The following is a 72,089-nucleotide window of genomic DNA, read 5'->3' as shown; positions in this document are numbered from 1 at the left end:
GTTCACTATTTCGATGGCGAATGGCAAAGAAAAGAAAGAGAATGGTAAAAAGAAAGCAGCCATATAACGAAGAAGGAGAAGAAGAAGAAGAAGAAGAAGAAGAAGAAGAAGAAGAAGAAGAAGCAGAAAAGGGTCGAATGAGAAAGAAACAAAATGGCGACGTAACCTATGCATAATCGATTATGATTAATAAGAGAAAAGTAAAAGAGAGAGAAAAGAAAGCGACCAGAGGAAAAAAGAAAGAAAAGAAAGAGCAGAATATAGAGAGGAAGAGATTAATAGAGAAAAATAATAAGAAAGGAGGAAGAGACAGGAAGAGAAGAAGAGAAGATGTTTAAGCGAAGATATAGTGGAATGAGAAAGAGAGAGAAGCGAAAACATAGAAGTGATACTTTTTGTTGCCTCTTTTTTGTGTGACTGTGAAGCCTGGAGCTTTAAGCGGAAATCAAAATGAAGTGGCAAATAAACTGTCGTTTGGAGCGGGAATGGGCGGCCATGTTTTTGAATATTGGTTGGCGGTTATTTTAGCGGGAAATAATTATATAACCTACTTTGGCGGGTATTCGTTTTTTGTTTGTTTTGTTTTGTTTTTTGTTGTTTTTTTTTTAGTTGAGAAATTCGAAGCAGAAAGAGTGTCGATCTTTGGGGTCCTTTATTTTGATAAAGAATTTAAGAAACGACGGCAAGTGAGTAAATGGAAGAAGAAGAAGAAGAAGAAGAAGAAGAAGAAGAAGAAGAAGCAGAAGAACAGCAACAACAGTAACAACACAACAAGTAAATTTGATATCCGCCTATCTGAAACCGAAACTATACTATTTCTCCTATTAAAATGCACTATTGTACTTTCACTAAAAAGTGGGCTCCCTCTGCTCTACTAGAAAACTACAGCCTTCTTTATTTTTACAACATGACCATCCCTCGCATATAAAATCGTGTTGTCATATCTGAACTGGTGAATCTATCGATAGACGCTACCTCTTATACAGGGTCGAAAACAGTCTTCAACCTAATAGTCCAGCACCAAGGGTGTAGTCAAGAAGGACAAAAGCGAAGTCTAAACTTTTGTTTCAAACATTTTACAAAATATGTTTTGTTCATTTCGCTTCGTTTTAGTAAAGTTTCGTTTCGTTTGTTTTTTTATTATTAGAAAAACCTAACTGCAATTAACGCACGTGGAATTTAAATATTTTGATTGATTTATGATTTTTTTTTGGGGGGGGGTAATATTACTTTGCAAAATTAATAAATATGATTTTTGGGTTTCCCTAATTTTAAGTTTTCATGTTTCATAGTTTGTTTTTGTTTTGTTTTTGTTTTGATTTTTTGGTTTTTGTTTTTTGTTAAGGCTTTATGACATATTGTATTTTATGACATATTCTGGTTGTAATTGTACATTTATAGAAAAAACTAAAAAATAAACGAAACGAAACGATACGAAAAGTTTCGTTTCGTTTTCGTACAAAGAAAGAAAATAAATTAGTAAATATTTTAAACGAAACGGAACGAAACTAATTCAACCATTCACATAAGTATGGTTACCTGTGAGGCGTTCTTGTGAACTGTCAAGCAAAATCGATTCGCAAGCAGTAAATAATTCCCCCATTAGAAGGCAAATCATGTATGATAATCCCTGACTGCCCTACTGGCGCTTTAAATTAGGAGAAAAAATTCGGTCAACTTCTCCGAGGAGATGGTCTAAAAAAGCGCGGAAAGCACGGCTGACTACGCCCGTGTAAGGCTCATTTCAGAGAATAGTGTTGTATCTATTCTGTTGTCATGAGACTATTTTCCTAGGAATTAACTTCTCCTTTGGGGAGTAGTATGGTATATGTTCGTTCGTTATAAAACCATGTCTCTTCATTTGGGGAGGTAATGAAGTATCTGTTCTGTGGTCATGAGACCAATCTCCCTAGAATTATCCCTTCCTTTCTTTGAGTAGTAGTGTAGTATATGTTTTGCTGTAATGAGACCATTCTCCCAGGCATTATCTCATCCATTTGTTAGAGCAGTCTAGCACACGTTCTTTCGTCATGATGCCATCGTCACAGTCAACAGTATAACAATGGAAAATGTTAATAATTAAAAATAGTAAAAGAAAACGAAAAACAATGTGTAATCTTTCTTACTGTTTATTTAAATTAGGTATCTCAAAATTTTATTTCTCAAAAATTTTAATCAGAAGTACATAGATGAATTAGACTGCCACAAAGTTCTTCACCAAAATTAAGCAAGACTAAATGACTTGTTTTAGCCAGTGTTTAACACAACTCATCCCGTTTCTGAAAAATGCCGATTCATTCTTTGGATAATTTTTTTTTTTACAAAGCTCAAAGGCCACTCGAGGATAGTGATCACTGAGTGTAAGACACTGAGACAATCACGTGGAAATTGGGTAGAATTTGATTATTTCATACAGACACACACACACACACATCTGTAATGGTAAGAGGAGCATAGGTCTGGTAACAAGGACTGGCCGATCTTCATCAATGCACGTGTCATACCGGCGACGTGCACATAGATAAAAATCGCTCACACCTCACCAGAAATAAAAATAATAAAAGTATCAGATTCCGCATAATAGTCAAACGAACTTTAACATATATAATTATATGGAAAAATTAATTCATTAGTTAGTTAGTAGATGGAATTAATAATTTTATAATTTACATAAAAATGAATTAAATGATCCTAATTATGATATAATAAAATTATTAATTTTTATGTAAATTATAAAATTATTAATTCCATCTACTAACTAACTAACTAATGAATTGATTTTATTCAAACAAATTTCACTACATAAATATATGCAAATAATAGGGAGGAAATAAGTTCAATCCAGCGACTGACACCTTTTCTAACTCAACAATAAACAACAACATATGCCAATAATAAATAAAATATTTATCAATATTCAAATTTTATTTTTAGCTACAATATTTTAAGTCTAAAAATTCTTAGTTTTTACTTTAATAGAATATCTTGTTCTTTACTTTTCCAGGTTGAATTTCTTGTCCTTTACTTTTCCAGGTTTAATAAAATCTTAAGAATATTACTTTTCATGCGCGCATTTTTCCATATAATCCATGATTTTTCCAGGCATTGCTATTGTATTAATATATAAATTTATAATATTTATTAATGATTGTCAAAAAAAAATTAGCTCTCAAACACACATTTATGCAATATTTATCATTCAATCACAGTAGTTCCGAGCCAGGGTCTCTACCGAGACTGCGGTTCATGAATTCGTGATCTGTATAGAGCGTAAACTAACAAAAAAGATGGCACTCGGTGTCTTTTTAGATATCGTTGGAGCTTTTGACAACATACCCTTCAGTAGTGTGTTCAAGTCGCTACGAGAACTCAATGTGCCACCAGTACTCATCCGATGGACTGAGTATATGGTGAGGCACAGAACAGTTCAAGTAGAACTACTGAGGGCAACTGTTAAAAGGGAAGTAGTTAAATGAAACCCCCAAAGTGGGATTTTATCACCTTTACTATGGAACTGTATGCTGAATCCTCTTTTAAAGGAGTTTAAAAATATCATCGGATACAACACCAAACACCAGTCATGAGCTGGCACCATTGGATGTGGTACCAAACACCACCCCCGCCTTCACCGAAGAGCAGGATCTCAGACCTAAGTCTGACAAGTCAGCTCTAACATTCGGTAAACATCACGACAAAAACCGAAGAAGAAGGAGAGATAGCGCATGTTTAAGGCTTTTGGATCTGAGGTTCTGATCATGGAAGAGGTTCAGCAACAGGAAATAGCTATCCTTTCAGATAGTCAGGCAGCTATTAAAGCATTGGAGAATAGTACGGTAAGATCCCAAACCGTACTGTGCTGCATTGAAAAGCTAAACCATCTAGGAAAAGAAAACCGCATATCTATTTCATAAGGAGAGTTCAAAAAAAATTAGTTATTAAAAAAAAGTTCGGTTTTTTAATTATAAAAAAAACGATACACGAGATTGAACCTAAAATCTTTTCACCAACCCCCGGTACTCTAACCGTTACGCTAACATGTCATATTGACAAAATCGCAGTAAAAATATTTATATACAAAAAGAAGTTATGCAAAATTTAAAAAAAGGCGTTAGTCACTTATGTATGTACTTACTCTCCTGTTTGTGAACCCACATATTTTGTTGTAACTTTTTTTCTACTGAACCAATTTTCGATTTTTTTTTTTCAAAATGTAGCTAATGAAGTATTCTATCCAACTATATAAGCTGTTTGAAATTTGGTTGCGAACGGAATTAGTGGTGGGGGTTTGAATGTGTCTCGATTCATTCAATTTCGGACTTAAGCATATATTCAACCACTACCGTGGTTGAATGATAAAAGTTTTATTTAGCAATAAAGATAACTCATTATTTGTTGTCTTTTTATATGCGTGTGTCGTGTCAATACGCGAGGGGACGATTAAGTCATTAAATGGGTTACGAAATGTTCATAATTCTTGGAAACAGTTTCTTTGAAATAAACGTTAGGTTTTTAGAACCAGGAATAGTCGTGAGGCCTTTATATATATATTTCTTAAATAGAGTCTCATAGGACTTGAGTAAAAACAACTGTACCAAAAAGGGGAAAAGAAAAAACATACTTCCTCCGACTGAGGCAATCATGTTTTCTTTAGAAAAAAATGTTTCTTCTTTTTTTAACAAAGAGAAATAAAATTTGCTATATTAGTTATTTCTAGTAATGTGATAATTTTGCTCCATAAATGTGTCTGGCGTGACAAAAGGTTATTTTTGGGAGAAGTTATCCAGTGAGGTTAAGAGGCGTTGAGTGCATGGCGCGTGGAGTCAATGTTATAAGGGTTTTACGAAGTCGAAACAGCGCGTTGTTCATTCGTCCTGAGCTGAACTGAACAGAAATCTGACTCAACTGATTTGGATTTCGTGCGCAGTGCCTTTCATGCGCTTTTGGATGGCTCCCAGCGAAGTCTGTTAGAAAAGGATTTTAGAAAGTGTTTTCTTCAAGTCTTGATTGAACAGAAAATGGACAACCTGCCAGGTGGTATTGCCTTGTCTTACGTATGCGTGAAGAGGCACAGTTTACATTTTATTTCTACCGGATTTGCGTGGGTGGATACGACAAATGTATGCGTAACTGAAATGTTCCTTATCCATCCATTTCAATGTCTCTGGCGTATCGCTACACATATACACACATATATTGGTTTACTAATATAGATTAATATGTGTTATCTGAGAGTATTATTTATTATTGATCTATAAAAGATATGAAAAGAAAATATATGTGCAAATTCTGCTGATGGAGGAAGTGAGGTGTTATAATTTTACTTTATCGTTAATATGAATATCTATTGTTTTGCACTATATATATATATATATATATATATATATATATATATATACTTCATTGTTGGGTTCTGGATATGACCTTAAACTATATCCAGTTGTGAGGCCCCAGCTTGCGGGCTTTGGGGAGTGTGGAGCCACCCTTTAATTGCCATTGCTCCTAGGTCCACTCTGACCAGAGTGGTAGTACCTGTTAGGGTCCCAACTATGGGTATAATAGAAACCGATTTGAAAACAACAAATATATTCTATTTAAAAATTGTTCCTCAAAATCTTTGGAGCCGGCATTTAATAACGTGAAAAGGGTTGATATGCCGTAAAACAAAAACAACCAACCAACTTCATTGTTAATATGCATACCTCTTGTTTTTGCACATCGCCGCCTTGTTCATTTTCACTTTCGAGGACAAGCAATATTAAAATGAATTGGAAACCGAACCATTATCTGATGTACATAAATAACAGTTTCAACAACCCACTTTCTATTAAACAGTCTGTTACATTTTAAAAAGAATTAATAAACTATCTAAGAATTAACAACTGTTTAATGAGAATAGATAATACTATAATGAAGCCGTATCTGGATCAGGTTATAAGGATAAAATATACTTAAATAAGTCAAATACAGAACTGAAAATACCAACAATTGCTGCATATCATATAATAAGGTAATAGGAAGATGAAAAGAAAAATAGACATAGCACAAACATAAAATAAAGAAAATAAGAGATGGCCCATTATATGGTTTAATCCGCCATACAGTAAGCATGCTTCTTCAAATATTCAAAACAATTATGTCTTTATTAATAGAAGTTCTTCTCGAGATAATAGATTATTAGATAAGCTATTTAATAAAAACACTATTAAACTATAGATACTTCTTTACAAATATATATATATATATATATATATATATGTTGCCTTAATACAGACCAATCAACATAATGACTTTTAAAAAATAAAAAATGAAAATAAAGGTTAGCTTACTAGGTTTCGTTCCTCGCTCAACAGATCTAAATCGAGGAAAATACGATAAATTGTTGATTGGTCTGTATTTAGCCATTATTAAATTCTGTACCTCCCGAAATATATATATATATATATATATATATATAAATTCGTATTCCTGTCTGTTTGTTTATTTGTTTGTTAACAATTTGATTAATATATACATTACTCTCTCATTTATTTCTATATATAGTATTATTCTTGCAAACTAGATACAATAAAGAGATACAATAAAGAGATCATCTCATTTGCATATTACATTAAGAAAAATCGATTTTATTAAACAGCCGTATCTTAGTAAATGTTTCTAGCGAGAGAATTGTTACAAGTATTCTATTTAAAATTGTTATTTAATAAATTTTAAACAATAATTATATTGATAACATATTTAATTAAATTTATTTGTAATTATGTATTCCAACATCGATTTCTTTCAAAATCTTTGTTCTAGAGTTATTTGCCCCTTCGGAACATAAACAAAATATAAAAACTATCACCTAATAAAATAACTTGGTAATCTCAATAAATTTCTAGCTTGAAAAAATAATTCCGAGTAGATAGAAAAATGTTTGGCTTTTATTGATTTTTCAAATATTCAAAAAAAAAACACTTACGAAAAATTGAAGAAAAGATTGCATGTGTTTGCTTTTATTATTCTATAAACGGCTATACAGAAATCGGTAATGTTTTTACGATGTTACCCACCTAAAATAATATGGCGTAGATGTTCTAACGCCTTTAGCCTCGATGTAGTTGCCCTCTACACCACAGTACATGCACACCCAGCAGTAGATCTGATCACCGACCACATCTCCTCCTGCAACTTACACTGCTTCTGCCTCACTCCCTCAGACATCCACAAACTCTTACTTATAATAGTAGACAACACATACGTCACCTACCAACGCCAAACATACAGACAAATTACAGGACTGCTCATGGGTTCCAGCCTCTCAGGAATACTGGCCATCTCATACATGGACAAACTTGAACGCCGAGCCCTCAACACGTGCAACTAGGTCATATTCCTCTCGAGATATGTCGATGATGTCCTGATCCTCATATCATCACGCGCCGATGCTGAGAACATCTACGCCATATTCTCCGATACCGACTCACACATATAATTCACCATCGAACACCTCAACGATGACGGATCCCTATCACTCCTAGATTTCAACCTAAAAATATCAGACGAAAGGACCGTCATTACTAAATTCTACCGAAAAGCAGCCAGCTGAAGTATATTTGTACACTACAAGTCGACCCTCCCTACTAAGGCCATTATCGGATATGCTAAGAATGAGATCATCCGCATCCAAAACAAGTGCAGCAAGCCAAAAGGCAAGACAGAATGCACAAAACAGTTCCACCAGGTCCTAGAGCCAATCGGATACCCCAACACTGTCATTAAACACCTCTGGAACACGAGAAAACGTGTAAGAAGCTTCCCCACCAATACCTACTTCCTTAAAATGGCCCATCTCAGCGACAAGATCACAACGGCTATCCGCAGGGCTATCAGAAGAGAGGGTATCAATATGCAACTAGCTCACTCTGGACCATCCCTTAGTCAGAAGCTTTCTAAACGCAAGCACAATGAGAACCCACCACCATGCCCACTGACAAATTACTCCGTATACCCCACAACGATCTGCCACCGCACACACGTAGTCTACAGACTAGAATGTTCTGCCTGCGGAAAATTCTGTGGGCAGCACCACGAGATCCCTACACATAAGAATCAAGAAACACACACAAACACAAGCATCATCATTCCACAAACACCTCCACACCTGCAGAAACACTAATATATCTATTAAAGTCGATATTTTAACCACAGAACGAAATATTGGGAATCTTCGCATAAAGGAATCATTACTAATATCCAAATTACAGAGAGAACTCAACAACAGACTGGAGCTCGGATCTTCTTTCATTATATAACTTTACATACGGCTCCCACCAAAGACTTACCATTACAGCCCTTACCCATTAGAACATGTACACTGCCACACACCGCTCATGCACCAACTCACAGTCCAGACAGTGCCTTACTACAAGCCCCCTCCCATATAAATTATATATATATATATGAAAAATAAAAATAAAAGAAATTTAATAAATAAGTAAAAAACAGCAATATATATATAAAAATAATAATAATAATAATAATAATAAAATAGTTAACTGAAGTAACATACACCACTTTTTAAAAAAACAAAAAAAAACTTTTGATTTAAACTAACCCACCTATTCAAACCAAAATAACACTAACAACAAACACAAATAAATTAGTAAACAATAACAATAAATAATTAAAGGAAAAAAATGTCCCATGTATTACCACTTATAGTTTTATGAAAATACATAAATTAACAACTCCCAAGAAAGGTAAACCCAGTGTCCCCTTTCCCACCTATCTTCCTATTCCTGACAACAGCAACACTACCCTAAACACCCCAACAGCCGATTGGGAGCGCACCATTCCGCGCCCCCTCCTCTCTCACATCCCACTCCTACTTCTATCCTTCATCAGCTAACCGGCTCCAGCCTACTAGCGACTTTGTGACCTAGATACACCAAGTCACCCCACCTAATACATATCAGCAAGAAAAAAAAATAATAATAATAATAAAGACAACTAAATAGACAGAGAATATACAAAATTAAAAAGAACTAAAGCAACAAGTAATAAAAATAGATAAATAAAAATAAATAAATATATATATAAAAACATTTTTTTATAAAAAAGGAACAAAAACATGTTAATCACCTAATCAGACCATACATAAATCCCCTCCTTATATTTGCTCTGAGGCTCCACACAGCTATCCAACTTTCGCTCCATCAGATAGCATGCTTTGAATCGATCTGTCACGTCTACCATTTGAAAAGGGAAGTTTTTTTCCGAAATTAATAATGGATATTGTCGCAGACATAACAAGTAAGACATTTGTATCCAATACAACTGAATAAATATATAAATATATATATATATATATATATATATATATATATATATATATATATATATATATACATATATGTATGTACTTATTGATTTGTAAATCGCCACTTGTTTCCGTCTCCTTTCACCAACAACGACTATATTTCATTACTCGCATTGTGATATCCTTCTAAATCTCTACTATATATATATATATATATATATATATATATATATATATATATGTTTAAAGAAAAAATAGAAAAAACCGAATGAAATTATTAAAAAATCAACGTTTCGTCCTTGTCTCAGAGGACATCTTCAGGATAATTGAAATAAAAATGTGATAAAAGAAAAAGTCATAGATCGTGCGAAAAAAGACAGTTTTTTAAAATCCAACCCATGTCGGGAAAGGACGAATATGTGTGCGTATTGGAAGGTTGTTTGATGTCTATATATACAATTTTAAAATGCATTTAAAGGAAAAAAATGTCCCATGTATTACCACTTATAGTTTTATGAAAATACATAAATTAACAACTCCCAAGAAAGGTAAACCCAGTGTCCCCCTTCCCACCTATCTTCCTATTCTTTTTTCGCACGATCTATGACTTTTTCTTTTATCACATTTTTATTTCAATTATCCTGAAGATGTCCTCTTAGACAAGGACGAAACGTTGATTTTTTAATAATTTCATTCGGTTTTTTCTATTTTTTCTTTAAACATAACGTCAACCACCGCTGGTACATTTTTTCATTCCTTATACATATATATATATGTATGTATATATATATATATATATATATATATAAATATATATATATATATATATATATATATATATATATATATATATATATATATATATATATATATATATATATATTCACCAGTCATATTCACCAGTTATACCTTTTTTAGAAGATGGACTCGCCTGATCATCGTAGACAAGACTTATGCAATGACGCCCGGACGGTCCACAGATTATTAAATTGAACCGCTAGTGAGGTTCGAGCTCTCTTTTTCGAGGTTTAAAAGGCAACAACATTAAAGAAAAATAAAGAGCAGTGATGGAGCGGAGAAAACGAATTGTCTTAAATGAGAAAACGGGAAGATAACCCCGAAAGCTCAGGAACATAAATGGTCGATGGAAAAGACTGAACCGGAAGTAGGAAAAGAAGAACGAGCTAGGTAGCAGCTATGGCTGACAGATCTACGAGCGAAAGGTTACATAAATATGTAAATATGCAGGTAACCAACAGAATGGATCATAAAATAACTGAAAGAAAAATGAGATGCCCTTAGCGGAGATGGTAGTAAACTTCTTTAGCGTTACAGATGATTAATAGGCCAGTATGTTCGTTCCTTTCTTTTATGTCACGCTTGAAGGTTTCGGTGGTGGAGTGAGGAGGGACTTCGTACGTACAAGGAGATGCAGAGGAAGGGAGATGGACAGTGGAAGTAGATAAAAAGGTGAAAAGAGAAGAGAGAAGGAAATTTCGTGAAAGAGAGTTTTTAATTCTCACTAATATAAGTCTGTGTTCTTCAGTTCCATCTGGCCGATGGCTTAGTGGTTAACGACGCGAACTAACAACCTAGTTGCGGCGAGTCTGAATCCGGTGCATTTTACAATAATGCTTTAATTTACGATGTTAATAAACTTCACGTGGTTCCTCTTGTAAGTATCTAATCTAATATATAAAAGGCTACATGTCTGTCTGTCCTCATAATTTCAAACTCTATCTACTCCGAAACTAAAAGTGACAGAGAGGCACTAGAGGTTTCAAGTGATGGGATTTTTACGGACTGTTCTTTTATGGGTCTTTAGCCGGTTTAAATAAATTTTAAGGGGTCAAAAAGGGATTAAAATTTAAAAAATCGTTATACATTTTATACATTCATCTTAGTTTATTTTAAATTTTTAATTTTTAATCGGTTCATATGCCTGTCACGTTGGTACAGTGGTAACGTCACCAGCTTTAAATGCTACAGTTCTGCTTTCGGCTTCGATTCTAGCTGATAGCACCAACATTTTTTTTACTTTTAGAAATCACGACTCTATAATAATAATAATAATAATAATAATAATAATAATAATAATAATAATATACGAAATCTGGACAAATTAAAATGTCATATTTAAGCGTATTTTACGCCCAGGCAAATCCGGGCGCCTCCCTCCAACCCACCCACCCAGTATATTTCTAGAAAGAATTCTAACTGGAAACATACTGAAAGAAAAAAAATAAATGAGCTCCATTTCTCACCATATTCTTTTACCAATTCCTCCTCTACTAACTTCTATCTCTATCAACTACCTCTTCTTGATGTAAATCCCCTCCTCCATTCCTACTAATTAACCAATCGGAAGGAAGATAAGAAGTAACAATAACTTTCCAAAATGTTACAATACTTCACTTTATTTCTAGCCAAATGTGCAAATCCAACCAAAATTTATTCGTATTATTGGTATCCTTCAGACTACTCTTCTAATCTTGAATGGTATTTTTTGCAACGTCTTGGTCCATGTAATCGATGACCTTCTACAGATGTATATTGTCGAACTCGGGAATGACAAATATATTTAATCAACAAATATAATTTGAAAAAGCTGATATTTTTCTGAAATATATTTAATCAACAAATATATTTTAAAAAAGCTGATTTTTGCTGAAATATATTTAATCAACAAATATATTTTGATAAAGCTGATATTTTTTTAAAATATATTTAATGAACAAATATATTTTGATAAAGCTGATATTTTTTTGAAATATATTTAATCAACAAATATATTTTGATAAAGCTGATATTTTTTTGAAATATATTTAATGAACAAATATATTTTGATAAAGCTGATATTTTTTTAAAATATATTTAATGAACAAATATATTTTGATAAAGCTGATATTTTTTGAAATATATTTAATCAACAAATATATTTTGATAAAGCTGATATTTTTTTGAAATATATTTAATCAACAAATATATTTTGATAAAGCTGATATTTTTTTGAAATACATTTAATCAACAAATATATTTTGATAAAGCTGATATTTTTTTAAAATACATTTAATCAACAAATATATTTTGATAAAGCTGATATTTTCTAAAATATATTTAATCAACAAATATAATTTGATAAAGCTGATATTTTTTAAAAATATATTTAATCAATAAATATATTTTGATAAAGCTGATATTTTTTAAATATATTTAATGAACAAATATATTTTGATAAAGCTGATATTTTTTTAAATATATTTAATCAACAAATATAATTTGATAAAGCTGATATTTTTTTGAAATATATTTAATGAACAAATATATTTTGATAAAGCTGATATTTTTTTAAATATATTTAATCAACAAATATAATTTGATAACGCTGATATTTTTTAAAAATATATTTAATCAACAAATATATTTTGATAAAGCTGATATTTTTTTTGAAATATATTTAATCAACAAATATATTTTAAAAAAGCTGATATTTTTTTGAAATATATTTAATCAACAAATATATTTTGATAAAGGTGATATTTTTCTGAAATATATTTAATCAAAAACTATATTTTGATAAAGCTGATATTTTTCTGAAATATATTTAATCAAAAACTATATTTTGATAAAGCTGATATTTTTTTGAAATATATTTAATCAATAAATATATTTTGATAAAGCTGATATTTTTCTGAAATATATTTAATCAACAAATATATTTTGATAAAGCTGATATTTTTTTAAAATACATTTAATCAACAAATATGTTTTGATAAAGCTGATATTTTTCTGAAATATATTTAATCAACAAATATATTTTGATAAAGCTGATATTTTTTCTGAAATATATTTAATGAACAAATATATTTTTATAAAGCTGATATTTTTTTGAAATATATTTAATAAACAAATATATTTTGATAAAGCTGATATTTTTCTGAAATATATTTAATCAACAAATATATTTTGATAAAGCTGATATTTTTTTGAAATATATTTAATCAACAAATATATTTTGATAAAGCTGATATTTTTTCTGAAATATATTTAATGAACAAATATATTTTGATAAAGCTGATATTTTTTTGAAATATATTTAATCAACAAATATATTTTGATAAAGGTGATATTTTTCTGAAATATATTTAATCAACAAATATATTTTGATAAAGCTGATATTTTTCTGAAATATATTTAATGAACAAATATATTTTGATAAAGCTGATATTTTTTTGAAATATATTTAATCAACAAATATATTTTGATAGCTGATATTTTTCTGAAATATATTTAATCAACAAATATATTTTGATAAAGCTGATATTTTTTTGAAATATATTTAATGAACAAATATATTTTGATAAAGCTGATATTTTTTTAAAATATATTTAATGAACAAATATATTTTGATAAAGCTGATATTTTTTTGAAATATATTTAATCAACAAATATATTTTGATAAAGCTGATATTTTTTTGAAATATATTTAATGAACAAATATATTTTGATAAAGCTGATATTTTTTTTAAATATATTTAATGAACAAATATATTTTGATAAAGCTGATATTTTTTGAAATATATTTAATCAACAAATATATTTTGATAAAGCTGATATTTTTTTGAAATATATTTAATCAACAAATATATTTTGATAAAGCTGATATTTTTTTGAAATACATTTAATCAACAAATATATTTTGATAAAGCTGATATTTTTTTGAAATACATTTAATCAACAAATATATTTTGATAAAGCTGATATTTTTTTAAAATACATTTAATCAACAAATATATTTTGATAAAGCTGATATTTTCTAAAATATATTTAATCAACAAATATAATTTGATAAAGCTGATATTTTTTAAAAATATATTTAATCAATAAATATATTTTGATAAAGCTGATATTTTTTAAATATATTTAATCAACAAATATAATTTGATAAAGCTGATATTTTTTTTAAATATATTTAATCAACAAATATATTTTGATAAAGCTGATATTTTTTGAAATATATTTAATCAACAAATATAATTTGATAAAGCTGATATTTTTTAAAAATATATTTAATCAACAAATATATTTTGATAAAGCTGATATTTTTTTTGAAATATATTTAATCAACAAATATATTTTAAAAAAGCTGATATTTTTTTGAAATATATTTAATCAACAAATATAATTTGATAAAGCTGATATTTTTTTTTAAATATATTTAATCAACAAATATATTTTGATAAAGCTGATATTTTTCTGAAATATATTTAATCAAAAACTATATTTTGATAAAGCTGATATTTTTTTGAAATATATTTAATCAATAAATATATTTTGATAAAGCTGATATTTTTCTGAAATATATTTAATCAACAAATATATTTTGATAAAGCTGATATTTTTTAAAATACATTTAATCAACAAATATGTTTTGATAAAGCTGATATTTTTCTGAAATATATTTAATCAACAAATATATTTTGATAAAGCTGATATTTTTTCTGAAATATATTTAATGAACAAATATATTTTGATAAAGCTGATATTTTTTTGAAATATATTTAATCAACAAATATATTTTGATAAAGCTGATATTTTTCTGAAATATATTTAATCAACAAATATATTTTGATAAAGCTGATATTTTTTTGAAATATATTTAATCAACAAATATATTTTGATAAAGCTGATATTTTTTCTGAAATATATTTAATGAACAAATATATTTTGATAAAGCTGATATTTTTTTGAAATATATTTAATCAACAAATATATTTTGATAAAGCTGATATTTTTCTGAAATATATTTAATCAACAAATATATTTTGATAAAGCTGATATTTTTCTGAAATATATTTAATGAACAAATATATTTTGATAAAGCTGATATTTTTTTGAAATATATTTAATCAACAAATATATTTTGATAGCTGATATTTTTCTGAAATATATTTAATCAACAAATATATTTTGATAAAGCTGATATTTTTTTGAAATATATTTAATGAACAAATATATTTTGATAAAGCTGATATTTTTTTGAAATATATTTAATCAACAAATATATTTTGATAAAGCTGATATTTTTCTGAAATATATTTAATCAACAAATATATTTTGATAGCTGATATTTTTCTGAAATATATTTAATCAACAAATATGTTTTGATAAAGCTGATATTTTTCTGTAATATATTTAATCAACAAATTATATTTGTTGATTAAATATATTTCAGAAAAATATCTGAAATATATTTAATCAACAAATATAATTGATTAAAGCTGATATTTCTCCGGGGAGCACAAAAATAATTTTTGACAGATAAACTAATAACACGAAGCAAATATGAGTTTTTTGACATTTATATTAAAATAGTATCCATTCTATTTTAAACATACAACTGATCCAAATGAAATAACTTAATAATTACTAATAAACACTCATAAATTCAGTGTTCAATGCGAATAATAAAATTATATTGTAAGAAACTTTAACAATCTTAAACGATCTTAAATTTACCTTTTCAGTCCGCACCTATTGGCAAACAATGTTCTTTTTTTTCTTGCTGTTTTTTTTCTTATTTTATTATGATTATTATAATTCAAATTTTCTCTTTTTGCGTCACTTTTTGCTGACTTTTTTCTCCAGTAAAGAATCGCTACACGTCCAGACTACTACAAGTTTATTTCCCTAACAACTACATTATTTTTTTATAATAATATTCATTGTGATTGAATGATATATCAAAGGGAGGTTACTCCCATATTCTTGTTCATGGTTGCCAGATTGACTTTTGTAAAGCTAAATTTCGTGAATTTGGCTTTTTTTTTAAAGTAGTTTGGCTTTCAAAAATTGTATTTGGTCTTTTTTCAAAGCGTAAAGTATGGAATAACTAAGTAAGTAACAAGCAGAATAATATATAGATATAAAGAAAGGGAGAGGATGATAATAAGGAGGAAATGAGGGATAAGAGGTAGCAACAATTTTCCAAAATATTACAATACTTAATTTTATTTTTAGACAAACTGTTGTTTAGCATGTACATATTTACAGAGATGACTGGTTCATGCCGGATACACATTAACAGGGTACATATAACGGAGATAACGACGATGATGACAGTACTGAGGGTGCATTTATAACAGACTGTGGTGATTCTCGAGGACTTCATATTATTAATACAGACTGGCAGATATGCTGCAACGATTCTTAACATATATAGAGGAAGGTGCAGGTTATTTGTGGGTGGAGTCATACAAAGTTCATCAAGATGAATATACAGCACATATTTACCTTTTCGGTTGTAAAATAAATATAACAGGAAAGACAACACAGTTACAAAATATAGATGATTTCTTTGTTTTTAAACCGGCCGATTGATTAAGTCAGGAATTCAAACCTGTACAACTACATGGTCTCTCTTCTACCCCTCGCCTCTAAGGGGCTCCCACTCTCCAACTGACTCTATCACTGTGTGTGTTCTTCTCTGATTATCTGATCCTCTCTAACTTCGAACCCTCGATTTATATATTGAGAAATCTCCTTTGTTTATGACGTCAGAAGTGTGGTTCCCAACGTGACTAACTTTTACGTGGATTTACATATGTCTGTCCAAACACAATTTTGGCAAACAAGAATTCCCAATTCTAATTGTTTAATATCTAACCTATTTTTAAACAATATTTTTAAATTCGCATTGTCCATTCTTTTAACTGACATATTTAATATTCAGCTATTCTAAAAGAATGGGCGATCGCTTTTTTCCGACATAAAGATTATTTAGCTATTTCTAAAAGAATTAACAATGGACTGTATTCCTAGGATTTCAATTATCCACTTGCCCACAGGGTTCGATTCTAGCCTTTTTCTAATATTATTTTCCCTTTTCTAGTCTGCCTTCTTATTTACATGAGAATGGGACATCCCTTCTTATCTAACAAATTCAAGATAAATTAATTTGTATTATTTGAATCCTTTGAACTACTCTTCTCATCTGGAATGTTTTTTTTACAACGTTTCGGTCAATGTAACCTAAGTAAGTTGCAATTACATTTTGGGTGTCGTTCGAAGTGATGATTTAACCTCCTGGCCCTGTCGGTGGGGCATTAGAATACGCCAACTGCCCCCCTGCAGAAGGTAAAAGTCCCTCAATGGGGGTCCTGGATATGACCTTAAACTATATCCAGTGGTGAGGCCCCAGCTTGCGGGCTTTCGGGAGTGTGAAGCCACCCTTTAATTACCATTGCTCCCAGGTCCACTCTGACCCGGATTGGTAGTACCTGTTAGGGTCCCAACTATGGGTTAAATAGAAACCGACGTGAAAACAACAAATATATTCTATTAAAAAATTTTTCTTCAAAATCTTTGGATTCGGCATTAAATAACCCGAAAAGGGTTGATATGCCGTAAAACAAAAACAACCAACCAACCAATTTAACCTCCAACATATAGAACAGTATAACTTACAACTGAGTTACCTTATCCACTACATTGTAAATAAGATTCAAGTTGAAAATAGTAGTCTGAAAAATCAAAACAGTACGAATCATCAAAAATTCATTTAAAAAAATACCGAAAAATGTTCTTATAAATGAACATGTGAAATCGAAGTTAAAATAAATCAGAAATCTCGTTGGGTGAAACTGCTGTAGATTCATGTGTGAGATGCAACGGAATTCCTTCGAGATTTACCGAATGTAACTTCGTAAGTCTTGTCTGTCCGCCATGTTTGTTTAGCGACCGGTGACTTACGGTCGCCATAAAAAATATATTGAGGCAGCTTAACCGGGAAGCGGGAAGTGAATATGACTATATGACAAAGAAAAGCGGAAAGTAGAGGAAGTAAGAAGGAAGAGGGATTAATAAAATAAAAAAATAGGAATAGTATTTTTTGTGGTGAGTGTAGAAGAAGAAGAAAAGAAAAAGAAGAAGAAAGAGGAGAAGAAGAAAAAAAGAAGACGAAAAAGAAGAAAAGGGAGGAATATAATAGAACCGTAAAACATAAAATAGAAAGAGAAAGAGAAAAAAGGGGTAGAAGAAAAATGAGAGAACTGTAAAATTTAGAAAAACAATAAGGGGGAGGAAAATGAGAGTAAAAATATAGTAAAAAGAAAAACAAGAACACGAAGAAAGTGGAAAAGAAAAAGATGCTAGATTTTAAGACATTTAATAATTTTAAAAACGCACAATCCTTAAAAAGAAAAAGTACCAGAAGAAAAAGAAAATAACAAAATAGAAGTGAATGACAAGAAATTAAAAGGAGGAAAAAGAAAGAAAAAGGGGGCAGTGAATAAAAGAAAAGGGCAAAAGACAACAATATTTATAAAAATTAAAGAAAAAAGAAATGAAAAGGTAAAAAAGGAAAAACAGGAAATGGAAAGAAAAGGATAAAAAAGTAAAAGAAAGAAAGAAAAGATAAACGACAAAAAAGTAAAAGAAAGAAAAGATAAACGACAAAAAAGTAAAAGAAAGAAAAGATAAACGACAAAAAAGTAAAAGAAAGAAAAGATAAACGACAAAAAAAGTAAAAGAAAGAAACGGAGAAACGACAAAAAAATGACCGAATAGTAAAAGAAAGAAAAGTGTTTAAGAATATCATTAAACAAAAGATAACAAATAGAAAAAGAGAAATGTAACAAAAACAAAAACCTAAAGAAAGACATGCTATCTAAACTGATTAATATCATTATGTTACATTGACAACTAAGTCTTTTTAGCGAAGAGAAATCTATTATATTTTAAAATTTGGGAAATAAAAGAAAAAACAGGAAAATGAAAATGAAAGACAAATGAAAGTAAGGCAGTAAAACAAAGCTTCTTTCTTAGAACTGCACGCCTGTGGAACTCTGTTCCGTCTGCCTGCTTCCCACCGGACTACAACTTGGATGTGTTCAAGTCCAATGTTAACAAATTCCTAATGAACCGCCCCCTTAAGTAAACACTCCATCAAATCTCCACACTAACGTAATGTACTTGCAATAACTCTTATCCCTGAGTGGCTTCCGGGCCTTGATAAGTGGTGATCACTGTGTAAAACAAAAAATAATGAAAAGATAATGAAAAAAAAGTAAGGCAGTAAAAGATAATGAAAAGAAAGTAAGGCAGTAAAAGATCATGAAAAGGAAGTAAGGCAGTAAAAGATAATGAAAAGAAAGTAAGGCAGTAAAAGATAATGAAAAGAAAGTAAGGCAGTAAAAGATCATGAAAAGGAAGTAAGGCAGTAAAAGATCATGAAAAGAAAGTAAGTCAGTAAAAGATAATGAAATGAAAGTAAGGCAGTAAAAGATAATGAAAAGAAAGTAAGGCAGTAAAAGATAATGAAAAGAAAGTAAGGCAGTAAAAGATAATGAAAAGAAAGTAAGGCAGTAAAAGATAATGAAAAGAAAGTAAGGCAGTAAAAGATAATGAAAAGAAAGTAAGGCAGTAAAAGATCATGAAAAGAAAGTAAGGCAGTAAAAGATAATGAAAAGAAAGTAAGGCAGTAAAAGATAATGAAAAAAAAGTAAGGCAGTAAAAGATCATGAAAAGAAAGTAAGGCAGTAAAAGATAATGAAAAGGAAGTAAGGCAGTAAAAGATCATGAAAAGAAAGTAAGTCAGTAAAAGATAATGAAATGAAAGTAAGGCAGTAAAAGATAATGAAAAGAAAGTAAGGCAGTAAAAGATAATGAAAAGAAAGTAAGGCAGTAAAAGATAATGAAAAGAAAGTAAGGCAGTAAAAGATAATGAAAAGAAAGTAAGGCAGTAAAAGATAATGAAAAGAAAGTAAGGCAGTAAAAGATCATGAAAAGAAAGTAAGGCAGTAAAAGATAATGAAAAGAAAGTAAGGCAGTAAAAGATAATGAAAAGAAAGTAAGGCAGTAAAAGATAATGAAAAGAAAGTAAGGCAGTAAAAGATCATGAAAAGAAAGTAAGGCAGTAAAAGATCATGAAAAGAAAGTAAGGCAGTAAAAGATCATGAAAAGAAAGTAAGGCAGTAAAAGATAATGAAAAGAAAGTAAGGCAGTAAAAGATAATGAAAAGAAAGTAAGGCAGTAAAAGATAATGAAAAGAAAGTAAGGCAGTAAAAGATAATGAAAAGGAAGTAAGGCAGTAAAAGATCATGAAAAGAAAGTAAGGCAGTAAAAGATAATGAAAAGAAAGTAAGGCAGTAAAAGATAATGAAAAGGAAGTAAGGCAGTAAAAGATAATGAAAAGAAAGTAAGGCAGTAAAAGATAATGAAAAGAAAGTAAGGCAGTAAAAGATAATGAAAAGGAAGTAAGGCAGTAAAAGATCATGAAAAGAAAGTAAGGCAGTAAAAGATCATGAAAAGAAAGTAAGGCAGTAAAAGATAATGAAAAGAAAGTAAGGCAGTAAAAGATAATGAAAAGAAAGTAAGGCAGTAAAAGATAATGAAAAGAAAGTAAGGCAGTAAAAGATAATGAAAAGAAAGTAAGGCAGTAAAAGATCATGAAAAGAAAGTAAGGCAGTAAAAGATAATGAAAAGAAAGTAAGGCAGTAAAAGATAATGAAAAGAAAGTAAGGCAGTAAAAGATAATGAAAAGAAAGTAAGGCAGTAAAAGATCATGAAAAGAAAGTAAGGCAGTAAAAGATCATGAAAAGAAAGTAAGGCAGTAAAAGATCATGAAAAGAAAGTAAGGCAGTAAAAGATAATGAAAAGAAAGTAAGGCAGTAAAAGATAATGAAAAGAAAGTAAGGCAGTAAAAGATAATGAAAAGAAAGTAAGGCAGTAAAAGATAATGAAAAGGAAGTAAGGCAGTAAAAGATCATGAAAAGAAAGTAAGGCAGTAAAAGATAATGAAAAGAAAGTAAGGCAGTAAAAGATAATGAAAAGGAAGTAAGGCAGTAAAAGATAATGAAAAGAAAGTAAGGCAGTAAAAGATAATGAAAAGAAAGTAAGGCAGTAAAAGATAATGAAAAGGAAGTAAGGCAGTAAAAGATCATGAAAAGAAAGTAAGGCAGTAAAAGATCATGAAAAGAAAGTAAGGCAGTAAAAGATAATGAAAAGAAAGTAAGGCAGTAAAAGATAATGAAAAGAAAGTAAGGCAGTAAAAGATAATGAAAAGAAAGTAAGGCAGTAAAAGATAATGAAAAGAAAGTAAGGCAGTAAAAGATAATGAAAAGAAAGTAAGGCAGTAAAAGATAATGAAAAGAAAGTAAGGCAGTAAAAGATAATGAAAAGAAAGTAAGGCAGTAAAAGATCATGAAAAGAAAGTAAGGCAGTAAAAGATAATGAAAAGAAAGTAAGGCAGTAAAAGATAATGAAAAGAAAGTAAGGCAGTAAAAGATAATGAAAAGAAAGTAAGGCAGTAAAAGATAATGAAAAGAAAGTAAGGCAGTAAAAGATCATGAAAAGAAAGTAAGGCAGTAAAAGATCATTAAAAGAAAGTAAGGCAGTAAAAGATAATGAAAAGAAAGTAAGGCAGTAAAAGATCATGAAAAGAAAGTAAGGCAGTAAAAGATAATGAAAAGAAAGTAAGGCAGTAAAAGATAATGAAAAGAAAATAAGGCAGTAAAAGATAATGAAAAGAAAGTAAGGCAGTAAAAGATAATGAAAAGAAAGTAAGGCAGTAAAAGATAATGAAAAGAAAGTAAGGCAGTAAAAGATCATGAAAAGAAAGTAAGGCAGTAAAAGATAATGAAAAGAAAGTAAGGCAGTAAAAGATAATGAAAAGAAAGTAAGGCAGTAAAAGATAATGAAAAGAAAGTAAGGCAGTAAAAGATCATGAAAAGAAAGTAAGGCAGTAAAAGATAATGAAAAGAAAGTAAGGCAGTAAAAGATCATGAAAAGAAAGTAAGGCAGTAAAAGATCATGAAAAGAAAGTAAGGCAGTAAAAGATAATGAAAAGAAAGTAAGACAGTAAAAGATAATGAAAAAAAAGTAAGGCAGTAAAAGATCATGAAAAGAAAGTAAGGCAGTAAAAGATCATGAAAAGAAAGTAAGGCAGTAAAAGATAATGAAAAGAAAGTAAGGCAGTAAAAGATAATGAAAAGAAAGTAAGGCAGTAAAAGATAATGAAAAGAAAGTAAGGCAGTAAAAGATAATGAAAAGAAAGTAAGGCAGTAAAAGATAATGAAAAGAAAGTAAGGCAGTAAAAGATAATGAAAAGAAAGTAAGGCAGTAAAAGATAATGAAAAGAAAGTAAGGCAGTAAAAGATAATGAAAAGAAAGAAATGCAGTAAAAGATAATGAAAAGAAAGTAAGGCAGTAAAAGATAATGAAAAGAAAGTAAGGCAGTAAAAGATAATGAAAAGAAAGTAAGGCAGTAAAAGATAATGAAAAGAAAGAAAGGCAGTAAAAGATAATGAAAAGAAAGCAAGGCAGTAAAAGATAATGAAAAGAAAGAAATGCAGTAAAAGATAATGAAAAGAAAGAAATGCAGTAAAAGATAATGAAAAGAAAGTAAGGCAGTAAAAGATAATGAAAAAAAAGTAAGGCAGTAAAAGATAATGAAAAGAAAGAAAGGCAGTAAAAGATAATGAAAAGAAAGAAAGGCAGTAAAAGATAATGAAAAGAAAGTAAGGCAGTAAAAGATAATGAAAAGAAAGTAAGGCAGTAAAAGATAATGAAAAGAAAGTAAGGCAGTAAAAGATAATGAAAAAAAAGTAAGGCAGTAAAAGATAATGAAAAGAAAGAAAGGCAGTAAAAGATAATGAAAAGAAAGAAAGGCAGTAAAAGATAATGAAAAGAAGCAAAAGCAAATATATATTAATATAGGAAAAATAAAAATAAAAATGAATGAAAATAGAAAAGGAAAAATGTCGGACAGAACTAAAGAAATAATTGATTGAATCATGAAACAAAGAAAAATATTTATTGAATAAAACAATACATAAAAAAGCAAAAAAGAAATGTAATAAAAAACCATCATATGTATAATATTTTTAATGGTTTTATCATCATCATCATCATCATTGAAAAATGTTTTGAGAAAACTATTGTGTTTTGATTTTTTTAGTTTAGTAAAATTAACTTCTGTTTATTTTAGTTAAATTAATTTCTGTTTATTTTAGTTAAATTAATTTCTGTTTATTTTAATTAAATTAATTTCTGTTTATTTCATTTACATTAATTTCTGTTTATTTTAGTAAAATTAATTTCTGTTTATTTTAGTAAAATTAATTTCTGTTTATTTTAGTTAGATTAATTTATGTTTATTACAGTTACATTTAATTTATTTCTGTATATTTTAGTTAAGGAAAATTTATTTATGTTTGTTTTAATTACATAATTTTCTTTATACTTTTGTTAGGTTAAATTAATTTCTAATTATTTTAGTTAAATTAATTTCTATTCATTTTAATAAAATTAATTTCTGTTTATTTTTGTTTAATTCATGTCTTTCTATAAGATTTAAATTAAATTAATTTCTTATTGTTTCAGTTTAATTAATTTCTGATTATTTTTATTAAGTTAATTTAATTTCTGTTTGGTTTAGTGTAATTAATTTGTGTCTATTTTAGTTAAGTTAAATTAATTTCTTACTGTTTTAGTTAAATTTATTTCTGATTATTTTAATTAAGTTAATTTAATTTCTATTGGTTTTAGTTAATTTAATTTCTGTTTATTTTGTTAAGTTAAATACATTTCTAATTGTTTTAGTTAAATTAATTTCTGTTTATTTTAATTAAGTTAATGTCTGTTTATTTTAGTTAATTTAAATTTATTTATTCTTGCTTTAGTTGAATTAATTTCTATGCATTTTGTTAAGTTAAATTTATTTCTAATAATTTCAGTTAAATTAATTTCTGTTTAGTTTAATTAAATTAATTTTTGTTTGTTTTAGTTAAATAAATTTCTAATTATTTTAGTTAAATTTCTGTTTATTTCCAGGTCTCTAAAATATAATGTCCTGTTGGAAAAAGCTTCAATGCATAATTGATTATTTTTTTTATTTAACTTTTCGAATTCAAATTAATAAAAAGCAGCAGAAACGTAGATGTCATCACAACCAGCCTATCCTAACGAGCAAATAAGTATTTCAGAATGTGTGAGAGAATATCTAATAATTTTCACAGACAGACAACATCGCAGCTCATAAGAGCCATGAAACTAAGGAACCAGAATCCAAGACTCGAGTTTCGCCCTCATTTGAGCTCAGCAGTTAGACACATCCGAACACAGGATAATAAACCCGAGACTCTTGCATGCGAGGCAAGCACTCTACCAAGTGAGCAAACGCGCCGCACACAAGAAAATCTTATTAACCATCATAGATCAAGCAAACAAAAAAATGGCTCGCAAAAATCGATCCCTCCTCGTAGAAAACTGCCCAGGAATGAATGTTTTGAGCCAATTTTTCGATTTTTGTCGTCCGAGACGTCGAGCTTCAAAATGATACCGATCTCGTGAAAATCCATCGCCTCTGTCGAAAGTTTTAGGCATACATACATACATACATACATACATACATACATTTAAACAGACAGGTGAGGTTTATATTTTAGATTGTAATTTTTCTTTTGATGATTGTAATCACTTCTTCAAAATGAATATTAGTTTATATATATATATATATATATATATATATATATATATATATATATATATATATATATATATATATATATATATATATATATATATTCTCTCCAACGATATGCTCGGAGAGCTGTAGGCTCTGGTCCCATTTTGAAAATAGATCTTATTTTTCGTCAGCTGCGAAAAAATTAAAATTCTATTACCATGAATTGTATATTTAATAACCGTTTTTTTTTTTGTTTTTTTTTTTCTAAAGACGAATCCCTTTCAGGCGTTTTCGATAGATTTTTGCAATTAAGAAAGTTTATCATGGGGGTTTTGATTTTTTTTTTTTTTTTTAAGAAGAGAGAGCAAATTTTATTTCCTTTTTGTGTTGTTTTTATATTTGTTTTATTTTTATTACGTTTTGTAATTGTTTTGAATTTCTTTTTTATTCCCGCCATTGTCTTATTCATGAATGCTGTAATTACAATCGTACAGTGGGACATAATCGGTTACTATTTGGGATCGTTTCTAACAGGCGGTGATGGGGAGTTGAGAGACAAGAGGTTTGTTCACATTGCATTTAAACCTCTGAAGGTTAGTACAATTAGGAAAGCAGAAAACGTCGATGGGAGACACATGGTATGAGTTCATCCTTAAAGTACCGGTAAAACAAGCACAGGAATGCAAAATTGAAGCTATGGGACAGAGGATGGGGCTTGGCCGATAGTGTGGGACATATTAGATTTGAAACTCTTTTGTGAGAGACTTGTGCTACATGCATCCACCCATATATGGCAACAATACGTCATGCATGGATTAATTGTAACCTTATAAAGATATAGAATAATCTCAAGTATGAGTATTTTCTAACACGTTAGAGGTAGGTTATCTTCTTTGAAGCTGCCTTGGCACTGGCCTCAATTTATTTTCTAAATCATGTTGCACGTGAATGTTAAGCCGAGGGGTTTGAAGGATGAGCTTGCAGATAGGGTATTATTTGTCATTGAAAGCGATGTTTGAGAATGTCGTTTTTATAGTTATTAAAGGAAAAAGTTTTAGTAGCATTCACTGTTGCCATCCATTTTCGACCCTTTAGTTTTTTTACCGTAGTCTCAAATAAGTGTCTTCTAGACCTTTTTCTCACGACTTGCCCTGAACTGTGTTCAGCTTCCGTTCTGTCTCCACTTAAATCTTCCGACCACTCTGTTGTATCAGTTAAGATAAGAATGAAACGTAATAAGTCCTCAGATGTACCTCTCCACCGTACAGTATATCGATACTCTATGGCTGACTGGGATAGCTTCCGTACATTTATATGAGATCTACCTCTACATTCCATATTTAAAAAGGAGGTGTCCTCTATAGTATCAGGCCTGACCGAATGGTTAATTGTAGGTATATATCGTTTCATACCCTCGAAAAATATCCAGCAAAAACTTAACAGCCAGTCGTTGTTCTTTCCAGAATGTGTTGCTGCCATTACGCACAGAAATCACCTTTTTCCATTGCTTCCAACATAATAGATATACTGAGACTAAAGCCGATTTCAAGACTGCCAGCAACCACTGTAAAAAAAAGTAATAAAGAACGCAAGAGAGTTGTATGCTCAGCCCGTCAAGTCCAAAGTAGTTGAGCAGCGGCTTGGTGCCCACCAGTTTTGGCAAATAGCAAACAGAATCCTGAACAGAAACGTGTGTTCTATCCCAACTCTCATAAATGGACCTGAGGTAATCTCGTCAGCATCAGACAAAGCCAAACTCTTTGCCAAGAACTTTGCAGCTAATTCTACCCTTTGTGACCAAGGCCTCCAACCCCCAATATTTCCTCTTGTATCAGAAAAGACTATGTGATATACGTATATCTGTACGTGATGTTGCCAAGCTAATCAAGAACCTTGATTCGAGTAAATCAACCGGCCCTGACAGTATTCTAATTATAGTACTCAAAAGACTTCAACCAGAACTAGCGCGCATCCTTACAAAACTGTTTAAACCTTGTCTTAAGGGGAATTCCTTCCCATCACCCTGGAAAATCTCATCAGTATGCTCTGTATTTAAGAATTCAGGTGATCGGTCATCTCCCTCTCAGTACAGGCCAGTAGGTCTCCTGTGCGTCCTGAGTAAGTTGCTGGAATCTGTGTTAAATAGAGAAGTAACCAACCATCTCGGCAAAGATAACCTTCTTAGTGACATACAATATGGTTTCCGTTCTGCTAGATCTACAGCAGATGTGCTTATAGTTATATTTCATAGGATTAGCGAATCTCTCGACAGAGGCTACCTTTCCAGGGAAAAGGCCTTTGATAGAGTATGGCATAAAGGTTTACTTCACAAGATCTCTAGCTACGGTATAGCTGGAAATGTCTTCTCAATTATTAAATCATTTCTCTCTGATAGGTTCATAAGAGTAGTGGTTGATAAGCAGAAATCAGAAGCTCACAATATTAATGCTGGAGTCCCTCAGGGGTCCATCCTGGGTCCAACTCTCTTCCTGATCTACATTAACGATCTTCCAAATCACATCCTTACATCATTTGTAGACATTTATGCTGATGACACTACTATCTATGGTAGCACATCCAAGACCGTAAACCACCAAGTTCTCTCCGATTCTCTTTCCTCTGGTCTTGAGCAAGTTGTACAATGGGGAAAGAGGTGGCTTGTTATTTTTCATGCATCTAAAACCAAGCTTTTATCTTTAAATCATCAACGCCATGATCCCCATAGGCTTAACCTTTACACTTGATCTAAAATGGAACACACATTAAATCCGTTGCCACGGCCACTGCAAAAATAGTGGAATCTTTCAATCGATCCAGTAGATATCTCACTGCTGATGCAATTATCTATCTATATAAGAGCCACGTACGTCCAAGGATGGAGTATTGTTGCCACATCTGGGCAGAAGCTGCTAGAAAGGACTTATGCTGCCTTAATAGAGTTCAAAATAGACTTCGTAGCCTCGTAGAGGATGTCCTTTTCTTTTCTCTGCAACTTCTTTCTCACAGAAGAGATGTTGCGAGTTTGTCTCTGCTTTATTGTTATTTTCATGGCAGATGCTCGGCTGATCTTCAATCTATGGTTCCCCCTCGCCAAACTTTCACAAGAAACACCCGTCTAGCAGAAAACACACTCACTTTTTATCTGTGCCTAAACCTAAACGTAGATTCCATGAACAAATCTTCTTTCTTAGAACTGCACGCCTGTGGAATTGTCTTCCGTTTTCCTGTTTTCCGGCTGACTACAATATGGTTGTCTTCAAGTCTAACGTAAACAAGTTCTTGATAAGGCGTTCCATATAAGTTAACAAATTTACCTAATTTCCATTACTAACGATTACTATGTTGTCCAATTTCTACTGTACACTCTTTAACCCTTATCCTCGCAAAGTAGAAAAAGAATAGGAAAACTTCAACTCGCTTTTTCCCCCGTTGTAACAACGACATTCATTTCCTCATTCTCCCACCACGCATGACTTCTCGTTACAAGTGCGACGTCAACCTCGTCTCTAACGTGCTCTCGAACGCCATCTATATTTCTAAGACGTCACTGTGTACTCACGGGGGGGGGGCATGCATGCTTCACTTGTTTCCTATAGAATGTGGTGTCATCAGCAAATATATCTATCTCATAAAGTCGAAATAGGAGTCACCTTATATGGTGAAAAATCTTTTTTTGTTGTTGTTGATCTGTCGCTTTCGAAACATTTAACCCAATCACAGCCTTATATTATATTAATGCATACACACGTATTTCTTTCTTTTCTTTCTTCTTTCCTTCTTCTTCTTCGTCTTTTTCTTCTTCTTTCTGCTGTGCTTTTGAAGCCTATAATCACACAAGTTGACACATAGTAAAAACATGCAACTGTCGGTGCAAACCTAAGCAGCGAAGAAATAAGATGAATAAATAGAATCTATTCAAGCGACCTAATAACCTCAAGCAATGAATTTTTTTTTCTTTTAAACTCGGAAAAAGGCATGAAAGATAAAAAGAACGCAAAGTACAAAAAGAGCATACTTTCTTTTTTGTTTGGCGGAGAAAATGTTTGCAATAAAAAGAATTCATCAACGTAAATTGCCTTTATTGTTAGAAGCCAACTTTTGACGGAAAATTTGCCCAATACATACACACACGCGCGCGCATACAGGGTGGCCCAAAAGTAGTGACGTATTTTAAAATTAAAATTAAAGTTAAAATACATCACTACTTCTTGGTCACCTTATATGTGTGTGTGTGTGTGTGCGTGTGCCTAAAACTGGACGAAACTTCCATGAGCAAAGATTCTTTCATTGAAACTGCCGGTCTGCGGAACACAATATCGATGGGCTGCTTCCCAGCTGACTACATTTTTCATTGCCGATCGAGGCAATCCGCTCTACCCTATGAGCCAGTATAATGCTGTATAAGTATACTCATAGAAGTGAGTTATACAGATGCGGACTGGCAACTTGTCTTGTCGATTTCGTGATCTGGCGAAACGAACATCCATTGCGTAAAATTATCGTAAATTAGTTATTCACTCGCATCGCGGTGTTAGCGCGCACACACACACACACACACACACACACACACACTGAGCCATTTGTAAAAAGTTGAATATCAAATGCAGCAGAAAGTCCAATACCAGAAAGCTCAGTCATACACAATCCACTATGGCTATCTACTGCCTATAACTACGTATCTAGAAAACGGAGCTATTAAACCTGACATAGTGATCTGGGACAAAAAGGAGAAAGAAGCAACCCTAGTAGAAGTTAATGTCCCCAATGATGCTTGGTTAAACAGAGCTGAAAAGAAAAAGATAACAAAATACTAAAATCTTTTGTACGACATGAAAAGAAACTGGAATCTTAAGAAGAGCGCCACCATTCTGGTTATTAGGAGCAGCCAGACTCAAAGAATTTAAATATATAAGGTGAATTAAGTGCAAGAGATACAAAGAATTACACTTAAAGGGGCGGTTAGAATCTTAAAAAGGTCTCGCGGTTGAAATTATGAGATAGCGGTCGAATATCTGCTATTTTGTAGGATGGCGCATCCCTAGCTCGAAGAAAATCATTTTAAAAAAATTGAAAAAAAAAAATAAATAAAAACTCATGCGCGACCTACGATATACGTCGAACACGATGAAGTAGGCATAAACATGTGCGTGTATCTTGGACCCTGGAGCTTGTTAACCCCAATCGAACGGTTTAACCAATCGAATACACGCACCCTGGAGCGAACACAACACTGTTCCAGTCACCCAATTGATATCACCCCAGTATTCGCCATCAAACTCTCGCTATCTCTCCCTACGCCACTCGCGAACTGGACACAAGCTCTGTTCTATCAACCAATCAATTCATGATTATCCTCTATTATTCTTTCAAGAATGATTCTTGATGAAGTGAACGTTATACAAATCAATAAGCTATTCACTGAAACCTGCCACCCATTCCCAGCGACCCGCTTGGCATTATCGCGACTGTTAAACCCCGCCATGTGTTTTATTATTTATTCCTCCCCCCCCCCATTCTTTGGGGCACGGAAAGAGGCGCAGGTGGAGGTCGAAGTGTTAGTGAGTAGGAGAAGTGCAAAAATACGCTGTACAAGACAGAGAATAGTGAGAGGATAGATTATAAGAATTCTTGTATAGTTCCTTATATTTTGGAGAATGAGTATAATAGCATATTGAAGAATAGAAAAACAAGTTTGTCCATTTTTTTTTCATTTTTTTTTTGTTTTTTGTTCTTTTTTTTGTTTTTTGTTGTTTTTGTTGTTTTTGTTTTTTTTTAATGTGAAGAAATCATATTGAAGAATAGAAAAACAAGTTTGTCCTTTTTTATTTTTTTTTTTTGTTTTTGTTTTTTTGTTTTTTGTTTTTAATGGGAAGAAATCTAGCACCTCAAAAAAATAAAAGAAACGGTATTCTGGATTGAGATTTAAAAAAAAAATTATTTGTCTCAGTATATGAGTTTTCATTCACCGATTCAGATTTGTTTTAAAGATGAAAATCTAGACCAGTGAGTGATTCCTAACAATTGGTGCTTCAGTGCTAATATTTGAACATATAAATAAATCTTAAACTTAAAAAAAAACATTGGTTTGTTTGGTCTGGTTTGGTTTGCAGTACATCAATTTATACTAGTTCATTTCTATGAAAGTTGTGGCATATATTGCATATTATGGCCCTGCAGATGTGAACAGCCATATTTGATAGAATTTTAGGCCTACAGGTTAGAATTTTACTGTTTCCTTAAAACTGCAGGTACCGATGGGCAATCGAACTAATGCACAATGTTATTGAAATATAAAATATTTCGTAAAACAGAAAGAATGTTAAAAACACGTTATTAAAAATAATAAACAAAAACAATTCTCCAAATGTAGCTTGAAGAGTAATAAAGGACTTTAGAATGTAGTTTAAAGCAAGTTAGAATAAATATTTACATTTAACAGTAAACAATAGGATTGATCTTTATACGTAAAGTGCTAAACTGGCAAAAATCAATTATATGTTCACGTAAATACGAGCCAGTCAGTCAGTTAAAGTCTGTGCGGCGGGCAGTTACGTTCGATCCACCGGAGATATTAGCTCGAGACTATTTGTCTCATGCATCCTGGAAACTTGAACGGGCGCGTTTATAGAATTGTGTAGAACTTTAGAGACGTTGTAAAACTCCGAAGGAAACACAGACCTATGAAGTACAAAAATAAAATAACGCAATATAAAAAGAGATTGGCTGGTGTTAAGAGATAAGATTAGACGTATATCACAGAGACACGTGTAGATGTACGTATATATATACGCAATAGACAATGCGATCTGTATATTATTGATTGTTGATTGATAGTCTTTCAACCATTGGATTTGTTTCATCATATCCAGAAGTGCAAAGGTTTGAAATGAACGAGGCATGTTCACTTGCTCCGGATGTGTTAGGCGGTGACATGGACATTCTTGGTCTGTCCCTGTTGTTTACAGCAGACAATGTGGATCATATTGGATCAACATTGGATTATATATATAGATTCCATCGGATGGAAATGATCGCAGCCATCATAGCAGGGAAGAAAATCTGTTATAGTAGATTACGACAAAAGCGGTCCACTTAAAACTTGTCGAAATGACGAAAATTGACATTATAGATTACCTCTTTTCAAAGCATGTAAATCCTTGCTTAGAATTTTTGTAGACTCCATCCACATCTGATTATGTGATCGCAAAGTGGACATTTTGGGGAGAAATGTCTTTTCGTTTCCACAAAGTTACGCCTAGTTAGCAAGGCATAATGCACCTGCTGCATAAGGAATGCAAATATCCCAGAAAATCCTCGGTACAATTTCTCCAAATGATATACATGAACCCAGGGGATAAAACCTGTATATTGTCCATCCTATATTAACTATTCAGTTTATTGTCAAAATACATGTTGACTATAACTTTTGATAAATCGTTATATTGGAAGGCGGCTGAAATTTCATAGTCAAATTAGGGATGTGATACTGTTGCTTAGCACCTCCCATACTTTCATGAATATGTTGGGTGCCATTAGGACTTTGATGGATGGTATTGGACTAAAGGAGATCATGGAGAGAGTATATGATGAAAATGCCGTTGTACACATGATAGGAGGAAATACAGTGCAACGAGTATTTCGTAGCCACCTGCTGGTGGATCAGTGACTCATATGTCAAACTGTTGCCAAGATCATGGAGGATGCAACTGGTTTTACAGATCAAATGGGAGAACTTGAACATGTTGATGGAGAGTGGCGAGTGTGCTTCAGATTCATTGTTGGAATCAGAACGTATAGGCAGAATTCATAACTTTTTAACTGAAAAAAAGAAAAAAACAGGTAAGAACCTCAAAAACCAGCAATCTATAAATAAGCTATCAGCACTTGTTTCAGCTGATCGAATGGGGTTTTGGGAGATGCATCTCAGTTGTCTCGGTTTACCTGCCAATATTCGCGGCCACTGGCCATCTAAAATATCTGAAGTCGGCTCGTCTGTATATCCAGAAGATGAATGCCTTGAAAGATGACAATCTTGAAGTACATCAAAAGTTCCACTCTGGGTTTCACGTAATCTGACGCAGTAACCAACACGGGGTTGCTCGGTGACGATCTTGTGATCGAGCAAGCATAAATATGCACGCTCAAAAGCTAAGTCGAGTTGACGTGAAGGAGTGGGATGTCCGGGCACCAGAAAACAGTTTGGACCATGTCATCCACTGTCATTTACTTTACAACCTCACCATACAAGGTCTTAACAAAAGAAGTTAGAGTCCCAGAGTACAACGTTTTAGACCGAGGATCGCATCTTCATCGTCTAAAATGGAAGAAGGGCGAGCACCTGCAGTTCGATTGCAGACGATTATGTCTCATTCAATGTCGAAAACTATGGAAGAGCGACTGTGGTGTTTGATGCTTATGAGGTTGGGCCAAGTATAAAAGACTGTGCAGATCAGAGACAGGGTCGAAAGTTGAATATAAACAAGGTGAACATTACAGAGACGACACTTTTCTGGGAAAAGGGACGGCTTTTTGTCGCATGTGGTAAGCAAGCGTGCACTGGTCCAGCTGACCATGGAAAGAATGCTGCAGAAATGCCATAGTATTCAAGCAAGATGGAGATGCTGACGTTGACATTGAAAAGACAGCCATCAGTACGTCAGCTTTCAGACCGCCAATCCTTATTGGAGAAAACACAGATCTTTTTTGGGTGAGCGTTTATATAGAAACGTTGTTTTAATTTGAAGAAAATAAACTACGCATCTAATGCGCTTGAACGCTAAATCACAACGTAATGGAAAATAAACGAATATTTTACTTGTTTGAAATTTATCACAAATATATGTCAGAGGTATACTCCATCTTCAATGTGTTGTTTTGTTCCTTTCTTTTTTTCTTTCTCTTCTTCCTTGCCATGTTCTCTTGCTGTTTAATACAGATCTTTTAAAGTGTACTGCTCTATTTCGGCTCTGACAAGATAAAATCCTTCGTTTATAATATCAAGGTTCTTAAACAGGTGCTTGGTGAAGCAGTTTGCAATGATCTACTGGTTCTGCATGCCTTTACAAGATGTGATTCGGTATCCAGAGGTTACAGCGAATCATCAAAAGAGAAAAAAAAACAATGAAAGACTGTTCAAAAGCATTCTCTCGGTCAAAACAAACGCAGAATTTTGTGGAAATCTATGGTTCTAATGCAATGTTAGCACTGTTAAATGTAGATCAGGATTCACTGGCTTTGATTAGGTACAATATGCTGTGCAAGGGCAAAGATATTCATCACGCCAGAACGATTCTCTCCAACCGTCTCTGCCTGTAGATTTCATTCTCTGCTGACTTACTACCAGATTATAGAGTGGATGGGACGCAGTAATGAAATGAAACCATCTGAATGCGGATGGAAGTTAGAAAGAGACAAATTTGTTTTTGTGATGACAGATAAAAGTCCTGCTTGACTGTTGTTAGGATTCAAACCCCGGACCTTATATATTTCAGTCCAGCGCACTAACCCATTACGTTGGGCGACTTTCTAAGAAAATCACCGGTTCTCCTAGGTGGAGACGTTAACCTTAATATCATTTTAAAAAATTCAGCAGCAAAAAACTACGTAAACAGATAAACGATAAAAACTAAGCAGTAAATTTTCTATGCCATCATAGCATAATGGGTTAGGGTGCTGGACTGAAATACATAAGGTCCGGAGTTCGAATCCTAACAACAGTCAAGCTACGCTGAAGCGGAGTAGGGCTCCGAAACACGCGTGTCCGTAGATTACTGTTTTTAAAAATAATAAATAAAAAAATAAATACGTCCACATAAAAAAATGGGCGACTTTCTAAGAAAAACACCGGTTCTCTGAGGCGGAGACGTTAAGCTTAATATCGTTTAAAAAAAAATAAACAACAAAAAAAGTGTATATATATATATATATATATATATATATATATATATATAAACAAAGTTGAATCGTGGGAAACGATAAGGAACGAGCTTGCATGTGTACAAGGGCTAAAAGGTCATGCTTTGACATGAATCAAATTCTGTGACCGATTATGTTGTACCAGAAAGGTGTGCGAATGAGAACCGGATCTAACGTGTCAGGAGTTTCGGTTTTGAGCAACTTGGTTAATTTTTGTCAAGTTGGGTTAAAGACATTGAAGAGACAAGATGTGTTAAAGCAAGTCTCCTCATAAGGGGGCAACAGGTTCCACTCCGGTCTGATCTGACGAAAACGCCTGACAGTGAATAAAAATATATATAAAAACAATCATTCGTCCTGGGTCCATGTCTTGCATGCGCCTTTGATGTAACAGAACCAGCTTCCTCAAGACGTTAGCGAATCCTCTCAGAAGAAACACCAGCAGAAGATGTATATTATTCAATGTTTTCACACATACACATCCAGAGACAAGACGAGCACGCCGTTAAAATAGACATTAACTACACGGTCATAGCCTGATAAATAAGACAGTTGAATGAGAAAAATACGCAAATAAATAGATAAATAAAAGACGTTACATAACATATAATTATAGCGAGAACGTAAATCTAACATTAGAACAAAAGCTAAATCAGTCTGGTGTCAATGTTTGGGGAAGTATTTCAAGTTTTGGTGATTTGGGACTATTTTTGGACGCAACAATCACAGAAGATAAGAATCTCATAATTCTAACGAATCAAGTTATTCTTTGATTAGAGCAATAACCTAATTTACATGATTTTTATTTTCAACAAGATGAAACTCCTTCACATTATTTCAAAGGGGGTCGTAAGTATTTTGATGAAGCATTTTCATTGAAATAGATTGGTCGAAGAGACCCAATACATTGGCCGGTAAGTTCGCCAGACTTGAACCCGACAATTTTTTTTTTCTTTTGGGGGAGTAAAGTTTGTAGTCAAAAATAAAGAAATGTCGATGATTTAAAAAAAAAATTACATTAAAAAATTTAATTCCCAGAATGACTTGTGCGAAAATGTTTATCGAAATGTAAGAGACAGACTTAAAAGCTGTGTGTATCAAGAAGGAAAACAGTTTGGGCACTTGCGTTGATAAATAACACTTAATTTTCATTAATATAACTGTTTTATTACATATAGTTGTACGAATATATAATCTCTAAATAAATGGGGGGGTTACTGTACGCTTATATAAGACATTGATTAACATTTCCGATCTTCACACAAAAAAATAATAATAACTATCAAAAAATAAGCATAACTATCAAAAAATAATAATAACTCTAAAAAAATAATAATAACTATCAAAACAATAATAACTATGAAAAAAATAATAATGACTATGAAAAAAATAATAACTATGAAAAAAAAATAATAACTATGAAAAAAATAATAATAACTATCAAAAAATAATAATAACTATCAAAAAATAATAACTATCAAAACAAATAATAAATATCAAAAAAATAATAATAACTATGAAAAAAAATAATAACTATCAAAACAATAATAATAACTATCAAAAAAATAATAATAACTATCAGAAAAATAATAATAACTATCAGAAAAATAATAACTATAAAAAAATAATAATAACTATAAAAAAAACTAATAATAACTATAAAAAAACTAATAATAACTACCAAAAAATAATAATAACTATCAAAAATATTTAAAAAAAAGTATAATTTGTGATTTTTGATAACATGTTAATCTTCCGTCCGGTGCGCCGTGATAAGTTCCCAACAAGAGCAAGCAGTCAATCTATTTGATTTGAAAATTGGTGATTCCACCGCTTTTGATGGTATAAAAATATAGGAGTGTGAAATATTCGTTGATCATCATTCAATCCCGAGCAACGGGTATCCCAATTATTATATATATATATATATATATATATATATATATATATATATATATATATATATATATATGTGTGTGTGTGTGTGTGTGTGTGTGTGTGTGTGTGTGTGTGTGTGTGTGTGTGTGTGTGTGTGTGTGTGTGGTTACACTGTTTTGATCTAACAGAGTTTGTAAAATCTTGGTTGGCAACCCTGATCACTGCATACATATACTTAAAAAATAATTGCATTCGCCATAAATACTGTCTAAGATTTCAAGTAAATAGTTTACGTGTATCTATAATTGTTATGGGAATTGTAGACGACGAGATGATACCCGTTTCCTGCGGCTGGTTTTCACACATTTAAAGTTTATCTAGTGCATTGTAAATTAATGCTAACAGATACGTATTTGCATGAATATATATATATATATATATATATATATATATATATATATGCACATTTCATTAAAGAGCACAGATAACTCTTGCTTGATTTTCTTGTAATCCTCCTTCTCTCTTTGTCAGACTATTTTCCGAACGTTTTTTCCGAGTGAAAAAAGAATTTTCTCATAATCGCGAACGTTTTCGACCTCCATTGGTCATCCTCAAGCGGAGGTCGAAAACGTCCGCGATTATGGGAAGTTTCTTTTTTAACTCGGAAAAAACGTTCGGAAAATGGTCCGGCAAAGAGAAAAGGAGGATTACAAGAAAAACAAGCAAGAGTTATCTGTGCTATTTAATGAAACCTGCCTAAAAGAAGAAATACTGCCTAAATATACTAATATATATATATATATGTATATATATATGTATATATATATATATATATATATATATATATATATATAAATATATTATATATATGACAACTGAGAAGGAACGGCAGAGTGTATTGGTTACATGAACAATGTAGGTTATTTAAAATGGTGTTTATATATATATATATATATATATATATATATATATATATATATATATATATATATATATATATATATATATATAGTGTAGTATAATTATTCTCCAAGTTCTAAAAATCAATTTTTATAAGTTGGTCATTTATTACTTTTCAAAAGGTATTCATTACATTATTGTTTCTTATAGCGACTAACAACTCTGCAAAATTATGTTATTGCTGCATATTTAGTAATGTACTCTTCAGATGTTTACCTTTAAAAAAAACTTATAAAAACACCATTTTAAATAGCCTACATTGTTAATGTAACCGACACACTCTGCCGTTCCTTCTTAGTTGTCATATATAAATATATATATATATATATATATATATATATATATACATATATATATATAACAAGGTTAATATTTTGTGAGGAAAGTAAATCAATTAAGTTTAACGAGGTTAATACAAGAGTGCTCAATGCCGAAGTAGAGCAAGATATAGTTTCCATTTATTTTTACCTAAGCAATAATATGTTACTACACATTCATGTTTCGGCCAGCTAGTTACTCGCAACTAGAGACCTCTTCAGGCAATACAACTTATACGAAAGCAAAGTTGGGCAGGGAATCATTCGATTCGTAATCGAATTATTTACAACTGGGACGTAGTTCCAGATAGCAATAAAACTGTTGTTTTTTTTTAGAAGAAATCATTTGCTGGGATTTTATTATATCCCTTCGCCGGTGTAAGGTAAAATATTTCTCTGTAAAGATTATTCTTTTCATCTATAAGAAAGGAATCTATTTTTAGGATCGGATTTTTGTTCGCTTTTCTATACTTATCGGATGAATTTCTGTAGAAAACATATCAAAGAACACTGCCAGGTATATGCATTACCTTCGTGTGAGATTTGCAAAAGATAGACTGAGTCGTTTAAGAACCTATGGGGAATGGACTCATGCACGCAAAAAGTGACTTTATATATATATATATATATATATATATATATATATATATATCGAGGCCCTCTGTTTGCTTAATTGCAAATGCACAAACGGCTCGAGCACTGTAAACCCGTGAGCGAATGTTTATTTAATGGACATTTTTAGAGGTCATTTACGAGCCCAGAACCAATGGGCCAGTTAGACCTGGAGATTCTCGACGCGATGGTTGTAGGTTCAGTCTCCGGCGAGGGAAAGGTGATAGTCTAGCCGCACTGACGAGTTGTGATACAACGGAAATATTCTGTATATATATATATATATATATATATATATATATGTATATATATATATATATATATATATATATATATACTAGCATGGGCGCCCGTGTTGCCCGGGTGTTTGGATGTGTATGTTGAGCAAAAAAAAAAAAAAAGTGGTAGTAGGAAGGCAGGCTCGAACCCGTACCGCAAAGGAGAAAAAGAACGGAGTAAAACCTAACGTTTATGCTGTTACGACCACCGCCAAACCGGAAGCCACATTTTTTTTTAAATTAAGGCTAGACAATCTAAAGGAGAGGATAGCTTAAAAAAATATCGGCGAAAAAAGTGACCCCCCCCCTGTAGAAAAGTGCCTAGTTGAAAGGAAGATATTAATTTTTTTAGCCAATTTTTCGATATTTGTCGTATGAACGGTCGAACTTTAATACAATACTAATCTTGGTAAAATCCGTCGCCTCCTTTCAAAGTTTAATGCAGACATGCAAACAGACACATATACATACATACATTTATATATTGGTAACTAAAAGTTTTCGACCCAAACTGATGAAAAGGCTTGCCCTATCTCTGAATACCCTTTATGTAAAATTTCAAATATTTAGACCAGAAATTGTCTGAGTAATTTGGAAGAGACCGCAGAGGTCAATTTCTTTAAACTTTGACCTCTATTATGACCCCTTAAATTTTATTGTTTTGGGCTCAAATCAAATTATTAAGTAAGATCCATGTCCAATGAACCTATATCTAAAATTTCAAGTGCGTAGACCGAAAATTGTTTGAGTTTGGTAGAGTTTTCAAAGGTCAAATCGTTGAACTTTGACCCCTTAATCGCCAAATTTCTGGCCAAAAACCGATCACATCGATTTTTCCCAAGTCTCAGTACCATGTATATCAAATTTCGAGTCTGTAGACTAAAAATTGACAGAGTTATTGCGTAGGGAAATGTACACACACACACAGACACACAGATACACAGACACACACACAGACACTTTCACTTTTATATATATATATATATATATATATATATATATATATATATATATATTAGCGGGGGTACCAGGCGTTGCCCGAGTGTTTGTTTCCGGGACGGGGGGGAGTTTTAAAAAATGTTATGGTAGGTAAGTAGGAAGGACCAAACCCGGAGTCATGAGTAAAAGTAGGAAAATAAAGTGTGAAAAAAAAAGAAAAACATCTGCAACGTTAACAGTTCGGTCACCAAGAAAAGTCCATTCCAGTTGTTTAGGAAAAAAAAAAAAAAAACGACTACGGTAGGTCGGCGCGAACGTGAAAATATAATGTGAATTGTCCAGCACGCTAACCACTACGCCACAGAGCACTGCGGCTTAGTTTAGTGATTTTAAATAACTTGACATGAAAGAACTACGAAGCCAAACCGGTGTTCTCTTCTCAACTGTTCCTTGTGAACGATCCCCAAACGGTGTTAAGTGGTGGCAGGGGGAGGAGGAATTTATTAGAGAGAAAATATTTTACCACTTCCATTGATCTTAACCGATTTTGGTCGTGACTTCTCAGCAGAAAAAGTATAGAAATCTAAGATTATCGAGGAATTTGAGAAATGATAAGCCTATAACACACCTCAGATATTGTTCTGCCGTTTGTGCATATTATATTTGCATGAAATATCTTGATTTTTAATCCTATTAAGGTCAAAATCAGACTGGAAAAAATGAGTTCATTTTATTTATATAGATAGAAGAAGATAGAAGAATAGAAGATAGAAGAAAGAGAAGAGAAGAGAAGAAGATATATATATATATATATATATATATATATATATATATATATATATATATATATATATATATATATATATATATATATTAGTATTGAGACATTTCATCGAAAATAACGAAACTTTTGCGCATATCGAAATTGGGAATATTTTAGCACTATTTTTGCAGGCAAAAAAGATTTTTTTTATTGTTTTATTGCAATTACCAAGTGTTATTTTAAACTTAAGCATAACGCGCTGCTAAAAATATTAGTTCAAATTTTAGTATGGCAGACTGACAAAATATTATTTTAAGTAAAGCTGGAGAAACTGGGATTATTTAAAAATTTAAGCTTGACAATAAAACCGACTAACGGACCAACGGACAATGCCTCTTATTGAAATCCGTGGACCCTACTTTAAAATATTCCAATGAGTAGATCAAGCTGTTTGTCTCACATAACGGGCCTCACACATAAACGCACACAGACAAACTCGCGGACTTTTATGAGGTCACTGTCGAGATACGCAATTTTTTCTTTCGGATTGACAGAATCGGTTAGCCATCATCAAGATATAAACCACCTTCAAAATCCGAGATATATCTTTTCAATAACCATAAAATTAGATTTTTTTCCCTTTCTTTCACTTTTTCTTCACTTTTTTTACATATTTCATTTTAATTTTATTTTTTTCTGCTTTTTAAATCCGACCCTCAACCCCGGTCGCCTTTTTCGGGAGTCAGCTTAACGGACCTTTCACCGGAAGTCGTAATGGAGATCGTTGTCATCGGTTGCAAGTTTTAGCATCGCTGTCAGTCCCCTAGGGGCCGGGATAGGATGCCGCTTTAAGCGCGGAGCTAAGCTAGTGTCGATCTCGGTGAATGGGAGTGGCATTAAATGGGGGTGGGGAGAATTGCAAAATAAGGAAATGAATACGTAGTGTCGGGGAGGTCCGAAGGATCATACAGAAAAAAAAATCTTCATACTTTTTTTTTTCTTCACTCAAGATAAGAAAGAAACGAACGTCACGGGACGTACGAGATTTTCGAGAAAAAAAAAATGTCGGAATATCAGAAATAGAACGAGAAAAAGAAGTGATGTCATCATTTATTTATCTATATAACAACATTATAAAACAGAAACGTTTTTATATAGGAATCACCACTTATCAAGACCCAAATGCCACTCGAGGATAAGGTTTAATGAGTAACAGGATTCCGTTGAGGCAACGCCATGATGGTTGATAATAGTGAGCATAGGACAATTTGATTATTTGAGAGGCCGACTCAATAAGAATTTGTTTACATTGAACTTGAAAGCTATAATATTTTAGTCAGCTGGGAATAACATTCGGGACCCACATGTTGCATGCAGACACACCCAAGTGAACAAAGACAAGGAAAAATCTCGACTCCGTTTTTTTCCAGTTTAAACAACAGACATTTATTTACAGGTACTTCCAGAATAACGCATTGTCTCTTGTTCAACAGTCTTCTCGTGCTCCAATGTACTTAACAAGACTCTACCGTGTCGAACATATAGTACTCCGTGCCTGTCCGACAATGTTTAGCATGCGTTTAATCCTGTCGCTCTCGGGCCACATGTGTAACACGTCTATCTTTCTGTCTGCTCTGACGTGATCACTGATCTGTGCACACGTTCTTCTTTTTATAATCTTTTTTCCTTCTTCCTTGTCATTACATCACCTTACACACGGCTCGGTCATCTACATACAGCTGCCATAAGCAACTAAGTGATGTTGTTCTACAGACGAATAGTTCTAAGAAAGAAATTTTGCTCGTGGAAGTTTTGTTTAGTTTTGGCCACAGGGAAAGAGATAAAGAGAAATTAATTGCATTGGTTGTAGAAAGATGAGATTTTGTTGTGAATTTTCAACAAGGGGAAGAACCATAGATCGAAGCTCAGTCGAGCACCTGCCATGAAAATAACGATAGAGCAAAGAAACATGAGCAACGTATACTTCTTTTTTTAAGTTGCCGCTTATCAAGGCCCAAGAGCCACTCGAGAATAAGTGTTAACGAGTTTCTTGTAGACTGTGAGATGATCGGTAATGTCGGAACTTGGATAGGGTTTGATTATTTAAGAGCATGGTTCAATATGTTATTCACTTGAAAACTTATACTTGAAAACGCCCATATTATAGTCAAGTGGGAAGCTGCCTCGTGGTATTGTGCTTCACGGACGAACAGTTCTAGGAAAGAAACGTTGTTCATGGAATTTTCGTTTAGTTTTAGGTACAAATAGAGAGTGAGAGAAATTAGGCGGTTACAATGTTGGAACGAATGAACAACTGATTGAAATCAATTGTCCCTATTCAGCGTTGCACAGGAGCCTTTTAAATTCCATTTCTGCTTCACTCAGTCCTCTAATTCAACTGGGAATCAGCCCTGCGGTATTGTGCTGCACGGACGGACAGTTCTAGAAAAGAAACTTTGCTCGTGGAATTTTCGTTTAATTTATAGGCGCTGATTAGGAGAAGGGGTGAGAAAAAGGAGGTCGCCTACTGGATTTCGAAGTCGCTGGGGCAATTCACGCTTAGAAGTACACGTCATAAATTTTATTTCATTTTGAAATCTGTCGAAGTCGGAAGCCTATATGAAATATCGAACAGAACTCTAAATTTAAGCTATGGGAGTAGATTGTTCTCGTTCCGTCAGACAAATTTATGAGAGCGATCTTACACCGTTGATTAAATAATTGCGTACAGATTGCCGATATAACGAGATTATCCGGGGTTTCGCATTACCCAATGAAGACACATTGTCACTTAAACGTAATAGGATACTATCTCGAATCATATCTAACAGGAGACTGTCAGGAGTCGAACAGCAAGATGTCTGTTCACATTATATTTAAACTTCTGCAGGTTAGTACAGCCAGGGAATCAGGAAACAGGGAAATAATTCCAAAATCTAACGGTCGGAAGAAAGAAACTAGAAAGAGTAGAAGGCTTTCCGGAATATAGAAACCCCAACAAGGAAGTGGTGGAATTTTGTTGCTTGTCAGGTTGGTCTGGAGTATGTACGTCAAGAGGGGGGGTCACAAGTGTTACAAGTTCATTAGAGCGCATTCCACTAAAGTACTTGTAAAACAGACACATGGATACAAGATTGCGGCGATGGAACAGAGGTTGGAGCTTAACCGATTGTTAACCTATTAGATTCGAAACTCTTTTTCGCTAAAACTCTGCCCGATAGTGAGAGAGTAGTGGCAGATGCACCAGCACAGATGTGGCAACAATGGTAAAGTAGAATTGGTGAATAGGAATTATGATCTAGATAGTAGTTAAATGTAGGTTATGGGGAAGTGTGTGGGTATACGTCGCGTGGAATGCGACTGTTATTATTTTGATAAAGTCAAGGTTAGGAGGAATGTGGAATTATAAACATTTATCATGTCTATTTTCTTTATTAGGTGTGTGTGTGCGTGTGTGTGTCTGTGCGTATGTTCGTGTGTGTGCGTGTGCGTGTGCGTGCGCGTGCGTGTGTGTGTGTGTGTGTGTGTGTGCGTGTGGATTGAAGAATGTGCAAAGAAAAACATTTTTTTTAAATGACGATCACCAATCTAGAGAGGATCGAGAAAATAAACAGACAAGATCGAGGTGAGCTGCCGTTCCCCCTTCTTATACTCCCTCCAGTGAGGAGCTGAGTGTGAATATGACAAACCGAATAACCCTTATCCTCGAGTGGCTTGTGGGCCTTGATAAGTTGTGATCTCCGTGTAAAAAAAAAAAGAAGAGATCAAGAGAATGTCGTTATCTTTACCACAGTGAAAAATCTAAGATACGAAACAAAACTTTCTTGTTTCGACTCACCATTTTGATTGTGGGGAGAAGGCGGCCATAAACAGCTTTCGAATTTTCAGATCATTGAGTAAATGAGGAGTCACGCAATATTGATTACCAAGTTAGTGTTGTATACAAGATTATATTATACAACGTGTCACATGTTGTATGTGAATATATGTCTGCTTGTGATCGTCTAGGCTGTATATTTTAACATTTATTAAACAGTTCTAACAGGAACCGATTGACGTGGACGTATCGAACAGTTGCAGACAACAATTCTTTTAAAAATTGTAAATAACACAACACGTACCTGAATTATTCATGAACATTTATTCTCATGATCTGGCCAGCATTTTCAGAGATTACACGTTCTTACATCTTGGCTGTCCGAAGTGACGCCGCTTCCCACGTCAACTTGGTCGTCTGTTCTCTTCGGTGTCCAGCAAACGACTACTTGAATCTCTCCAAAACTAACTACATCACGTGTTCCTTTAGGTCACATCATTACGTGTCTCAGACCAACCTAATGTACCCATCTAGTTATTTGTTTATCCAAACCCAAAAATACTGTTTACATCTATTTTCTATTTTCTATTTTCACATTCCTTTTGCGATTCACACGTCAATCATCTCTTCCCCAATTTAATTGTTTATTCTTCTAATCATAACTGATCCAGCGACCATCCGTCGCTCAAATCAATTATTATTATTATTATTATTATTATTATTATTATTATTATTATTATTATTAATGTTTTGACCCTTGGCCCTGCTTGCCACAGTTAACACAGATACTACGCTATGATCACAGCCTAAAGGGTCATGACATTACATTAGGACAGATGCGTGTTGAAGGTTACATCAATCGAAACATTGTGACAAAATAAAAAATCAAGATGAAAATAATAGACCGAAGAATCTCACATCTAAAATTTTGATAGAATGTGCTCTGATGAACTCATAGCATTTGCACCTCCTCGACGCAAGTACTCTCGACTAACCTGGTGAGCAGCAAAACCCCACCCCTTCGCTGTATAACTTCCTAGATACCGGAAATCATTCTATTCTACTATAATAGTTTCTTCCCTCGAACTGTTAGACTTTGGTCTGTTGTTTCCCTGACTGTACTGACATGCAAATGTTTAAAGGTAATGTGAACAAACATTTCGTTGCTCAACTCCCTACTAAAAGTGTCCCTGTAGATATGGCCTCAAATAGTAGCATCTTATCCTCAAATGGAATTGTTCCTTGTTTGGGGTGAATAAGAGTAAAAAAAAAAAAATTTCAAAATAATTTTATTCAAAGGTATCTGCTTCCCCTGAAACAGAAATCAAAATACAATGTAATAACTAAGATGCCGCAAGACAAGAGAAATTAAAGCAATACAATAAGGACAACGCGTACTTGCAGCACCGCAAATTATACCCAAATGTAAGTACAAAGAACGTAATCTAAGTCGGGTTTACATTCAATTAACACAGACAGGCACCTGACTGGAAGAAAATAACATAACTTGATTGTCAAAAATAAAATAATAGTTGGTTGGAATCGAACTACCTGATTAAGAAATACAAATAAAATGGACTGTCTAATATAAAATAATTGTTGGTTGAAATCGAACTACCTGATTAAGAAATACAAATAAAATGGACTGTCTAATATAAAATAATAGTTAGTTGAAATCGAACTACCTGATTAAGAAATACAAATAAAATGGACTGTCTAATATAAAATAATTGTTGGTTGAAATCGAACTACCTGATTAAGAAATACAAATAAAATGGACTGTCTAATATAAAATAATAGTTAGTTGAAATCGAACTACCTGATTAAGAAATACAAATAAAATGGACTGTCTAATATAAAATAATTGTTGGTTGAAATCGAACTACCTGATTAAGAAATACAAATAAAATGGACTGTCTAATATAAAATAATAGTTAGTTGAAATCGAACTACCTGATTAAGAAATACAAATAAAATGGACTGTCTAATATAAAATAATTGTTGGTTGAAATCGAACTACCTGATTAAGAAATACAAATAAAATGGACTGTCTAATATAAAATAATAGTTAGTTGAAATCGAACTACCTGATTAAGAAATACAAATAAAATGGACTGTCTAATATAAAATAATTGTTGGTTGAAATCGAACTACCTGATTAAGAAATACAAATAAAATGGACTGTCTAATATAAAATAATAGTTAGTTGAAATCGAACTACCTGATTAAGAAATACAAATAAAATGGACTGTCTAATATAAAATAATTGTTGGTTGAAATCGAACTACCTGATTAAGAAATACAAATAAAATGGACTGTCTAATATAAAATAATTGTTGGTTGAAATCGAACTACCTGATTAAGAAATACAAATAAAATGGACTGTCTAATATAAAATAATTGTTGGTTGAAATCGAACTACCTGATTAAGAAATACAAATAAAATGGACTGTCTAATATAAAATAATTGTTGGTTGAAATCGAACTACCTGATTAAGAAATACAAATAAAATGGACTGTCTAATATAAAATAATTGTTGGTTGGAATCGAACTACCTGATTAAGAAATACAAATAAAATGGACTGTCTAATATAAAATAATAGTTAGTTGAAATCGAACTACCTGATTAAGAAATACAAATAAAATGGACTGTCTAATATAAAATAATTGTTGGTTGGAATCGAACTACCTGATTAAGAAATACAAATAAAATGGACTGTCTAATATAAAATAATAGTTAGTTGAAATCGAACTACCTGATTAAGAAATACAAATAAAATGGACTGTCTAATATAAAATAATAGTTAGTTGAAATCGAACTACCTGATTAAGAAATACAAATAAAATGGACTGTCTAATATAAAATAATTGTTGGTTGAAATCGAACTACCTGATTAAGAAATACAAATAAAATGGACTGTCTAATATAAAATAATATTTAGTTGAAATCGAACTACCTGATTAAGAAATACAAATAAAATGGACTGTCTAATATAAAATAATAGTTAGTTGAAATCGAACTACCTGATTAAGAAATACAAATAAAATGGACTGTCTAATATAAAATAATTGTTGGTTGAAATCGAACTACCTGATTAAGAAATACAAATAAAATGGACTGTCTAATATAAAATAATTGTTGGTTGAAATCGAACTACCTGATTAAGAAATACAAATAAAATGGACTGTCTAATATAAAATAATTGTTGGTTGGAATCGAACTACCTGATTAAGAAATACAAATAAAATGGACTGTCTAATATAAAATAATAGTTAGTTGAAATCGAACTACCTGATTAAGAAATACAAATAAAATGGACTGTCTAATATAAAATAATTGTTGGTTGAAATCGAACTACCTGATTAAGAAATACAAATAAAATGGACTGTCTAATATAAAATAATTGTTGGTTGAAATCGAACTACCTGATTAAGAAATACAAATAAAATGGACTGTCTAATATAAAATAATTGTTGGTTGGAATCGAACTACCTGATTAAGAAATACAAATAAAATGGACTGTCTAATATAAAATAATAGTTAGTTGAAATCGAACTACCTGATTAAGAAATACAAATAAAATGGACTGTCTAATATAAAATAATAGTTAGTTGAAATCGAACTACCTGATTAAGAAATACAAATAAAATGGACTGTCTAATATAAAATAATAGTTAGTTGAAATCGAACTACCTGATTAAGAAATACAAATAAAATGGACTGTCTAATATAAAATAATAGTTAGTTGAAATCGAACTACCTGATTAAGAAATACAAATAAAATGGACTGTCTAATATAAAATAATAGTTAGTTGAAATCGAACTACCTGATTAAGAAATACAAATAAAATGGACTGTCTAATATAAAATAATAGTTAGTTGAAATCGAACTACCTGATTAAGAAATACAAATAAAATGGACTGTCTAATATAAAATAATAGTTAGTTGAAATCGAACTACCTGATTAAGAAATACAAATAAAATGGACTGTCTAATATAAAATAATAGTTAGTTGAAATCGAACTACCTGATTAAGAAATACAAATAAAATGGACTGTCTAATATAAAATAATAGTTAGTTGAAATCGAACTACCTGATTAAGAAATACAAATAAAATGGACTGTCTAATATAAAATAATAGTTAGTTGAAATCGAACTACCTGATTAAGAAATACAAATAAAATGGACTGTCTAATATAAAATAATAGTTAGTTGAAATCGAACTACCTGATTAAGAAATACAAATAAAATGGACTGTCTAATATAAAATAATAGTTAGTTGAAATCGAACTACCTGATTAAGAAATACAAATAAAATGGACTGTCTAATATAAAATAATAGTTAGTTGAAATCGAACTACCTGATTAAGAAATACAAATAAAATGGACTGTCTAATATAAAATAATAGTTAGTTGAAATCGAACTACCTGATTAAGAAATACAAATAAAATGGACTGTCTAATATAAAATAATTGTTGGTTGAAATCGAACTACCTGATTAAGAAATACAAATAAAATGGACTGTCTAATATAAAATAATAGTTAGTTGAAATCGAACTACCTGATTAAGAAATACAAATAAAATGGACTGTCTAATATAAAATAATAGTTAGTTGAAATCGAACTACCTGATTAAGAAATACAAATAAAATGGACTGTCTAATATAAAATAATTGTTGGTTGAAATCGAACTACCTGATTAAGAAATACAAATAAAATGGACTGTCTAATATAAAATAATTGTTGGTTGAAATCGAACTACCTGATTAAGAAATACAAATAAAATGGACTGTCTAATATAAAATAATTGTTCGTTGGAATCGAACTATCTGATTAAGAAATACAAATAAAATGGACTGTCTAATATAAAATAATAGTTAGTTGAAATCGAACTACCTGATTAAGAAATACAAATAAAATGGACTGTCTAATATAAAATAATTGTTGGTTGAAATCGAACTACCTGATTAAGAAATACAAATAAAATGGACTGTCTAATATAAAATAATTGTTGGTTGAAATCGAACTACCTGATTAAGAAATACAAATAAAATGGACTGTCTAATATAAAATAATTGTTGGTTGGAATCGAACTACCTGATTAAGAAATACAAATAAAATGGACTGTCTAATATAAAATAATAGTTAGTTGAAATCGAACTACCTGATTAAGAAATACAAATAAAATGGACTGTCTAATATAAAATAATTGTTGGTTGGAATCGAACTACCTGATTAAGAAATACAAATAAAATAAACTGTCTAATATAAAATAATAGTTAGTTGAAATCGAACTACCTGATTAAGAAATACAAATAAAATGGACTGTCTAATATAAAATAATAGTTAGTTGAAATCGAACTACCTGATTAAGAAATACAAATAAAATGGACTGTCTAATATAAAATAATTGTTGGTTGAAATCGAACTACCTGATTAAGAAATACAAATAAAATGGACTGTCTAATATAAAATAATAGTTAGTTGAAATCGAACTACCTGATTAAGAAATACAAATAAAATGGACTGTCTAATATAAAATAATTGTTGGTTGGAATCGAACTACCTGATTAAGAAATACAAATAAAATGGACTGTCTAATATAAAATAATTGTTAGTTGAAATCGAACTACCTGATTAAGAAATACAAATAAAATGGACTGTCTAATATAAAATAATAGTTAGTTGAAATCGAACTACCTGATTAAGAAATACAAATAAAATGGACTGTCTAATATAAAATAATTGTTGGTTGGAATCGAACTACCTGATTAAGAAATACAAATAAAATGGACTGTCTAATATAAAATAATAGTTAGTTGAAATCGAACTACCTGATTAAGAAATACAAATAAAATGGACTGTCTAATATAAAATAATTGTTGGTTGGAATCGAACTACCTGATTAAGAAATACAAATAAAATGGACTGTCTAATATAAAATAATAGTTAGTTGAAATCGAACTACCTGATTAAGAAATACAAATAAAATGGACTGTCTAATATAAAATAATTGTTAGTTGAAATCGAACTACCTGATTAAGAAATACAAATAAAATGGACTGTCTAATATAAAATAATAGTTAGTTGAAATCGAACTACCTGATTAAGAAATACAAATAAAATGGACTGTCTAATATAAAATAATTGTTGGTTGGAATCGAACTACCTGATTAAGAAATACAAATAAAATGGACTGTCTAATATAAAATAATAGTTAGTTGAAATCGAACTACCTGATTAAGAAATACAAATAAAATGGACTGTCTAATATAAAATAATTGTTGGTTGGAATCGAACTACCTGATTAAGAAATACAAATAAAATAAACTGTCTAATATAAAATAATAGTTAGTTGAAATCGAACTACCTGATTAAGAAATACAAATAAAATGGACTGTCTAATATAAAATAATAGTTAGTTGAAATCGAACTACCTGATTAAGAAATACAAATAAAATGGACTGTCTAATATAAAATAATTGTTGGTTGAAATCGAACTACCTGATTAAGAAATACAAATAAAATGGACTGTCTAATATAAAATAATAGTTAGTTGAAATCGAACTACCTGATTAAGAAATACAAATAAAATGGACTGTCTAATATAAAATAATTGTTGGTTGAAATCGAACTACCTGATTAAGAAATACAAATAAAATGGACTGTCTAATATAAAATAATTGTTGGTTGAAATCGAACTACCTGATTAAGAAATACAAATAAAATGGACTGTCTAATATAAAATAATTGTTGGTTGGAATCGAACTACCTGATTAAGAAATACAAATAAAATGGACTGTCTAATATAAAATAATAGTTAGTTGAAATCGAACTACCTGATTAAGAAATACAAATAAAATGGACTGTCTAATATAAAATAATTGTTGGTTGGAATCGAACTACCTGATTAAGAAATACAAATAAAATAAACTGTCTAATATAAAATAATAGTTAGTTGAAATCGAACTACCTGATTAAGAAATACAAATAAAATGGACTGTCTAATATAAAATAATAGTTAGTTGAAATCGAACTACCTGATTAAGAAATACAAATAAAATGGACTGTCTAATATAAAATAATTGTTGGTTGAAATCGAACTACCTGATTAAGAAATACAAATAAAATGGACTGTCTAATATAAAATAATAGTTAGTTGAAATCGAACTACCTGATTAAGAAATACAAATAAAATGGACTGTCTAATATAAAATAATTGTTGGTTGGAATCGAACTACCTGATTAAGAAATACAAATAAAATGGACTGTCTAATATAAAATAATTGTTAGTTGAAATCGAACTACCTGATTAAGAAATACAAATAAAATGGACTGTCTAATATAAAATAATAGTTAGTTGAAATCGAACTACCTGATTAAGAAATACAAATAAAATGGACTGTCTAATATAAAATAATTGTTGGTTGGAATCGAACTACCTGATTAAGAAATACAAATAAAATGGACTGTCTAATATAAAATAATAGTTAGTTGAAATCGAACTACCTGATTAAGAAATACAAATAAAATGGACTGTCTAATATAAAATAATTGTTGGTTGGAATCGAACTACCTGATTAAGAAATACAAATAAAATGGACTGTCTAATATAAAATAATAGTTAGTTGAAATCGAACTACCTGATTAAGAAATACAAATAAAATGGACTGTCTAATATAAAATAATTGTTAGTTGAAATCGAACTACCTGATTAAGAAATACAAATAAAATGGACTGTCTAATATAAAATAATAGTTAGTTGAAATCGAACTACCTGATTAAGAAATACAAATAAAATGGACTGTCTAATATAAAATAATTGTTGGTTGGAATCGAACTACCTGATTAAGAAATACAAATAAAATGGACTGTCTAATATAAAATAATAGTTAGTTGAAATCGAACTACCTGATTAAGAAATACAAATAAAATGGACTGTCTAATATAAAATAATTGTTGGTTGGAATCGAACTACCTGATTAAGAAATACAAATAAAATAAACTGTCTAATATAAAATAATAGTTAGTTGAAATCGAACTACCTGATTAAGAAATACAAATAAAATGGACTGTCTAATATAAAATAATAGTTAGTTGAAATCGAACTACCTGATTAAGAAATACAAATAAAATGGACTGTCTAATATAAAATAATTGTTGGTTGAAATCGAACTACCTGATTAAGAAATACAAATAAAATGGACTGTCTAATATAAAATAATAGTTAGTTGAAATCGAACTACCTGATTAAGAAATACAAATAAAATGGACTGTCTAATATAAAATAATTGTTGGTTGGAATCGAACTACCTGATTAAGAAATACAAATAAAATGGACTGTCTAATATAAAATAATTGTTAGTTGAAATCGAACTACCTGATTAAGAAATACAAATAAAATGGACTGTCTAATATAAAATAATAGTTAGTTGAAATCGAACTACCTGATTAAGAAATACAAATAAAATGGACTGTCTAATATAAAATAATTGTTGGTTGGAATCGAACTACCTGATTAAGAAATACAAATAAAATGGACTGTCTAATATAAAATAATAGTTAGTTGAAATCGAACTACCTGATTAAGAAATACAAATAAAATGGACTGTCTAATATAAAATAATTGTTGGTTGGAATCGAACTACCTGATTAAGAAATACAAATAAAATAAACTGTCTAATATAAAATAATTGTTGGTTGGAATCGAACTACCTGATTAAGAAATACAAATAAAATGGACTGTCTAATATAAAATAATTGTTGGTTGAAATCGAACTACCTGATTAAGAAATACAAATAAAATGGACTGTCTAATATAAAATAATTGTTGGTTGAAATCGAACTACCTGATTAAGAAATACAAATAAAATGGACTGTCTAATATAAAATAATTGTTGGTTGAAATCGAACTACCTGATTAAGAAATACAAATAAAATAAACTGTCTAATATAAAATAATTGTTGGTTGGAATCGAACTACCTGATTAAGAAATACAAATAAAATAAACTGTCTAATATAAAATAATTATTGGTTGGAATCGAACTACCTGATTAAGAAATACAAATAAAATGGACTGTCTAATATAAAATAATAGTTAGTTGAAATCGAACTACCTGATTAAGAAATACAAATAAAATGGACTGTCTAATATAAAATAATAGTTAGTTGAAATCGAACTACCTGATTAAGAAATACAAATAAAATGGACTGTCTAATATAAAATAATAGTTAGTTGAAATCGAACTACCTGATTAAGAAATACAAATAAAATGGACTGTCTAATATAAAATAATTGTTGGTTGAAATCGAACTACCTGATTAAGAAATACAAATAAAATGGACTGTCTAATATAAAATAATAGTTAGTTGAAATCGAACTACCTGATTAAGAAATACAAATAAAATGGACTGTCTAATATAAAATAATTGTTAGTTGGAATCGAACTACCTGATTAAGAAATACAAATAAAATGGACTGTCTAATATAAAATAATTGTTGGTTGAAATCGAACTACCTGATTAAGAAATACAAATAAAATGGACTGTCTAATATAAAATAATTGTTAGTTGAAATCGAACTACCTGATTAAGAAATACAAATAAAATGGACTGTCTAATATAAAATAATTGTTGGTTGAAATCGAACTACCTGATTAAGAAATACAAATAAAATGGACTGTCTAATATAAAATAATTGTTGGTTGGAATCGAACTACCTGATTAAGAAATACAAATAAAATGGACTGTCTAATATAAAATAATAGTTAGTTGAAATCGAACTACCTGATTAAGAAATACAAATAAAATGGACTGTCTAATATAAAATAATTGTTGGTTGGAATCGAACTACCTGATTAAGAAATACAAATAAAATAAACTGTCTAATATAAAATAATTGTTGGTTGGAATCGAACTACCTGATTAAGAAATACAAATAAAATGGACTGTCTAATATAAAATAATTGTTGGTTGAAATCGAACTACCTGATTAAGAAATACAAATAAAATGGACTGTCTAATATAAAATAATTGTTGGTTGAAATCGAACTACCTGATTAAGAAATACAAATAAAATGGACTGTCTAATATAAAATAATTGTTGGTTGAAATCGAACTACCTGATTAAGAAATACAAATAAAATAAACTGTCTAATATAAAATAATTGTTGGTTGGAATCGAACTACCTGATTAAGAAATACAAATAAAATAAACTGTCTAATATAAAATAATTATTGGTTGGAATCGAACTACCTGATTAAGAAATACAAATAAAATGGACTGTCTAATATAAAATAATAGTTAGTTGAAATCGAACTACCTGATTAAGAAATACAAATAAAATGGACTGTCTAATATAAAATAATAGTTAGTTGAAATCGAACTACCTGATTAAGAAATACAAATAAAATGGACTGTCTAATATAAAATAATAGTTAGTTGAAATCGAACTACCTGATTAAGAAATACAAATAAAATGGACTGTCTAATATAAAATAATTGTTGGTTGAAATCGAACTACCTGATTAAGAAATACAAATAAAATGGACTGTCTAATATAAAATAATAGTTAGTTGAAATCGAACTACCTGATTAAGAAATACAAATAAAATGGACTGTCTAATATAAAATAATTGTTGGTTGGAATCGAACTACCTGATTAAGAAATACAAATAAAATGGACTGTCTAATATAAAATAATAGTTAGTTGAAATCGAACTACCTGATTAAGAAATACAAATAAAATGGACTGTCTAATATAAAATAATTGTTGGTTGGAATCGAACTACCTGATTAAGAAATACAAATAAAATGGACTGTCTAATATAAAATAATAGTTAGTTGAAATCGAACTACCTGATTAAGAAATACAAATAAAATAAACTGTCTAATATAAAATAATTGTTGGTTGGAATCGAACTACCTGATTAAGAAATACAAATAAAATGGACTGTCTAATATAAAATAATTGTTGGTTGAAATCGAACTACCTGATTAAGAAATACAAATAAAATGGACTGTCTAATATAAAATAATTGTTGGTTGAAATCGAACTACCTGATTAAGAAATACAAATAAAATGGACTGTCTAATATAAAATAATTGTTGGTTGAAATCGAACTACCTGATTAAGAAATACAAATAAAATAAACTGTCTAATATAAAATAATTGTTGGTTGGAATCGAACTACCTGATTAAGAAATACAAATAAAATGGACTGTCTAATATAAAATAATAGTTAGTTGAAATCGAACTACCTGATTAAGAAATACAAATAAAATGGACTGTCTAATATAAAATAATAGTTAGTTGAAATCGAACTACCTGATTAAGAAATACAAATAAAATGGACTGTCTAATATAAAATAATTGTTGGTTGAAATCGAACTACCTGATTAAGAAATACAAATAAAATAAACTGTCTAATATAAAATAATTGTTGGTTGAAATCGAACTACCTGATTAAGAAATACAAATAAAATAAACTGTCTAATATAAAATAATTGTTGGTTGGAATCGAACTACCTGATTAAGAAATACAAATAAAATGGACTGTCTAATATAAAATAATAGTTAGTTGAAATCGAACTACCTGATTAAGAAATACAAATAAAATGGACTGTCTAATATAAAATAATAGTTAGTTGAAATCGAACTACCTGATTAAGAAATACAAATAAAATGGACTGTCTAATATAAAATAATTGTTGGTTGAAATCGAACTACCTGATTAAGAAATACAAATAAAATGGACTGTCTAATATAAAATAATAGTTAGTTGAAATCGAACTACCTGATTAAGAAATACAAATAAAATGGACTGTCTAATATAAAATAATTGTTGGTTGGAATCGAACTACCTGATTAAGAAATACAAATAAAATGGACTGTCTAATATAAAATAATTGTTAGTTGAAATCGAACTACCTGATTAAGAAATACAAATAAAATGGACTGTCTAATATAAAATAATAGTTAGTTGAAATCGAACTACCTGATTAAGAAATACAAATAAAATGGACTGTCTAATATAAAATAATTGTTGGTTGGAATCGAACTACCTGATTAAGAAATACAAATAAAATGGACTGTCTAATATAAAATAATTGTTAGTTGAAATCGAACTACCTGATTAAGAAATACAAATAAAATGGACTGTCTAATATAAAATAATTGTTAGTTGAAATCGAACTACCTGATTAAGAAATACAAATAAAATGGACTGTCTAATATAAAATAATTGTTGGTTGGAATCGAACTACCTGATTAAGAAATACAAATAAAATGGACTGTCTAATATAAAATAATTGTTAGTTGAAATCGAACTACCTGATTAAGAAATACAAATAAAATGGACTGTCTAATATAAAATAATTGTTAGTTGAAATCGAACTACCTGATTAAGAAATACAAATAAAATGGACTGTCTAATATAAAATAATTGTTGGTTGGAATCGAACTACCTGATTAAGAAATACAAATAAAATGGACTGTCTAATATAAAATAATAGTTAGTTGAAATCGAACTACCTGATTAAGAAATACAAATAAAATGGACTGTCTAATATAAAATAATAGTTAGTTGAAATCGAACTACCTGATTAAGAAATACAAATAAAATGGACTGTCTAATATAAAATAATTGTTAGTTGAAATCGAACTACCTGATTAAGAAATACAAATAAAATGGACTGTCTAATATAAAATAATTGTTAGTTGAAATCGAACTACCTGATTAAGAAATACAAATAAAATGGACTGTCTAATATAAAATAATTGTTGGTTGGAATCGAACTACCTGATTAAGAAATACAAATAAAATGGACTGTCTAATATAAAATAATAGTTAGTTGAAATCGAACTACCTGATTAAGAAATACAAATAAAATGGACTGTCTAATATAAAATAATTGTTGGTTGGAATCGAACTACCTGATTAAGAAATACAAATAAAATGGACTGTCTAATATAAAATAATAGTTAGTTGAAATCGAACTACCTGATTAAGAAATACAAATAAAATGGACTGTCTAATATAAAATAATAGTTAGTTGAAATCGAACTACCTGATTAAGAAATACAAATAAAATGGACTGTCTAATATAAAATAATTGTTAGTTGAAATCGAACTACCTGATTAAGAAATACAAATAAAATGGACTGTCTAATATAAAATAATTGTTAGTTGAAATCGAACTACCTGATTAAGAAATACAAATAAAATGGACTGTCTAATATAAAATAATTGTTGGTTGGAATCGAACTACCTGATTAAGAAATACAAATAAAATGGACTGTCTAATATAAAATAATAGTTAGTTGAAATCGAACTACCTGATTAAGAAATACAAATAAAATGGACTGTCTAATATAAAATAATTGTTGGTTGGAATCGAACTACCTGATTAAGAAATACAAATAAAATGGACTGTCTAATATAAAATAATAGTTAGTTGAAATCGAACTACCTGATTAAGAAATACAAATAAAATGGACTGTCTAATATAAAATAATTGTTGGTTGGAATCGAACTACCTGATTAAGAAATACAAATAAAATGGACTGTCTAATATAAAATAATTGTTAGTTGAAATCGAACTACCTGATTAAGAAATACAAATAAAATGGACTGTCTAATATAAAATAATTGTTAGTTGAAATCGAACTACCTGATTAAGAAATACAAATAAAATGGACTGTCTAATATAAAATAATTGTTGGTTGGAATCGAACTACCTGATTAAGAAATACAAATAAAATGGACTGTCTAATATAAAATAATAGTTAGTTGAAATCGAACTACCTGATTAAGAAATACAAATAAAATGGACTGTCTAATATAAAATAATAGTTAGTTGGAATCGAACTACCTGATTAAGAAATACAAATAAAATGGACTGTCTAATATAAAATAATAGTTAGTTGAAATCGAACTACCTGATTAAGAAATACAAATAAAATGGACTGTCTAATATAAAATAATTGTTGGTTGGAATCGAACTACCTGATTAAGAAATACAAATAAAATGGACTGTCTAATATAAAATAATTGTTAGTTGAAATCGAACTACCTGATTAAGAAATACAAATAAAATGGACTGTCTAATATAAAATAATTGTTAGTTGAAATCGAACTACCTGATTAAGAAATACAAATAAAATGGACTGTCTAATATAAAATAATTGTTGGTTGGAATCGAACTACCTGATTAAGAAATACAAATAAAATGGACTGTCTAATATAAAATAATAGTTAGTTGAAATCGAACTACCTGATTAAGAAATACAAATAAAATGGACTGTCTAATATAAAATAATAGTTAGTTGAAATCGAACTACCTGATTAAGAAATACAAATAAAATGGACTGTCTAATATAAAATAATTGTTGGTTGAAATCGAACTACCTGATTAAGAAATACAAATAAAATGGACTGTCTAATATAAAATAATTGTTGGTTGAAATCGAACTACCTGATTAAGAAATACAAATAAAATAAACTGTCTAATATAAAATAATTGTTGGTTGGAATCGAACTACCTGATTAAGAAATACAAATAAAATGGACTGTCTAATATAAAATAATAGTTAGTTGAAATCGAACTACCTGATTAAGAAATACAAATAAAATGGACTGTCTAATATAAAATAATAGTTAGTTGAAATCGAACTACCTGATTAAGAAATACAAATAAAATGGACTGTCTAATATAAAATAATAGTTAGTTGAAATCGAACTACCTGATTAAGAAATACAAATAAAATGGACTGTCTAATATAAAATAATTGTTGGTTGAAATCGAACTACCTGATTAAGAAATACAAATAAAATGGACTGTCTAATATAAAATAATAGTTAGTTGAAATCGAACTACCTGATTAAGAAATACAAATAAAATGGACTGTCTAATATAAAATAATTGTTGGTTGGAATCGAACTACCTGATTAAGAAATACAAATAAAATGGACTGTCTAATATAAAATAATAGTTAGTTGAAATCGAACTACCTGATTAAGAAATACAAATAAAATGGACTGTCTAATATAAAATAATTGTTGGTTGGAATCGAACTACCTGATTAAGAAATACAAATAAAATGGACTGTCTAATATAAAATAATAGTTAGTTGAAATCGAACTACCTGATTAAGAAATACAAATAAAATGGACTGTCTAATATAAAATAATTGTTGGTTGGAATCGAACTACCTGATTAAGAAATACAAATAAAATGGACTGTCTAATATAAAATAATAGTTAGTTGAAATCGAACTACCTGATTAAGAAATACAAATAAAATAAACTGTCTAATATAAAATAATTGTTGGTTGGAATCGAACTACCTGATTAAGAAATACAAATAAAATGGACTGTCTAATATAAAATAATTGTTGGTTGAAATCGAACTACCTGATTAAGAAATACAAATAAAATGGACTGTCTAATATAAAATAATTGTTGGTTGAAATCGAACTACCTGATTAAGAAATACAAATAAAATGGACTGTCTAATATAAAATAATTGTTGGTTGAAATCGAACTACCTGATTAAGAAATACAAATAAAATAAACTGTCTAATATAAAATAATTGTTGGTTGGAATCGAACTACCTGATTAAGAAATACAAATAAAATGGACTGTCTAATATAAAATAATAGTTAGTTGAAATCGAACTACCTGATTAAGAAATACAAATAAAATGGACTGTCTAATATAAAATAATAGTTAGTTGAAATCGAACTACCTGATTAAGAAATACAAATAAAATGGACTGTCTAATATAAAATAATTGTTGGTTGAAATCGAACTACCTGATTAAGAAATACAAATAAAATGGACTGTCTAATATAAAATAATAGTTAGTTGAAATCGAACTACCTGATTAAGAAATACAAATAAAATGGACTGTCTAATATAAAATGATTGTTAGTTGAAATCGAACTACCTGATTAAGAAATACAAATAAAATGGACTGTCTAATATAAAATAATTGTTGGTTGGAATCGAACTACCTGATTAAGAAATACAAATAAAATGGACTGTCTAATATAAAATAATTGTTGGTTGAAATCGAACTACCTGATTAAGAAATACAAATAAAATGGACTGTCTAATATAAAATAATTGTTGGTTGAAATCGAACTACCTGATTAAGAAATACAAATAAAATGGACTGTCTAATATAAAATAATTGTTGGTTGGAATCGAACTACCTGATTAAGAAATACAAATAAAATGGACTGTCTAATATAAAATAATAGTTAGTTGAAATCGAACTACCTGATTAAGAAATACAAATAAAATGGACTGTCTAATATAAAATAATTGTTGGTTGGAATCGAACTACCTGATTAAGAAATACAAATAAAATGGACTGTCTAATATAAAATAATTGTTGGTTGAAATCGAACTACCTGATTAAGAAATACAAATAAAATGGACTGTCTAATATAAAATAATTGTTGGTTGGAATCGAACTACCTGATTAAGAAATACAAATAAAATGGACTGTCTAATATAAAATAATAGTTAGTTGAAATCGAACTACCTGATTAAGAAATACAAATAAAATGGACTGTCTAATATAAAATAATAGTTGGTTGGAATCGAACTACCTGATTAAGAAATACAAATAAAATGGACTGTCTAATATAAAATAATAGTTAGTTGAAATCGAACTACCTGATTAAGAAATACAAATAAAATGGACTGTCTAATATAAAATAATTGTTGGTTGGAATCGAACTACCTGATTAAGAAATACAAATAAAATGGACTGTCTAATATAAAATAATTGTTGGTTGAAATCGAACTACCTGATTAAGAAATACAAATAAAATGGACTGTCTAATATAAAATAATTGTTGGTTGGAATCGAACTACCTGATTAAGAAATACAAATAAAATGGACTGTCTAATATAAAATAATTGTTGGTTGAAATCGAACTACCTGATTAAGAAATACAAATAAAATGGACTGTCTAATATAAAATAATTGTTGGTTGGAATCGAACTACCTGATTAAGAAATACAAATAAAATGGACTGTCTAATATAAAATAATTGTTGGTTGAAATCGAACTACCTGATTAAGAAATACAAATAAAATGGACTGTCTAATATAAAATAATTGTTGGTTGGAATCGAACTACCTGATTAAGAAATACAAATAAAATGGACTGTCTAATATAAAATAATTGTTGGTTGGAATCGAACTACCTGATTAAGAAATACAAATAAAATGGACTGTCTAATATAAAATAATAGTTGGTTGGAATCGAACTACCTGATTAAGAAATACAAATAAAATGGACTGTCTAATATAAAATAATAGTTAGTTGAAATCGAACTACCTGATTAAGAAATACAAATAAAATGGACTGTCTAATATAAAATAATTGTTGGTTGGAATCGAACTACCTGATTAAGAAATACAAATAAAATGGACTGTCTAATATAAAATAATTGTTGGTTGAAATCGAACTACCTGATTAAGAAATACAAATAAAATGGACTGTCTAATATAAAATAATTGTTGGTTGGAATCGAACTACCTGATTAAGAAATACAAATAAAATGGACTGTCTAATATAAAATAATTGTTGGTTGAAATCGAACTACCTGATTAAGAAATACAAATAAAATGGACTGTCTAATATAAAATAATTGTTGGTTGGAATCGAACTACCTGATTAAGAAATACAAATAAAATGGACTGTCTAATATAAAATAATTGTTGGTTGAAATCGAACTACCTGATTAAGAAATACAAATAAAATGGACTGTCTAATATAAAATAATTGTTGGTTGGAATCGAACTACCTGATTAAGAAATACAAATAAAATGGACTGTCTAATATAAAATAATTGTTGGTTGGAATCGAACTACCTGATTAAGAAATACAAATAAAATGGACTGTCTAATATAAAATAATAGTTAGTTGAAATCGAACTACCTGATTAAGAAATACAAATAAAATGGACTGTCTAATATAAAATAATTGTGGGTTGAAATCGAACTACCTGATTAAGAAATACAAATAAAATGGACTGTCTAATATAAAATAATAGTTAGTTGAAATCGAACTACCTGATTAAGAAATACAAATAAAATGGACTGTCTAATATAAAATAATTGTTGGTTGGAATCGAACTACCTGATTAAGAAATACAAATAAAATGGACTGTCTAATATAAAATAATAGTTAGTTGAAATCGAACTACCTGATTAAGAAATACAAATAAAATGGACTGTCTAATATAAAATAATTGTTAGTTGAAATCGAACTACCTGATTAAGAAATACAAATAAAATGGACTGTCTAATATAAAATAATTGTTAGTTGAAATCGAACTACCTGATTAAGAAATACAAATAAAATGGACTGTCTAATATAAAATAATTGTTGGTTGGAATCGAACTACCTGATTAAGAAATACAAATAAAATGGACTGTCTAATATAAAATAATAGTTAGTTGAAATCGAACTACCTGATTAAGAAATACAAATAAAATGGACTGTCTAATATAAAATAATAGTTAGTTGAAATCGAACTACCTGATTAAGAAATACAAATAAAATGGACTGTCTAATATAAAATAATTGTTGGTTGAAATCGAACTACCTGATTAAGAAATACAAATAAAATGGACTGTCTAATATAAAATAATTGTTGGTTGAAATCGAACTACCTGATTAAGAAATACAAATAAAATGGACTGTCTAATATAAAATAATTGTTGGTTGGAATCGAACTACCTGATTAAGAAATACAAATAAAATGGACTGTCTAATATAAAATAATAGTTAGTTGAAATCGAACTACCTGATTAAGAAATACAAATAAAATGGACTGTCTAATATAAAATAATTGTTAGTTGAAATCGAACTACCTGATTAAGAAATACAAATAAAATGGACTGTCTAATATAAAATAATAGTTAGTTGAAATCGAACTACCTGATTAAGAAATACAAATAAAATAAACTGTCTAATATAAAATAATTGTTGGTTGGAATCGAACTACCTGATTAAGAAATACAAATAAAATGGACTGTCTAATATAAAATAATAGTTAGTTGAAATCGAACTACCTGATTAAGAAATACAAATAAAATGGACTGTCTAATATAAAATAATAGTTAGTTGAAATCGAACTACCTGATTAAGAAATACAAATAAAATGGACTGTCTAATATAAAATAATAGTTAGTTGAAATCGAACTACCTGATTAAGAAATACAAATAAAATGGACTGTCTAATATAAAATAATAGTTAGTTGAAATCGAACTACCTGATTAAGAAATACAAATAAAATGGACTGTCTAATATAAAATAATTGTTAGTTGAAATCGAACTACCTGATTAAGAAATACAAATAAAATGGACTGTCTAATATAAAATAATAGTTAGTTGAAATCGAACTACCTGATTAAGAAATACAAATAAAATAAACTGTCTAATATAAAATAATTGTTGGTTGGAATCGAACTACCTGATTAAGAAATACAAATAAAATGGACTGTCTAATATAAAATAATAGTTAGTTGAAATCGAACTACCTGATTAAGAAATACAAATAAAATGGACTGTCTAATATAAAATAATAGTTAGTTGAAATCGAACTACCTGATTAAGAAATACAAATAAAATGGACTGTCTAATATAAAATAATAGTTAGTTGAAATCGAACTACCTGATTAAGAAATACAAATAAAATGGACTGTCTAATATAAAATAATTGTTGGTTGAAATCGAACTACCTGATTAAGAAATACAAATAAAATGGACTGTCTAATATAAAATAATTGTTAGTTGAAATCGAACTACCTGATTAAGAAATACAAATAAAATGGACTGTCTAATATAAAATAATTGTTAGTTGGAATCGAACTACCTGATTAAGAAATACAAATAAAATGGACTGTCTAATATAAAATAATAGTTAGTTGAAATCGAACTACCTGATTAAGAAATACAAATAAAATAAACTGTCTAATATAAAATAATTGTTGGTTGGAATCGAACTACCTGATTAAGAAATACAAATAAAATGGACTGTCTAATATAAAATAATAGTTAGTTGAAATCGAACTACCTGATTAAGAAATACAAATAAAATGGACTGTCTAATATAAAATAATAGTTAGTTGAAATCGAACTACCTGATTAAGAAATACAAATAAAATGGACTGTCTAATATAAAATAATAGTTAGTTGAAATCGAACTACCTGATTAAGAAATACAAATAAAATGGACTGTCTAATATAAAATAATTGTTGGTTGAAATCGAACTACCTGATTAAGAAATACAAATAAAATGGACTGTCTAATATAAAATAATTGTTAGTTGAAATCGAACTACCTGATTAAGAAATACAAATAAAATGGACTGTCTAATATAAAATAATAGTTAGTTGAAATCGAACTACCTGATTAAGAAATACAAATAAAATGGACTGTCTAATATAAAATAATAGTTAGTTGAAATCGAACTACCTGATTAAGAAATACAAATAAAATGGACTGTCTAATATAAAATAATAGTTAGTTGAAATCGAACTACCTGATTAAGAAATACAAATAAAATGGACTGTCTAATATAAAATAATTGTTAGTTGAAATCGAACTACCTGATTAAGAAATACAAATAAAATGGACTGTCTAATATAAAATAATAGTTAGTTGAAATCGAACTACCTGATTAAGAAATACAAATAAAATGGACTGTCTAATATAAAATAATAGTTAGTTGAAATCGAACTACCTGATTAAGAAATACAAATAAAATGGACTGTCTAATATAAAATAATAGTTAGTTGAAATCGAACTACCTGATTAAGAAATACAAATAAAATGGACTGTCTAATATAAAATAATTGTTAGTTGAAATCGAACTACCTGATTAAGAAATACAAATAAAATGGACTGTCTAATATAAAATAATTGTTAGTTGAAATCGAACTACCTGATTAAGAAATACAAATAAAATGGACTGTCTAATATAAAATAATTGTTGGTTGGAATCGAACTACCTGATTAAGAAATACAAATAAAATGGACTGTCTAATATAAAATAATAGTTAGTTGAAATCGAACTACCTGATTAAGAAATACAAATAAAATGGACTGTCTAATATAAAATAATAGTTAGTTGAAATCGAACTACCTGATTAAGAAATACAAATAAAATGGACTGTCTAATATAAAATAATTGTTGGTTGAAATCGAACTACCTGATTAAGAAATACAAATAAAATGGACTGTCTAATATAAAATAATTGTTGGTTGAAATCGAACTACCTGATTAAGAAATACAAATAAAATGGACTGTCTAATATAAAATAATTGTTGGTTGGAATCGAACTACCTGATTAAGAAATACAAATAAAATGGACTGTCTAATATAAAATAATAGTTAGTTGAAATCGAACTACCTGATTAAGAAATACAAATAAAATGGACTGTCTAATATAAAATAATTGTTAGTTGAAATCGAACTACCTGATTAAGAAATACAAATAAAATGGACTGTCTAATATAAAATAATAGTTAGTTGAAATCGAACTACCTGATTAAGAAATACAAATAAAATAAACTGTCTAATATAAAATAATTGTTGGTTGGAATCGAACTACCTGATTAAGAAATACAAATAAAATGGACTGTCTAATATAAAATAATAGTTAGTTGAAATCGAACTACCTGATTAAGAAATACAAATAAAATGGACTGTCTAATATAAAATAATAGTTAGTTGAAATCGAACTACCTGATTAAGAAATACAAATAAAATGGACTGTCTAATATAAAATAATAGTTAGTTGAAATCGAACTACCTGATTAAGAAATACAAATAAAATGGACTGTCTAATATAAAATAATTGTTGGTTGAAATCGAACTACCTGATTAAGAAATACAAATAAAATGGACTGTCTAATATAAAATAATTGTTAGTTGAAATCGAACTACCTGATTAAGAAATACAAATAAAATGGACTGTCTAATATAAAATAATTGTTAGTTGGAATCGAACTACCTGATTAAGAAATACAAATAAAATGGACTGTCTAATATAAAATAATAGTTAGTTGAAATCGAACTACCTGATTAAGAAATACAAATAAAATAAACTGTCTAATATAAAATAATTGTTGGTTGGAATCGAACTACCTGATTAAGAAATACAAATAAAATGGACTGTCTAATATAAAATAATAGTTAGTTGAAATCGAACTACCTGATTAAGAAATACAAATAAAATGGACTGTCTAATATAAAATAATAGTTAGTTGAAATCGAACTACCTGATTAAGAAATACAAATAAAATGGACTGTCTAATATAAAATAATAGTTAGTTGAAATCGAACTACCTGATTAAGAAATACAAATAAAATGGACTGTCTAATATAAAATAATAGTTAGTTGAAATCGAACTACCTGATTAAGAAATACAAATAAAATGGACTGTCTAATATAAAATAATTGTTGGTTGAAATCGAACTACCTGATTAAGAAATACAAATAAAATGGACTGTCTAATATAAAATAATTGTTAGTTGAAATCGAACTACCTGATTAAGAAATACAAATAAAATGGACTGTCTAATATAAAATAATTGTTGGTTGGAATCGAACTACCTGATTAAGAAATACAAATAAAATGGACTGTCTAATATAAAATAATAGTTAGTTGAAATCGAACTACCTGATTAAGAAATACAAATAAAATGGACTGTCTAATATAAAATAATAGTTAGTTGAAATCGAACTACCTGATTAAGAAATACAAATAAAATGGACTGTCTAATATAAAATAATAGTTAGTTGAAATCGAACTACCTGATTAAGAAATACAAATAAAATGGACTGTCTAATATAAAATAATTGTTGGTTGAAATCGAACTACCTGATTAAGAAATACAAATAAAATGGACTGTCTAATATAAAATAATTGTTAGTTGAAATCGAACTACCTGATTAAGAAATACAAATAAAATGGACTGTCTAATATAAAATAATTGTTGGTTGGAAATCGAACTACCTGATTAAGAAATACAAATAAAATGGACTGTCTAATATAAAATAATAGTTAGTTGAAATCGAACTACCTGATTAAGAAATACAAATAAAATGGACTGTCTAATATAAAATAATAGTTAGTTGAAATCGAACTACCTGATTAAGAAATACAAATAAAATGGACTGTCTAATATAAAATAATTGTTGGTTGAAATCGAACTACCTGATTAAGAAATACAAATAAAATGGACTGTCTAATATAAAATAATTGTTGGTTGAAATCGAACTACCTGATTAAGAAATACAAATAAAATGGACTGTCTAATATAAAATAATTGTTGGTTGAAATCGAACTACCTGATTAAGAAATACAAATAAAATGGACTGTCTAATATAAAATAATTGTTGGTTGAAATCGAACTACCTGATTAAGAAATACAAATAAAATGGACTGTCTAATATAAAATAATAGTTAGTTGAAATCGAACTACCTGATTAAGAAATACAAATAAAATGGACTGTCTAATATAAAATAATTGTTGGTTGGAATCGAACTACCTGATTAAGAAATACAAATAAAATGGACTGTCTAATATAAAATAATAGTTAGTTGAAATCGAACTACCTGATTAAGAAATACAAATAAAATGGACTGTCTAATATAAAATAATTGTTAGTTGAAATCGAACTACCTGATTAAGAAATACAAATAAAATGGACTGTCTAATATAAAATAATTGTTGGTTGGAATCGAACTACCTGATTAAGAAATACAAATAAAATGGACTGTCTAATATAAAATAATAGTTAGTTGAAATCGAACTACCTGATTAAGAAATACAAATAAAATGGACTGTCTAATATAAAATAATTGTTAGTTGAAATCGAACTACCTGATTAAGAAATACAAATAAAATGGACTGTCTAATATAAAATAATAGTTAGTTGAAATCGAACTACCTGATTAAGAAATACAAATAAAATGGACTGTCTAATATAAAATAATTGTTAGTTGAAATCGAACTACCTGATTAAGAAATACAAATAAAATGGACTGTCTAATATAAAATAATAGTTAGTTGAAATCGAACTACCTGATTAAGAAATACAAATAAAATGGACTGTCTAATATAAAATAATTGTTAGTTGAAATCGAACTACCTGATTAAGAAATACAAATAAAATGGACTGTCTAATATAAAATAATTGTTGGTTGGAATCGAACTACCTGATTAAGAAATACAAATAAAATGGACTGTCTAATATAAAATAATAGTTAGTTGAAATCGAACTACCTGATTAAGAAATACAAATAAAATGGACTGTCTAATATAAAATAATAGTTAGTTGAAATCGAACTACCTGATTAAGAAATACAAATAAAATGGACTGTCTAATATAAAATAATAGTTAGTTGAAATCGAACTACCTGATTAAGAAATACAAATAAAATGGACTGTCTAATATAAAATAATTGTTAGTTGAAATCGAACTACCTGATTAAGAAATACAAATAAAATGGACTGTCTAATATAAAATAATAGTTAGTTGAAATCGAACTACCTGATTAAGAAATACAAATAAAATGGACTGTCTAATATAAAATAATAGTTAGTTGAAATCGAACTACCTGATTAAGAAATACAAATAAAATGGACTGTCTAATATAAAATAATTGTTGGTTGGAATCGAACTACCTGATTAAGAAATACAAATAAAATGGACTGTCTAATATAAAATAATTGTTGGTTGAAATCGAACTACCTGATTAAGAAATACAAATAAAATGGACTGTCTAATATAAAATAATTGTGGGTTGAAATCGAACTACCTGATTAAGAAATACAAATAAAATGGACTGTCTAATATAAAATAATCACTAACCCCCATTCGTTAACCGGCATTGATAATAAAGATATATGATTATATTTTCAGTGTATCAATGTGTCATCATTCTTATAAATACAGCAGAAATACAACATGACGCAAGTAAGTATGAACTGTTTTTTTATTTTGTGATAGAAAATTCAAATTTAAAGTAAACTGAAATTTTACAAAAGTCCTGTTGTTGCCTGAGACTTGCTGTGTTAGTTTTATAGTCACTTTATTTATCTAACTGTTTTCACCCTTTATCAAGACACGAATGTCACTTTTGGATAAAGGATAATCAGTGTTCGTTTAGATTTTGAGACAACACCTTGATCATCATAGCGTTTCACTCTATCTCCAGATAGATGTATATAGGCCCACTAGTGTAGGTTGTTCCATGTTTGGTCAAACTTCGCTCGGACTCTGTTAGGTGTTATGTCTCTTAGTTTTGTGCCTTAAACAGTTTACTTCCTTTGGCCGGACATTTTTCTTATAGAGTTTCCCTTGACTTGACACCGGCATATTGACCGGTGTTTTGTCCTATAACTCAGCTGTATTTCTAGCCGCATGGCTTTGTTTTTCATCTCTCATTATCCTTAGCCGTTTTAAGCCATCTCAGCTAAGAAACATTATATTATCCACTTCTTAAAGACACTTTTTTAATACCTTAATGTTATTTTTATATTATTTCATTTCAACTACGAACTTCGTTTATTTTCTTTATCCACGTATTCGGCCTCCTTATTCCTAGCTGTGTTGTTCATTTCCTTACGCATACAACTTCCCATTCAGCCCTTTTATAACTTTTCTTGGACTTTTTTTTCTTTGTATTCTGAATAATGTTTGTTTTTTTTTGTTTTTTTTTTTTCTTTCTTTCTTTCAGTTTTTACCGTATCTACCTTCAATAAACCTGTTTATGGTATTTCCTGTCTTCAGTGTTCTGATTACTAGTACGCGTTTAATGCTAACTGTTTAAGGATCGTATATTTCTAAACAAACGCATCCTGGGGACAGTATAGGTGTTAATCACTATTTCCGAAAGAGTTCAAAATCCCTTGGGAGGTATTCTTTCGGTGTCGGAAGAGCCTCACAAATATAGGAAGAAAAAAACTGGCTTAATGACATTTAGATATGAAATGAGAATGGAATATGGTCAAAAGTAATGAAAAATAGGTACAACGTGTATAGTAAAAACAGAACGGTAGAATATATGTAGTTAAAACACATCAATTCACAGGATTATATCAGTATTCTAATGATTGTGTTGTACTGTACAAATACTTTCTGGATTTACAATTTATACTAAGACAATATGCTCCACAAATTTTAAAACCGTGTTAGATCTGTAAACAGTCGCCATATTCTTCGTTTTCCGAGAGCCTAAATTGAAGACTTCACTGGAACTTGTATTATTTTATTTTTATTTGATTTTATTCTATTTTATTTGGAACAATGTTTTTAGCATTTTTCTAATCCCACTTTCTTCATTTTAAGATTGTTTTATTTTTTCTCTATTCATGTATTTCCGTATCCCTTATTTACTGTTTTTAACTGCTTCGCTTCGTTTTCCATTATTTCTTCTATCTTCCCTATTTTTAATTTCTTCTCTTCTTATTAGTTCTTCTTTAATGATTCCCATTATTTCATAGCATCCTATATATATATATATATATATATATATATATATATATATATATATATATATATATATATATATATATATATGCTTCTTCAGTCTTGTACGGACTATTGATACACACGAATGGGTGCCTGCGTGTGAAATCTTTGTGGCAGGAGATGCGCAATCCCCAACCACACCCTTCCTGAATCGACATTGTTAAGTACCAGTGGCAAGTGCAAAGTATGTACAGGACGACTGGAAACAAATGCCGAGATAAGCGGAGAGCACACACAGCGCCTAGAATTCCCAAATGGTCACCCAGCTGGTACTAACCCGGCTTAACGTTGCTTAACTTCAGGGATCTGACGAGAATCTGTATGCCAACGCAATTATGCCGTATATATATATATATATATATATATATATATATATATATATATATATATATATATATATATATATATATATATATATATATATATATATATATATATATATATATATATATATATATATAAGATGTTTTACCCTTCCGTTTTGCCCTCATATATCGTATATACTTTTAATTATATATTGCGATTATATTCTATTTATTCATTCTCATTTCATTTCTAAATGTCATTAAGCTAAATTTTACTAAATATTTCTTCCCCCTTAATTTTCCCCTTTACTTTTCCTTGTTGTTCTGATGATGTAATAAAGTAATATATACCCTTTATTTCTTATCTTCCATTTAATATTATATATATATATATATATACTAGCTTTACCCTGCCACGCGTTGCTGTGGCTCAATTTGGTGTAAATGAAGAAGCATTCATAAATGTTAATTTAAACACGTACAGAAAAAGCAATCATAATTTTCTGATCTTAATCGGACCTTTATCTGGTTCTTTATTTTGTTTTTGTTTGAATGCAAGTAATTACACGATCTAAATATGTAAATAATAAAATTAAATAGTAAATTGCTCATAGTTAGAATCCTTAGTTAGAGTCGTCCAAACCGGAAGTAAAAAGCGAGTTTGTTTATGATTTTCAAGTGTAATGCAAGTAATTTCACGATATGGTTGCGTTGTAATAGTAATTTGTAAAAATATGAGATATTAGTTTTAAAAAAATTGTGTAGTTGAAAGCAGTAATAAAGGAAGCTCATAGTTAGATTCCTCGGTTGGAGTCGTCAAAACCGGAAGTATAAACTTCGTAGTCTCGTAGTGTGCGTCTTACGGAAGGATGAAATGCAAAACAAAACAATGTAATGTTAATCGGACGTTTAGCGGGTTTATTTATTTATTTGTTTTTTGTTTTTGTTTTAAGTA

Source organism: Euprymna scolopes, chromosome 36 (genome assembly GCF_053919585.1).
Source record: "Euprymna scolopes isolate OS-2025 chromosome 36, ASM5391958v1, whole genome shotgun sequence".
Lineage (NCBI taxonomy): Eukaryota > Metazoa > Mollusca > Cephalopoda > Sepiida > Sepiolidae > Euprymna > Euprymna scolopes.
Note: the sequence above shows the minus strand (reverse complement) of the source record.